The following is a 61,499-nucleotide window of genomic DNA, read 5'->3' as shown; positions in this document are numbered from 1 at the left end:
AGATGGGGTGAGTTGCACGCTGTTGACGGCGTGCGCAGGGCAGCTGGTTTTGTTGAGGAGGCCCAAGGGCCAGTTCCAGGTGTGAATCCGAGCCAGTCCCTGGCACGGCCATTTCTTTTTGCCAGGGATTGGTCCAAGGGTGTGCCTGTCACCTAGTTCTTTCTAGTCAATGAGTTGAAGAGGGGCCGTGTTTGGAAAGTTTCCCTCCATTGAGGATAGCTGAGAAGAAAGCTTTTTTGGTCCCCATTCTTCTTTCCTAAGGAGGCTGTGATGGTTGGAGCTGTGGCAGTCCTGAGCCAGAAAACCTATACTTAGACTATAGGTGTCCACAGAAAGATGTCAGGGAGTAGGACCACCCATGATGTGGTTGAGCTGCTGAAGGAATCCTGCAGCTGTTTCCCTACAGTTTCTTCCTTCCTTCCTTCCTTCCTTTCTTTTCTTTTTTCTCTTCCTTTCCCTTTCTTCCCTCCCTTCCCTTCTCTTCCCTTTCTCCCTTCCCTTCCCTCCCCTCCACTTCCCTTCCCCCCAACATGAGGCTCAAACTCAAAACCACAAGACCAAAAGAGTCAATTGCTCTTCTATTGACCCAGCTAGGCACCCCAACTTACAGGTTTCTTAAGACATGAGATAAGTCTTTATTGCTTCAGCTGCTCTTAAAGGTGGGTTTTTGTTACCTACAGTCAAAAGCATACCTAGTAGCTGGCACAGTGCCCAGTGAAGAGCCACAGACGCAGAATGTCCACAGTGTTCATTCAAAGACTCTTCTCAACAAGGTGGGAAAACATCTGGGCAGTTTGGGAATCTCTGTGATGTGCAACGCATAAGTAGTACATTCAAAATGTAAAAAAAAAAAAAAAAAAAAGCAATACGTTTTTTATAAACCAATAGTATTATTTTTTTTTAGAGCAATACTCCTCAAACTTGACTGTGCACACAAATCACTAGGAATCTTGTTAAAATGCAGCTTCTGATTGTGTGTTTGGGGGTGAGGTTTGTGCTGAGATTTCTAACATGTACTTAGGGAATGCACAGATCACACTTTGAGTAGCAAGCTTGTCAGTAACATTGTATACATTTTATGTTTATATTTCCAATTTATAGGTAAGAACCCCCCCCCAACCTCCTGCTATAGCATTTATAATACAAACTGCAGAAAGTAAAGGGGACAAATTGTTGACAGAGGAAGAAAGGTCATGGGCATCCAGAAGACGGAGAGTCAAATGCCTGGGGAGGGGGTCTGTGGTTGATGGGATGTGGGAGACACATTTGCTAATGGCATTTTGTGGCACATATATGGAATTATGTCCCTCTGGACTGTGTCTGAAGTGTAGCATTAAGATGTTTTATCTAACATTTGATGGAGTTGCTGAAGTCTACAGCCCAAAAGGGATGGGTGTGGGTAGGGTAGGGGGTCATGGTGCAACCCATTTATTCCTCTCTTGATGGACATCTGAATTGTTTCTATTGACTTTCTTCCTATACACTTTATTTTGTACTGTCTGAATTTTGTATCATCTGTTACTTTTGTGGTCAGGGAAAAATAAAGAACCAGAGGTCTGGGGCGGCAGGGTGGGTGGAACTAAAGGCTGAGTTTCCCTAAATTATCAAGAGCCCTTGCAACTCATGGTGAGAAAAAACATAAACACTCCAAAAGAAAGATGTTAATTGGGGTTCCTGGATGGCTCATTGGGTTAAGCCTCTGCCTTCGGCTCAGGTCATGGTCTCAGGGTCCTGGGATCAAGTCCCACATTGGGCTTTCTGCTTGGCAGGGAGCCTGCTTCCCCCTCTCTCTGTGCCTGCCTCTTTGCCTACTTTGTGATCTCTCTCTCTCTGTCAAATATATAAATAAATAAAATCTTTAAAAAAAGATGTTAATCATAGCAAACACATACTATGTTCCGGGAACATAGGGTTTTGCATATATTAATTAATTTAATCTTCATAACTATCCTATATATTCAGTACCATCATTACTCCTTCTTGTAGATGAGGAAACAGAGACACAGAGAGGTTTAGTAACTTGGCCAAAGTCACAATCTTGTAAGTGGCAGAGCTGGGGTTTGAACCCCAAGCTCTTAACCATTACTACCCTGCTTCCCAGGCAAAATAGGAAAAGGACATGTACAGAGTAAGGACATGAGATACTCGATCTCACTCAACCCATTGTATTTCAGTGATTCTAAGATGCACGTTTTTGCATTCAAACATCTCTGGAATCAGGATGCATCTTACAATCAATGATATCTTAGATTCAGTGAAATAGAGTAGGAGAAATGCAAATTAAAACCACCTATCAGATTGGCAAAGGACAAAACACTTGATAACACACTGTGCTGGCAGGGGTGTGGGGAACCTGGCACTCTCCAAAGTTGTGAGTTGGAAGGTAGTTTGGCCTATGAGCTATACAAAGGGAACACAGACATCCTGGGCCCAACAGTTTGGTTCCTAGGACCTGACCCCTCAGGTCTACTGGCCCTCGTGAGCAAAGACTTAGGTTCTCCTGTGCAGTTCTTATTATCCAAGATTGAAAACAACATCAGTGTCCAACAGAAGATGAGTTAAAACAGGAAAGTCCATTCTGAAGTTGGAATGCTACACAGCTGTCAAAAAGAGGAAGGAAGCAATCCATAGAACACTGTCTCCACAACACAGTAAAAAAAGGCAAGTGTGGAGCTGTATGTGTAATATTCTACCTATCATGTGAAAGCAGGGGCGGGCATGCCTCTGCCTGTCCGAGGGACTCCCAAGGGTCTTGTTGCAATAATGGCCTCTGGGGAGGGAAACTGAGGGCGTGGAGAACTCGAGTGGGAGCAATTTACTCTTCACTCTAGATGATGATGATGATGACGATGATGATGATGATGATTTGTAAAGGGCCAGATAGTATTTTAGGCTTTGACAGCCATTTGTCTCTCAACTTTGCCTCTGTATTAGATAATATGCAAATGAATGGGTGTAGCTATATTCCGGGAAAACTTGACCACACACTGAAATTTTTAAACTATGTGTTAGGGGATACTCTTTTTTTTTTTTTAAACCCCCCTTCCCCTCCAACCACTTAAAAAAAATGCTTATGGGGCCATAGAATGACAGGTGGAGCAGCTCTGGGTCCCTGGAGCTATCAGCCGACCACTGCTCTAGATCCTTCTGTACTGATTCTTACTCTTTACCTTATGCAGGCATTACCTATTAAAAAATATTTGGGGCGCCTGGGCGGCTCAGTCGGTTTAGCGTCCAACTCTTTTTTTTTTTTTGGCTCAGGTCATGATTTCAGAGTCATGAGATCGAGCCCCATTGTTGGGCTCCGCACTCAGTGCAGAATCTGCTTGAGATTCTCTCTCCCTCTGCCCCTCCACCTGCTCACCCTTTCTCTCAAATAAATAAAATCTTAAAAAAAAGTTTAGAGGGTAGAGATTTTTAGGTTTATCAAGGGGGTGGAGGTAAAGTTGGAGATAGGAGCCCTGCCCAGACCCCCTCTAGCAAGAAGCCCGCACAGAGGGGAGTTGCATGATGTTCCCAGCCCAGCTGGAAATACATGTTTGCCCTGCACTGTTTGCTACCTGCTCCACTCTACCACCAGATAGCAGCACAAATCCACCGAAAAGCGGGCCCTCCCCGCACTGGCTGGGAAGCTGAGGGCAGAAGTTGGCCCGTACACCTGTTTTATTTTGCCTACCATCTGTTTAAAAAATGGAACCAGCCTTTTAAAAAAAAATCTGGATTTCTGGTTCCTCTTTAATCAGCTGATGTGAGCAGCAGCTGCTCTCTGGGCTGCAGGTCCCCAGGGCACCCAGTCCTCAGTGTCAGCTGCTCTTTCCCGTCCCGCCCTGTAGCTGTTTTCTCGCTGGGTACACATTTCTCACTCGCCACCTGCCGCCTCACCTCCATCCCTCCGCTGGGGCTACAGGCCCGTGTTAAAGTAGAAGGGCTCCAGGGCAAATTAAGGCTCTGGTCCCAGCCCTGCCACCTATCAGCTGTGCGACCTTGGCCTGTTCCGTGACCCCAGTGTCTCAGTGTCCACCTGTGCAAATGGAGTTCACCTCTCAGGTTCAATGCATGGAGCTCTGTGGAGTCTGGCATGTGGTAAGCGTTCAGTGGATAATATTTTCCCCTGCCCAGCCCTCATGCGCATTTGTCTGCAGTGCCCACCCCATTCTCACAAATGACCCCCGGGTCTTGCCAAACCTTAAGACACAACCACCTCCTCTTAGCTTTTTAGTTATAGGAGTTAATCAAATTTCTTTAGCTATTTTTACTTATTTTCTGTTACTTATGATTGAACTCTGATTCCCCTTCCTTTTGTGATCCCCTCGGACAGTAGCAAATTAAGTCTAGCGGTGGACAAACTTTAAGGAAAATTAAGTTATGGGTCACATTTTTAAAAAAGCTTTATGATCACTCTAAAGAGTATTTTATCATCTCTGCCCCCCCCCCCACTTTTTTTGCTAGTATTGCAGAAACTAGCCCAGACTAGATACTGATTGTAATGTCTTTATGTTCACTACTGAATCTCAGTGCCTAGCACACGGGAGGTGGCTTATAACGTCTTTTCAGTGGATAAATGAACAAGATACTCATTTGTCTAAAATGTCTAGTGTCTCCCAACTTCCTCAGCCTTGAGGCTCCATGTAATAAATCCCTAATTTTCCAACCATATCTTCCACTTTCCCAGTATTCACTCCAGTCCGGCCCACTGTCTTTTAAAAACCTCAAACTTGTTCTTGCCTCAGGGCCTTTGCACTTGCCATCCAGTCTGCCAGCCTCTTCCCCCAGCTGGCTCCATCTTCTCCCACAGGTTTCAGGTTAAATGTCCCTCCTTGGAGAGACCCTCCTTGACCACCCTGCCAAAGCTACCCCACCCTGCTTTTCCAATATGATACATTATTTTTTATTTTCTTCACAAATCACCATCTGAATGTACATGTGCATTTATTTATGTTTATTGTCTCCTCGGGAGGTCAACTCCACCAGGGTTAAGTCCTTGTCTGTCTGTTGACTGCTGTGTGCCCCAGTGTCCAGGTCAGAGCCCGGCACATGCCAAGAACATCTGCTGAAGGAATTCACTAATAGGGATCTGCCTTCATCACTCTACCCTCATGATCTCCTGCAGGAAGAACATTCCTCATCCAGCCGTGGGTCCCCTCCAAAAGTGGAGCAGATGGCAACATTGATTCACTGTCTCAGGTGACGAAGCTCCCATTCTGAGCCCAAGATGGGAAGCGGGGAGCTAGGAATGGGATGGGGGTGGGGCCTTACCTTCTAGGATCCTTAACCACCCCCCTTCCCCACCAGCCAACCAGGAAACACGAGGCAGCCGAGGATAAGTAGACTCTTGCTGCTTTGTTATAAATATATTATGTACATCCAAAACATGACATTAAAATATTACTCCGTGTTACAGAAAAGATATTAAGGCTTTCTATTATTTACATTAAACAAGCAAGCACCTTTAAAAAAAAAAAAAAACCAACCAAAACAAAAAAGCCCCTTACTTCCTTCTCGGACATCCCCCTAGCCAAAGGGGACTCTGTAGTCCCTTCCCAAAGACCAGGACCCTTTGCAGGGGCTGCGCTCTGTGAACACATCCTTTGATTAGAAATATCAGCTCTGGCTGGAATCCCATGGGCAGCTGGGGAGGGGACAGGGGGAGGAGGTCCAGGCTTGGGCAGGGGATTCCTGCCTCTTCCGGCCGGCTGCCCTCAGGCGCTTGCTGCACTTGGGCCATCCTTGGGTGGACAGGCCAGGCCGAAGGTGGTGCCTGGGGCAGCTCCTAGACCGCTGGGGCAAACAAGACAGAGAAGACAGTTCCATGGCCCCAGTGCCAGCCACACTGAAGGGCCGCCCAGTGAGGCGGGGGGCCTGGAGGAGGGCAGGGAGTGGGTGAGCTTCCCCTCTACCCAAGGAATGGCTGGCAGGGTGGAGCTCCTTTTTCTGCAGAGTCAGGCTCGGAGACAGAGCAGCTCAGGTGGCTGGGGAGGGGCCCAGGAAAGAAAATGAAAAAAAAAAAAAAAAAAAAAAAAAAAAGGAAAAGAAAAATCAGTGGCTCAAGTATTCTGTGTCACAAGGGGTGGGCTGGGGGGTGCCCGGGCCCAGCCCAGGAGGCGTCCTCTCCATCTGGAGGGGTCAGCACGAGGAGGCTGGAATTTGGCAGATGGCTTCGGTTTGGGGGGCTGGGGAAGGTTGGCAGTTAAGGTGGCAGGCTCGGAGGAGCTATTTGATCTTCTGGGCCCATTTCATGTCGTCTGCCCGAGGCTTCTCGCCGGTCAGGCCCTGGATGAGGTCCTCCAGGCGTCGCCAGAAGCCCATCTTTTCCAGAGGGTAGTTGAGCCAACCTGCAGTGGAAAGAGGGCACCGGGGGGTTGAATGGGAGAGCAGCAGTCGAGGAGAGGGAAGGAAAGGGCTGGCTTTGCTTGGGGCAGGAACACTGAGGAGTAAGTCTGTATAGGGCAGGGGACAAGGGCTGACCAAGGAGTCTGGGGAAGGGGACCTCCCACTAATGGGCTTCGGGGCTGCTCAGACATGCCACTGTCCTCTCACTCATTCACTTTCTTACCCTGTGCTTAGTATGTGCCAGGCACAGTGGCAGCGTTTCTTATCACTGGGCTCACCTGCCACCTCTTCCAGGAAGCCTTCCTTGACACATCACCCTCTTTTGTTTTGTTATAGCTTTTATGATAACCTATAACCATTCTCCACCTTCTAATTCACCACCTTCCCGTGTTGTGTTGGTTTTTCTCTGCAACTCCCAACTAGAATGTCCTGCTCCACACGGCAGAACCCCCAGGTTTTCCCACTGGGGATCCCACTGGCGCAGAGTAGATGCTCCAGAAATACTGCTTACAATCCTACTTTCTATTACAGCACCCCCGCCGCCCCCAATCATGAGGTAGGTACTATTCATCCCATTTTCCAGATGTGAAGACTGGCTTGGAGTGGAGTCTCCTGAGTGGGTGGCCAAACCAGGAGGGATCCTAGGCCTGGCTGAGCAGTGACCTGATCTCCTCAACAGCCTAAATTCTAACCCCTCCCCCTGCCCTTAAAGAACATGACTTTCAGACATGCAAAAAAATATTTCTTGTGGTTCTCCGCTCTGCCTCCAGAAAGGCAACGCCCCCTGCTCCCTGTGCAAACCAGGAGTTGTGCCTGATCCGGGCCCTCTGACGGACCAAGCACCTGGCGCCTGCCACAGTGCCATTCACAGCCCAGCGGGGGAAGGTGGCACGTAAGGAGGGGGCTGTGGGCCCCATCCTGTGGGGGAGAAAAAGGACACCCAGTGAGGTCTGTGAGACTCGTAAGAGCCAATGCCGGCCTGACTTGCTGTCGGATGCTGAGAGCAGCTCTGCCACGCCTAAGTTGGATGCCAGCTGGCCCCGGCAAACCAGCTCCATTTACCTTTGGTACCAGTCCGTGAACAACCAATGGCATGTGGGTCTCCCGACTGTTCCTCAGCCACACCAGGCATGCTCCTGCCTCAGGGCCTTTGCACTTGCTATTCCCTTTGTCTGAACTGGTCTGTCCTGACTTGGCTGCCAGGTCCCTCTCACACTTGTTTTTGGATTCCTCACCTCCTTCTACGAACAGCTACTTCTGCTTCCTCACTCCATGACTCTCTGCCCTTCACATTGCTCTGCCCCCCATAGGGGGGGCATTTCTCTTATCTAGACTCAGTCATCTCCCCTCTCCTCTGCCCCCGATGCCCTTCGCTCCAGCCACACGAACCACCTTGCCGTTCCTCAAACCAACCAGGCATGTGCGTTCCTCCTTCAGGCACTTTGCACCTGCTGCTCCCTGTGGCTTTGGCGTGCTCTTCCTTCAGATCTGCACTGTTTTGTCCCCCAGCTCAAATGTCACCTTCTCAGGGAGGCCCTCACCGCCTTCTCTCAAGGGTGAAGGCCCCCATTTCCTTCTCCTACCCTTTGCTTTGTTCTGCTCCAGAGCAGTTGGCATGGTTAAATGTACTACTTACGTACGGTCTGGCATGTCCCCTACGAGAACGGGAACGCCACCAAGGCAGGGATTTGTGCCCGTGTCTGTTTAGTGCTGTGTTCTAAGCCCAGGACAGTGTGGGGCACACGGTGGGTGCTCAGCAAGTATTTGCTGGCTGGCTGGCTGGAATCCTAGCCCACGAGGTGGGAGGGGGGAGTGGGGAAGGTTGGCTCCCTTGCACTGCCGTGTCCTCTGCACCTGGACTGCTCGGCACATAGTAGGTCTGTGGTGTTGTAAGAGCAAGTTCCTGCTGGACAAGGATTCCAGCACCTCACCTCCTCCTGTGACCTCTGCCCTAGTGACCCCGAGGATGGAGCCACAGCGGGGGTGGGGTGGGGATGGCCTATTCCAGGTCACCCCGCAGCCGCACCTGTGGTGATGCAGAAGTAGGTCTCGTGGGGGGAGACGTGGTGGATGCGGTGGTGTTTGCGTGGCAGGATGATGTGCCAGTCCTGCAGGAGGGTGACCCAGCGTGGCAGCCCAAAGTACGTGTGGGACCACTTGTGGATCTGGTTGGTGAAGGTGCCGAAGATGATCAGGCAGAAGACGAAGCACTCCCAGGGGTACTGCGGCTCCAGGGCTTCTGCAGGTCGGGGAGAAGGGGGTGCACACAGGGCCACAGGGTGGTCACAGGGCGGGGCCACCACCAGCCTGGTCCTCACCGCTTGCGCTGGGACAGCTTCCCGGCCTCTCCCTGCCCCCCTGCCCCTGCCAATGGTCTCAGGCAAGTTCAGACTCCCCTCTGGGCCTCAGTCTTCTCTTCTGTTCAGTGGGCAGATAATGGAGTCAGTGGATGAAAAAATTACAGATGTGGGCTCTGGAGTCAGGCAGAGCCGGCTTCAGGTCCGTGCTCTGACATTTCTTGGCTATATGAGCTTGGGTCAGTGCCTCTGCCTCTTTGAGTCTCAACCTTGTCATCAGTAAAATGGGAGTAAGTCTTTGTCCAGGTTCCCTAGAAGCAGAGCCTGAGACAAGGGTTCACGTGCTCAGAATTTATATGAGGAGGAATGGGAGAGGCGTCCTCTGTTCAGAAAAACATCTGAGGGGGTAAGGGAAGCAGGGGGAGAGCTAAGCAGTGATGGGGTTAGGGGAGTCTTGTCTCCGCCTGATCCTGGGGGGCAGCTCTGGAGGGTTAATGGCTTCGTAGAGGTGGTCCCACCCGAGGTGAGAGGGCTGGTCTTCTGTAGGTTTTTCCTGTCACTTTAGGCTTAGGCTTTATTTAATTTTATTTTTTATTTTTATTTTTTAAAGATTTTTATTTTATTTGACAGAGGGAGAGATCACAAGTAGGCAGAGAGGCAGGCAGAGAGAGAGGAGGGGAAGCAGGCTCCCCACTGAGCAGAGAGCCTGATGCGGGGCTCAATTCCAGGACCCCGGGATCATGACCTGAGCCGAAGGCAGAGGCTTTAACCCACTGAGCCACCCAGGCACCCCATAGGCTTAGGCTTTAGACTTATCCCAAGGGGAGAGGTGGGACCTGCTCTGGCAGTTCTCAGAAGGGACAGCTGGGAGCAGCCACCACTCATGGCAACTGGGGGATGGGCGCCTGCCTGTGTAAGAGGATACAGGCGGGCACTGCAGCGGCCACTGTACCACAGAAACTCCTCACATCTACCCACAGAGGGAGGGGCTGCTCTAAGGATCCACAAGGGGTCAAGTTGTTAGAATAAGACCTGGCACAGGGAAAGTACTCACCAACCCCCCTCCTCCCCGGCCCACCTGACAGGTAACTGCCGCTCACTGAGGTGAAAATGACTTTCTTTCTTCCCCCAAACAGGCAGGGAGAGATCAGAACTCAGAACTTCCTGAGTTCACAGCCTGTATTCTCATGACTAAGCCAGGGCAGCCAAGCCAGCGGCCCTCAGGGCCTGGCAGGCCACACCCAGGAGCAAGGTGGGCCAGGGGTCGGGCAGCAGGGGTCATGGGGACCGTCTAAAGATGGCGGCCACGGCTCCTGCTCCATGAAGCCAAATGGGAACAAGGACCCAGGATGGCCAGAGCAGATTGTCCAAGAGAAGCTGGGAACACAGATTTTTATATACTGCAATTTTACAGGACGGTAACTAAAAGTGTTTTCTAAGGTTGCAAGGGGACTCTGGCCCCTCCGCTGGTTGGTGCACTCACCGGGGCTCTGGGTGCGGAACTTGTAGGCCATGTTCAGTAGGGGCAGCAGGGTCACCAGGCAGTTGTCGCCGTTTGTCTCGATGAAGTCGTGTCGGGTGATGGCTGTGGGGTCGATGTGATGCTCTCGGAAGGGTCGAATGAAAGCCTGGGATGAGGGTGGGGGCCAGAGACGGGACAGATGGGACCAGTTGGCCTGTGGCGGCCAGCCCCCTCTCTACCACCTCCTGTGCACACCAGACTCAGGCTCGCCTCCTGGCCTTTGGGATGCCGGAACATTCCACCATGCTGCCGACGCAGAGCCCACCCGGCCTTCAGGGTCCAGGCCTCAACAGCTTTGGCAGAAGACAGTCCTAATGACTTGGCCGGGACCTCAGGATGGTACTGCCCCCTGAGGGCCTCAGTCTCCCCCTCAGGGGTGGGAGGGGAGTCGCAGAGATCTCTACCCTTCTTCCCCACTCTGATACAGTTGAGGACGCCTCTCACAGTGGCAGGCAGGCCGCCCTCTTTTTCTCCCCCACGGCCACACCCCTCATGGTAACCGTCTCCCCATCTTCCTCTTGTATTGGTACATGCTGTTCCGATGGGGCTGACCAACCAACCAACCCCCTAGTTAAAAGTGAGCATGTGATCCTGGCCTGGCCAATCAGACCATTTCCCTGCCACAGTGCAGGACAGGGATGGGCATGTGACCTCCGCTGGGCCAGTGGGAGGGAGCCATGGGACTTTGGCTCTAACTGTGGGAAAGGAGAGTTCTCCTTCCACCGACAGGGCCAAGCTGGTAGGATGAAGGAAAAGCCTAGGTGACAATGAAGCCAACAGAGAGTAAAGCGGAGGGAGCCGTGGAGAGAGAAAGAATCATGAGAACATGGTATGACTGGACTTCTGGGTCTGTCCTACTGGACCCAGCAACGCTTTACGTTGGTTCCACTCTACTGTTCAGTTACATGAATCATGACCTTTGGTTAAGCCAGCTTGTACTGGACTTTGTCACAACCAAAGGAACCTGACAGAAGGTTAAGTTCAATTAAACGAACAGTTAGGGACACCAGGGCTGGCAAAAGAGAACAAGACGTGGCCCCCAAATTCAGGGGGTTCAAAGCTTTCTGACTATCCCAGGCTTCATGTTTTTGCTTCCAGAAAATCCCAGGGGGTTTTCTAGTCTGTTCTCGTCCCAGAGGAGGGGCCTGGGGTCAGACTGGAACAATGGTTTCTGTCTTTCAAACAGGGAAATGGGAGGCTCTGAGAGGGAGGGGCCTCACCCAAGGTCAGACAGCCCAACCCCCTGCTAGGTGGCAGGGCTGGGTCAACAGTACATACCTTCCCCACGATGGGCAGCTCCACAGAGCCCCAAGTGTCAGCTCCCCAGTGCACCAGGCCAGACAAGAAGTCAGCAATGAGAGCTCCTGCAACTGTGGACAAGAGGAAGGTGAGGTAGGGGTGGGGGACCCCAAGGGACAGTCCTGCCATCCACCCCACAGTAAGGAGCCCCTTGTTCACTCGCCTGCCTGCTCACTCACTCATTTGTAATGGGGGGTGATGTCCCTTCTCTACTTGGGTTGCTTTTTCCCTTCTGAATGGAGCCTTAGGTGTAACACTCTTGTCCCTTTACTTGCTCTGCCCAGGGTATATGTGGGGACTCAATCGCTCGGTGAGTCTGGAGGACATAAACTGGGCATGAGCAGATCAACTCAACTTTTGCCTGTTAGGAGCTGACTGCGCGCTTCTCTCTGGCCCCCAGGCACTAGAGGGAAGCCTGCTCTGTTCCAGTGCTGCCAGTGACTAGACGGAAGTATCCTTCTGGGGTCTGCTGTCGGCAAACACCTCACGAGTAGACGGGAGCCACGCCTTCCTCCCCAACCTGGCTTTTATCACAATAAATGTCACGATTTGGTCTCTGGCAGCCTTTTCCTTGACTTTGTTCTCAATGTGTTCGGAACTGGACTGGGGTTCCCTCAAAGACCCCAACACCGTTCACTCACTTGAGGGCTCAGTATAATACAGAGGTTAAGAGCTGTCAGATCTGGACTTAAATCCTAGCTGTCTCTCACTAGCTGTGTGACGTTGGGCATGATACTGAACCTCTCTGTGTCCTAGTTTCCTTTAGGTGGATGGGAATGGTCATCACACAAAAAAAGCAGCTGTCATTTATTGAGCACTTTTGGTACCAGACACAAGCTCTTTGCATGCTTGATCTCAGTGGGTCCCCACAGTCTGTTCCAAGTTGGTACCATCCTCACGCTCTCCTTACAGAGGTGGAAACAGGAGGCCTGGAGAACAGAAGGGACTAGGCAGAGGCCACAAAGATGGCAAGTGGCACAGCGGGGCTCTTAACCTGCCTTGAGGTCCAAATCTACTTCCCCTGCACACGGGGGGAAACTGAGGCAGGTTGGCCCACTGCCTGTACAAGGGAGCACCCCAGTGCCGTCCCCCATTACTCTCCCTGCTCACTGCCATCTCAGCCCTCCTGGCTTATTCCCTCTCCCCCTGCACACCCTCACATGCCTCTGCATCTCTCTCTCTCTTTGCATTTGCTGTTCCCTCTGCTGGGAATGTTCCTTCCCCAGGTGTGGCGTGGCACACTCCTTCACTTCCTCCAGGGCTTTGTCAAACATCTGCTGGAGACACCTGATCTAAAATTATCACCACCCCCAGCTTCCAGCATCTCCTGTCTCCTTTCTTTCTCTCCAAGCACCTATCCTCTATTTGCTCATGGTCTCCCTCGCTCAAGAATGTCAACTCCACAAAAATCTTTTGAGACACACCAGGAACCTTTTAGGGGTTCTCTGAGTTCTTCTGGGGTCCTTACCTCCTTGGTGACAGGGGACCAGGGCCTTGGGACACTGTGGAGGCTGCAGAAAAACCCCTAGGTGCCGTCTAGGCTGGGCAGTCCTGCTCCTCGGTGACACCTGGGCTAGGGGAGTGGGGAAGGCTGGGGACTAAAGCCAAGGGCTTTTTTTTTTTCCTTTAAAATTTTATTTAGGGCTAGGGGCGCCTGGGTGGCTCAATCGTTAAGTGTCTGCCTTTGGCTCAGGTCATGATCCCAGAATCCTGGGATCGAGCCCCGCATCGGGCTCCCTGCTCAGCAGGAAGCCTGTTTCTCCCTCTCCCTCTCCCACTCCCCGTGCTTGTGTTCCCTCTCTTGCTGTCTCTCTCTGTCAAATAAATAAATAAAATCTTAAAAAAAAAAAAAAAAGACTTTATTTAGGGCTGCCTGGGTAGCTCAGGCAGTGAAGTGACTGCCTTCAGCTCAGGTCATGATCCGAGGGTCTTGCTCCTTGCTCGGCGGGGAGTCTGCCTCCCCCTCTTCCTCTGTCTCTCCCACCCCCCCCCACTTGTGCTCTTTCTCTCTCTCAAATAAATAAAATCTTTATTTATTTTTTAATTTCATTCATTTATTTGAGAGTGAGCAGAGAGAGGACAAGTGGTGGCGGCGGGGGGGAGAGGAAGCAGGAGGAGAAGGAGAAGCAGACTCCCTGCTGAGCACAGAGCAGGACTCCTGGCTTGATTCTAAGACTCCGGGATCATGGTCTGAGCTAAAGGCAGTCGCTTCACCCACTGAGCCACCCAGGTGGCCCCAAGCAAAGGGCTTCTGCCTTTGCTGCTCCCCTATGTCATATTCCATCTCTCCCTGAAGATCCCCAGCAGGGGGAGGGGGGCTAATCCTCCTTGGCTCGGGGCAAACATCACCCCAGACCCCTGGCTAAAGCCACCCTCCCAGGCAGGTGCTAGGTCACATCGCCCTGCTTTATCTGTCACGGCACATCCTTTTTTCCTGCTGAGCCGTATTCCGTAGTCGGGATGCGCCATGGGGCATTTTTAGCTGCTGGACGTCTGGGTGGTTTCCAGGTGCAGCTGCTAGGAGTCGAGGCTGTGAACGTTCACACGCAAGCCTGTGGGCAGACACGTGCCTGCACTGCCTCGGGGGCCAAGATGCCAGCTACGTATTTGTTCTCACTCAACATTTATGGAGCACTTACAGGTGCCAGGCCCTGTGCCAGCACCTTAAATGCTTTATCTCTCTTAATCCCTAAACTGGACCAAGGCTAGTCGTAAACCGGTTACACATCTAATCTCCTTAATCGTCGTAAGCATTTAATCCTTACAGATGACAAGAATGATAATAATGAAAATAAGAGAAAAACAATATTTATGATAGTGGCTACCACTTACAGAGCTCTCCCTGTGTGCCAGGCCCTGCATCAAAGATGTTAAAAATGGGGGTGCCCGGGTGGTTCAGTGGGTCAATAAGCGTCTGCCTTCGGCTCAGGTCATGATCTCAGGGTCCTGGGATCGAGCCCCGCATCGGGCTCTCTGATTCTCCCTCTCCCTCTCCTCCTCCCCACTGCATATATGCGCACTCTCTCATTCCCATAGAGGGACATCCTATGAGATCAGGGCTCCTCAAAACTGTCAAGGTCACCAAAAACGAGGAAAGCCTGAGAAACTGTCACAACCAAGAGGAACCTAAAGGAACATGAGAAATAAATGTGAGTGGGATCCTAGATGGGATCCTGGAACAGAAAAAGGCCACACTGGGTCGAAACTAAGGAAATCGGAATAAACGATGGACTTTAATTCATAATAAATGTATCCGTATTGGTATCTTAACTGTAACAAATGTACAGACACTAATGTAAAATATAAGATGTTAACAGTAAGGGCAACTGGGGGCAGGGTCTGTGTGGGAACTCTACGTACTCCCTGCTGATTTTCTGTAAATCTAAAACTTTTAGTAAATAAACTCTGTTTTTGAAAAACTGCATCATCTTAGTTCACGTCCACAGCGATGGGGCCCAACCCATCCTGACTTTTCCAGACTTGGAGGGAAAGGGCGGTTGGGGCTGCAGGTGAGTAGCCAGGGACAATCGTGAGGGCAGTTCACAATGATGCTGAGCCTTCACATCCCGGTCTGAGAAATGGGGACGTTAATAGCACTTACTTTCCTTAAGCATGATCAGTTGATGAACTGGGCTGATGCTGGTAAAGTCAGTCGCTGGGATATGGTTAACGCTCCCAGGAGTGGCCCTAGTTAGTAGCTTAGGTGTTACCCCCCTCCCCAGGCCTCAGTCTTGTCATCTGTCAAATGACCGGCACCTGGCCTTTGCAGGCCCAAGCAGGGAGGGATGTGTGCTTTGGACAGATGTCAGGAATTATTTTATTTTTATTATTTTTTTAAAGATTATTTATTTATTTATTTGACAGATAGAGATCACAGGTAGGCAGCGAGGCAGGCAGAGAGAGAGGAGGAAGCGGGTTCCCCGCTGAGCAGAGAGCCCGATGTGGGGCTCGATCCCAGGACCCTGGGACCATGACCTGAGCCAACGGCAGAGGCTTTAACCCACTGAGCCACCCAGGCGCCCCAGGTGTCAGGAATTATTTTTGGAGAGAAGCACACCCCATCCTGAGGCTCTGTGAGCCCCGGGCCTGTGCAAGAGGCTGTTTCGAGAGCAGTGACTCCAGGACTCCTGGCCTGCTGCCTGAAGAGGCTGTGATGGGGGCAGGGGTGGCTGAGGCAAACACACAGGGCGTCTTTGTCCCAGTGTAGGAGGCAGTAGCTGGAGCTGGCTCATTCTGGGGGCAGCTTGGGGCTGGTCAGCACCCCATGTGCAGGACACTGAATAGGGTACAGGACTCATTCTAGGCTACCCTGACCCACCAGGTGGGGCCTTCATGTGGCCACAGGTCGGCCAGCTGTGCCTTGTTAGTCCCCTCCAATTTCAAGGCCTGGCATGGAGACAGGGAGAGCAGCTAAGACAGATGTGGTCACACCTAGGTGGCTCAATTGGTTAAGTGTCTGCCTTTGGCTCAGGTCATGATCCCTGCATCCAGGGATCCAGCCTGCATCAGCCTCCTTGCTCAGCAGGGAGCCTGCTTCTCCCTCTGCCTGCCCTCCCCTGCCCGCTCTCTCTCCTGCTGACAAATAAATAAAATCTTAAAAAAAAGAAAAAAGGGGTGCCTGGGTGGCTCAGTGGGTTGGGCCTCTGCCTTCGGCTTGGGTCATGATCTCGGGGTTCTGGCATTGAGCCCCGCGTCGGGCTCTCTGCTCAGTGGGGAGCCTGCTTCCCTTCCCCAATCTCTGTCTGCCTCTCTGCCTACTTGTGATCTCTGTCTGTCAAATAAATAAATAAAAATTAAAAAAAAAAAAAAAAAAAGAAAAGAAAAAAGGCATCAGCTGAAGCCAAGCTCCTCCACAGGGGCCTGGGCCAAATCCCGGCTTCACAAATCCCGGCTTCATCACCTTCATCACCTTTTCCCAGGTTTCAGCTTGACTCCTCACCTGACCTGAGGCCAGGTAACTTCAGACTTCAACACCAGTCTTTGCATTCACTGTGTTCCCTTGCCTAGAACGCCCTCCCCTCTACTAGTCCGCCAGAAACTCCTACTCAGTCCTCAAGGGCCAGCTCTCTAGCGCCCACGCTCAGCAAACAGCTCAAGGCTCCCAGGGATGTTCATTTGTTCACGCTTCTGCTGAGAACAATACTGTCCTTGTCAAGGTCACTGATGGCCTCCGTGTGGCCACATCCGGTGGTCCCCTCGCTGCCCGATCCTGCTGGTTTGCTCCGCGGCCGCTCCTAGTGGACCCCCAAGTCTTCTGGAGACACACTCTCCTCCTGCCTTCTGTAATCCCGCCCACCCCCTTGGCTGGCTCTTCTTCCTCCCCCGCCAGCCTGGAGCCACCAGGGCCTTGGGCCTCTTCTCGGCCTGTACCAGCCCCTTCGGGCACTCCGCCAGCATCTGAGCTTCAGACACCTCTTCTACTGCGAGGACCCCCCAGATTTCTATCCCTGGCCACCTTCCTGGACTCCAGACTCAGATTTCCAGCTTTGTGCTTGGCACCTTGCCCAGGCTCTCAGGCAGGCAGCTCAAGCATCCCCCACCCCCCAGCTGCCTCTTCCCACCTTTATTAATGGCCACCTCGTCCCTTCCATCCAAGCCTGAGAATTGCCATGGACAGGCCCTCCTCACCTCCACCACCGAGCTGACGGGGCACTCTGGCTGCTCGCCTCGCACAGCTTGCCGGAAATCTGATGGTTTTTCACCACCTCCACTGCCCTACCCAGTCTGGGCCACCATGCTCGCCTTTCTCCAGTCCTCCCGCCCCCATCCATCCTCCCTGCAGCTCATCAGTGGCCCCTCGTGGCCCACAGAACAAAACTCAGAGTCTAGACCACAGTCCTGCTGTCTACACCCCCCTCCTCCCACCTCTCTGAACGGCCACCTCTCGGATCAGCCTTCTTCAGCCACATTGGCTTCCTGTCGGTTCCCTGGACACACACCAGCCTCTGGGCCTTTGCACCTGCTGTTCCCTGCGACCCCTCCCCCAGATACCTGTCTAATCTCTTCCCTCACCTCCTTCAGGTGTCCTAGCAAATGCCACTTTTCCAGAAAGGCCTTCCCTGCCTGTTCTCTTATCTTCGTTTTGCTTCCCAGCATTGCATCATCAGTCTGTGTTTATTAACTGGGCACCTTTCCATGCTTCCGCCTCTCCTGGTTTCCAGGGCCTGCCAGGGGCACTGGAGCCTCTGGGGAGATAGTGCTGGGCCAGAGGTAGGCTCTGCAGACTGGCATGGTGCCTGGCCTCCTGCGTGTTAACACACAAATCAGGGTGGCTACTTAAATCGATTAGGGACTGTGCAAACATCACTATCAGGAGATTGTCTGCTCTTATCACCCAGAGGCAAAGGTGTGGGATGGGGGAACTGGTGTCACCTGTGGTGACTGGACAGCCAGAGAGCTCCTGAGCCAGGGACTGGAAGCTCTGATCCCAACCAGGGAAAGGAGGTGGTGACCTGCCTGGGACACACACCAGGGCTCTGACATGTTCTCCTCCAGGTGCTAACCGCAGGCTGGACGGCCCTGCTGGGAGAGGCTGTGGCTTGAGAGCCAGGCATGTCTGGGCAAATGACCCCAGACTCCGCAGCTGCTCTGGGGAGGGCCAACTGGCAAGTCACCCAGCCTCTCAGAGAATTGAGTTGAAAGCGCCCAGTGTGCGGCTCGGTGCACAGTAGGCCCTTGGGAAATATCCACTGCCCAGCACAGTGGTGCGTCGGGGCTGCCTCCCCACCTCTGCTTTGTCACCGGTCCCTGGGCAGCTACACGCAGCTGCACTTCGGCCTCGGGACGGCCCGAGGAGGCAGGTACCCCGAGCAGCCCCAGTATAGAAATGTTGAAAACAAGGCCCAGAGATGCAAGCACACCCGCCCAAAGCCCCACAGCCACGGGGCAGGAGAGCTGGGGCTGGAACCCAGGGCCTGCTCGTAACCACCCCCAGTTGGGGCAACAGGGCTCACACCAGCCACATTCCTGTCCCTGAATGCAGTGCTTGGAGGCAGACAGGCTGCAGGGGAGGTCCCTCTCACCCCAGGGCAAAGGGGACACGTGTAGCTCCCGAGAGGGGCCCAGGCTCCCCGGCACCAGATGGGTTAACTCCCTCTCCCCCAGCTGGCCCAGCCCCCAGCACAGGCCCACCCTACCGCACACCCAGATGGCTCTGTTAGCCAGCCTGAGCACTATTGGCTTAGGCGGCCAGAGTGTTTTTAATGAGATTGCAGGAGCTGAACACTTGGGGTGGGCCAGGAGGACGGACCAAGGGCACAGCTGCCCCCTCTGCCTGGGTGCCTGGGGCAGGGGAGGGGAGGAGAGCCTGAGTTTGAGGGCAGAGGGGAGGCCAGTGCACAGACAGGAAGGAAAGGAGTCCCCCCAGGACCTGGGAGTGGAGACAGTGAGTGAAGAACGAGGTTGTGCTTCTGGCTTGGGGTGTGACGCTGGCTGGGCCTTCTCTGGGCCTCAGTTTGCTCGTCTGGAAAATGACAAGTGTGGCATCTGACTCCCCAGCTGTGGACAGGGGAGGCCTGACCAGTGGGAAACACGGGCAGGTTCTGTAAGTTGCGGCTTGCTCATTCCTTTGTTCCCTGATTCAGTAAGTATTTATCGAGTACCTACTGTGTGCCGGGCCTCCTGCTTGGGGCTGAGCCTGCAGCAGGGAACACACAAGAACGTCCGCTCTCAGGGATCTGAGATTTGAGTGGAGGGAGACAGGTACTGAGCAAATAAATACACATATAATGGAGTATGTCGAGGGGATGGTGTATGGTAGGGCTTCTATTTTTGAAGGGTAATCAGGGAGAGCTTCCCTGAGGAGGTGACCTCTGAGTAGAGATCCGGATGAGGAAGTGAACCAGGTAGGTGTCTGTGGGAAAAGAGTTCCACGCATAGGAACAGCATGTGCAAAGGCCCTGAGATATGAGTATGTCCAAAAGTGCATGGTGGAGACACAATGAGGCGGCCTGTGTGGAGGGAGCAGGATGCCCCAGAGAAGAGCGGAGGGAGATGGTGTCTGAGGAGGAACTGGGGCCAGGCGGTACTGAGGAGTCAGTGTTTTATTCTATGTATACAGAGAACGGGGGGTGTAGCGTGACTTTACCGACGATCTAATGGGATCCTTCTGGCTACCAGTGAGTATGAACAGTGGGGGCAAAGGGGAAGGCTGGGGACCAGGGAAGAGGCTCCCACAAAAGTCTGGGCAGGAGAGGCCAGTGGCTGGACCAGAGTGAGGAGAGTGGAGGTGGAAGGTAATGTTTGGATTCTGGGTACATTTTGAAAATAGAGCCAAGGGGCGCCTGGGTGGCTCAGTCAGTGAAGCGTCTTCCTTCAGCTTAGGTTGTGATCTTGGGGTCCTGGAATCAAGACCTGTATTGGGCTCCCTGCTCAATGGGGAGCCTGCTTCCCCCCTCCTGCTTCCCACTCGTGCTCTCTTTCACTCTCTCGCTCTCAAATAAATAAAATCATTAAAAGAAAGGAAGGAAGGAAGGAAGGAAGGAAGGAAGGAGAGCCAAGGGCATTTGCTGAGGGTCTCAATGTGGAACGGAAGACAAAGAGAGGAACTGAGGCCGATGCCAAGGGTTTTGGCCCAAGTCAGAGGAGGAATGGAGGTGTCACCGAGACAGAGGTGGGGTTCCCATGGCATGTCCTTGGTTCACATGTGCACATGGGCATGCGCACAGCAGGTGGGTCCCTGACCCCTGGGGAACCCGAGGCGGGCAGAGAGAGGGACCCCGGGCACTCACCAACACCCAGCATGACGAGAGGCGTGTGCTCCCAGCGGGCCAGCAGCAGCAGGTGGACCAAGTTGTGGGTGATGAGGCTGAAGCACAGGACCACGCAGCACCACTCCTGGAAGCGCTTGCCTGTGGGGACAGGAGGCCGGGGGTGAGTGCAGGCTGGGCGGCAAAGGCCATGGGGCTGTGGACCGAAGCCAGGCAGAGCCGGACCTGTATGAGCTCTCCTGCCACGGTCACAGAGCCTGACGCGCCAAGCACAGGCTGAATGTAGGCGCTGCTGTGAAGAAAAGATCTCACAGACGAAGTCACAGAGGCCCAGAGAAGGGGAAAAGTCTGCCCAAGGCACCGGCCCACGAAGCTGGCCTTACACAGGCCAATTCTTTGGCGGATGGGACCAGAACTTGTCTCCTGGGCCCTTGTGGGCTTTCCGTGGACACACTCCAGGGAACTTTAATGAGCTTCTTCTGACATCGTGGCATCACTTGTCCCCTTTTGTACATAATTACTTGGAGGTGGAGGCCACGAACACCTTTTAACCTCAGAGGATCAGATCCTGCCCAACGTCCACCAAGCAGGGGTCTAACATGTCACGGGTTTAGGAGAAATGGGCCTGGTCATCACTTCTACGGCTCCTGCTGGGAGCAGGGGGGTCTGGGAGCATGACACAAGAGAGGAGGGGCCAGGCACGGGACATGGAGTAAGGTGGGCTGTGAGGGGGTCGTGGAGTGCGGCCCCTATGCCCTTTGTGAAGGAGGTCACTAATGGGCAGCCTCCTGCCAGGTGGGAGTATGGGCCCAGAGTGCCTGAGCTCCTAATTCCCAAGAGAAGCCAGAAATGAGGACACGGGTATGAAATCTTTTTAAATTTCCTGCCACATATATTTTTTTTAAAAGATTTTATTTATTTGACAGACAGAGATCACAAGTAGGCAGAGAGGCAAGCAGAGAGAGAGAGAGAGAGAGAGAGGAGGAGGCAGGCTCCCTGCCTAGCAGAGAGCCTGATGCAGGACTCGATCCCAGGACCCCGAGATCATGACCTGAGCTGAAGGCAGAGGCTTAACCCACTGAGCCACCCAGGCAGCCCTCTGCCACATATTTTTAAAAGGCATGTGAGCTCAGACAAGTGATTCACTCACTGCAGCCCCATCTGTGGTGTCTTTTGGGGGGTCCCAACACTGCAAGTGGCCAAAGCCCGGGGGATCAGCCAAATTAATTTGGTCCGCGGCATCCTTGCAGCCAGCAAAAATGCCTGGGTGGCTGTCTATATGTGGACACAGAGGATGTCCGGACATACTGTTGAATGCAAGAAAGCCAAGGGCTAACCAGCAGCCATTTATGCAAGAAAAGAAAAAGCTACCTCATCAAGACTGGCTTTCACTTACTCCCCTTGGGATTTTGTGTTTGTGAATGCACTCCCCTATCAAAAATCTTTCGTAATTGCAAATTAAAATTAAAAAAAAGGGGGGGGGAGGAAAACATTGTGTGGGCGGTGCAGACTGTGCTCTAGGACCCCTGGGGATATTGTTTTCCCAGGCAGCTGGTCCCAAGGGCATGGAAGACCCTTAATGATAATAATTTTCCTATCATCAGTGTTTAACATCTACTAAGCAGTTGCTCTGTGTCAGGTACCTGCTGAGGTGATGCCATTTTGCAGGTGAGAGATCAGAGGGTCAGAGTGGTCCCAAGGAAGGAATGTAAGGCTGTCCAGCTAGTCAGCTATCGACTAGGACCCTACGGCCGGGCAGGTCCTTGTGAGTGATTAACAACTGAAGGGGACACGGCAGAGAGAGAGGGTTCCTCCTGTGTCTGTCCTCTCTTAATGCTTGCTATTCCCTTCACTCCCTTCTGACCCGGAGAGACTCTGGCAATGCCCTTGCAGACCTCGGCCTGGAGCCTCCACCTCCAGGAGGCTATCCATGACTCTTGGACTCTCCCGGCATAGGGCTGCCCCTATGACATCCACCCTCCCCGACCCGAATGTGAACTCAGGAGGTCCAGGACCATGTCTGGCTTGCTCACCAGGGCCCTGGCACAGAGCTGATACTAACTAAATGCCCGTGGAATGAACAAGTATCTAACAGAATCTTAGAGGACAACTGCCAGGCTTTGTCTCTGGGTACCCCTCACCGAAGCACCTTAGAAGAGAATATCAGGCATTCCACTGATCCTGAGAGGGAAAAAGGCTCAGAGAGAGAGAAGGGCCTTGGCCAGGCCATACAAAAGCAGGCTGAGCCCTGGGCCAGAATCAGAACAGCAGCCCTCCCCTCACCCTGTGAAAAGACCGAGGGTCAGAGAGGAGAAGGAACATGCCCAGGGTGGCATCCCCTTGGCCCCCCTCATACAGATGAGGACACCAAGGCCCAGCGAGGGCGAGGACCCGACAGCAGTCCCACAGCAGCAGAAGTAGCCTGGAACCTCTCGAGTCCCACTTCTTAGTGGCCATTTCCCTTGGGCCACGTGACCCTGTTGCTCCAGTGGCCCCTACCTGGGGTCACTGTAATCTGGCCCAGCACGGCCTTCCCCTTTCTGGTTCCTGTTTGTGGCCCAGGCCCGGGACTCGGAAGCAGAAGCCCGCAGGGGGCAGGTGGAAGGGGTAAGGAAAAGGGGATTGTCCACGCCAGCCTGCCTGCCCGCCCCCCGGACTGCAGGGACAGCAACACAATGGAGTAGCCAGTAACAATGGCCGACACACGCCGAGGCCTAGCATAGCCGGGGTGCCGGGGCAGCCCACGTTAGAGATGCCACAGACCAGTGCCCTCCAGGATATTCTGCTCTCGGCTTAAAAGAAAGAAAAAAAAAAGCTACATTAAGAAAAAAAAAAATCAGCTACAATTTCTGATTTCCTGCTTCCCTTGAGAACACAAGGCTCTGGGCACCCCAGGCCTGAGCAGCAGGGGCTGGCCACCCCCATCGGATGGGGGCAAGAGCTCCTGGTTCGGCCCAGTCTCTTTCCTGTGGCCTCCTACTGGGTGGCTTCCTTTGGGGGCCTTTTTGACCCGGAGACCAGGTCACTCCCTCAAGTCTCAGTGCTTCCAGGGATGAGCTATGTAATCTCACTTCCCAGGTGAGGAAACTGAGGGTAAAAATTTTCAGCGGGTAAAAATTTTTGGAGGGTAAAAAATCTTCATTTTCAGCGGGTGAAAATGAAGAGCTGGGTTTGGATCCTGGGCTTGTCAATGGGACACACATTAGCCTGGATGTTCAGAGTTCTCCTAGTTCTAAAGAGTGCTCAGCTCTCTCCCTGTGTCTTGGAGAATGTCCCTGAAATCTGATTAGTCCCCAGCTAAATGGCATCCATCTCTGGCCTCTAGAATCCGGAGCCTCCCCAGCCTAAGGGCTTCCACTTTGATCCATACAGAATACATCTGTGGGGGAGCCTGGGTGGCTCAGTGGGTTAAAGCCTCTGCCTTCAGCTCAGGTCATGATGCCAGGGTCTTGGGATCGAGCCCCGCTTCGGGCTCTCTGCTCAGTGGGGAGCCTGCTTCTCTCTCTCTCTGCCTGCCTCTCTGCCTGCTTGTGTTCTCTGCAAATAAATACATTAAAATATATATATATATCTATAACACTAAGTGGCCTTCACTGAGCACCATGACTGTGACAGTGGCTCGGACGAGCTCGGCCAGCCCTCACCATACCCTTTGGGCTGGGGACCATCTGCCCTGTCTTACAGAGGGAGAAATGAGGCCTGAGAGGTGAAAGGACTGGTCCAAAGTCACAGCACAGACAGCTAGCCTGGCAGGGCCTGTGAGGCGAGGGGTGTAAGCAGCGTCACTATATAGATGGGCAGACTGAGGTCCAGGGGGAGAGAAGGGCTTTGGTTAGGACACAAGTGCTCGGGCCACCTCTGGCAGAGTGCTGGACCCTGTTTTCCTGAGCCAGCCCCTGGCCTGGCCAGGGTCCATGATCTGGGCTCCGAGTTATGGCAGTGAATGCCTGTTGGCCTGTTGCGTGTGGTGGCTGTGGACGGCTGGGAGGAGCAGGGAGGCCAGGCGCCAGGCCTTGGCCATCTTTGCTTTCCTGGGGGCAGGCCTCAGCGGCCAAGGGCTTGGCATCAGGCCCGACTCTCCTCATTTCAGTCAGACAAGCCCTGAATAACCTGCGCTTCTGATGGCCCTTGGCGTCGGGGAGGTGCGGGGACAGAAGGTAGAGAAAAGGCAGGAACCGGAGAGAGACAGAGGAAGAGACAGAGGCCAACAAATGCGAGAGAACAGGAATCAGAGACACAGAGAAATAAGAAACGGGGAGACAGGAAGAGAGGAAAAACAGAGACATGGAGAGATTATAGGGAGACAAGAAGTTTTAAAAAAGAGTGTAGCCAGAGAGGAGAGACAAAGAAATGGAAAAAGAATGAGACTGAGGGAGAGAGAGAGAAAACTCAGCCCAGAGTGGCAGGGACCAGGCCTAGCTTGGGAAGGGGCCCCGGGTCTCTGGCTTCAGTCAGGCCCATTTGGGGGGACTGAATCTCTGCCCTGACCCCAAGCTAAGAGATCCTGTACCCCCCAGGGCCAGAGGTATGTGTAGTTAGCCAGGGTGGTGTGACCCCTGAGGGCCCACCCCCGGAGCCTGGAGCCCCTGAGATGTGGCACACACATAACCAGGTTTCAGTGGGTACCTGCTGGGAAGCTGTGCGAAGCCTTACCCCCAGGCTTGCCCACGAGGCCTGCCAAGCCTGCTAGGGCCTTCAAAAATCCTGGCACAGGGCAGGCTGCTGCGTGAACCCCGAGCCTGGAGTGCAGTGGGCTAGGGGACCCTCCATGACTCCCAGGACTCGCGGGACCAGGCCCCCACTTCTTGGCCAGACACTCGGGGCCCACAGGATAGGGCCGTCCCGCCACCCTGTGCCGCCCCAATCAGACTACTCACAGTTCCTCGCAGACACCAGGCCCACTCGTTCTCCCGCCGGCCCTGCACACATGCTGCTCCACTGACCTGGAACACTGGGCCTCTCCTGCACACCCACCCTGGGCTGGCTCCCTTCCACAGTGACGATTAAGAACACGGAACCTAGAACATCCCCCCTCCTTCCATCAGTGTTCTGGTTCTAGCCCCGCCGCTGACTGGCTGTGTGACTGTGGGCAAGGCTCTCCTCTTTGCTAAGCCTCAGGAAACATCTTCAGGATGGACAGGGGGCCCATGAAGTGCCAGGCAAATCAAACACAAGCAGTCCTGGCCTTGCTGACCCTGCCCTTTGGGAGGGGCAGAGGCAGGCTTGATCCCACACGGGACAAGCATTAGGAAGAACACATGTAGGGGCTGGGCCATGAGGAGGCTACAGGAGGTGGTGGTGGTGGGGGGAAGCCTCGATTTCCTCCCCTAAAAAATGCAGTTAGCACTGAGGGCACACCTGAGACAGTTGGAGTGAGGATGAAACGAGATCACATGAAGGAAACGTCCCGCACAAAGAGTGCTAAAGAAATCTCCGTTATGTTAACTGCCTTATTATTGCTGCCAACTGTCACATTGCCAGTCCATCTCTGGCCCCAAGAATATCAAGAATTCAGTCCTGGAACCCAGACGCTTCTCCTACTCTCTCCTTGCTCATTTTCCCCCAGCCTATGGGACTCCTTGGCATTCTACAAACACTCTGGGCATGCTCCCACCTCAGGGCCTTTGCACTTGCTGGGTCCTTGGTCTGGACCAATCCCTCCTCAAATATCTTCAGGCCTCCCTTCCTTCACGTCTGTGTTCAAATATGACTCATTCAGTGAAGCCTTAACTGGCCCCTCTCTAAAATGTTACTGCCCCCAACAACATTTCACTTCCCCCTTTCCTGCTATATAATTGCTCCATAATGCTTGCCACCACTGGGCAAGGGATTTCTTCTCCTTATTTACTGGGCTTAGTAAAATGCCAGTTCTATTTTTCCTATCTTATTCACTGCTTTGCCCTCGGGGCCTAGAATGGAGACCAGGACAAAGATGCTCCAGACGTATTGAGCCTGGTCCCTCTTTTTTTTTTTTTTTTTAAGATTTTATTTATTCGGGGCGCCTGAGTGGCTCAGTGGGTTAAGCTGCTGCCTTCGGCTCAGGTCATGATCTCGGGGTCCTGGGATCGAGCCCCGCATCGGGCCCTCTGCTCGGCAGGGAGCCTGCTTCCTCCTCTCTCTCTACCTGCCTCTCTGCCTGCTTGTGATCTCTCTCTGTCAAATAAATAAATAAAAATCTTAAAAAAAAAAAAAAAAAAAGATTTTATTTATTCATTTGACACAGAGAGAGAGATAACAAGTGGGCAGAGAGGCAGGCAGAGAGAGAGGGGGAAGCAGGCTCCTGGCTGAGCAGAGAGTCCGATGCGGGGCTCGATTTCAGGACCCTGAGATCATGACCTGAGCTGAAGGCAGAGGCTTAACCCACTGAGCCACCCAGGTGCCCCAAGCCTGGTTCCTCATTTTGTAAGTCAGGTCCAGAGAAGGTCAAGGTACTTCTGCAAGGCCACATAGGAAAGGAACAGAGACAGAGGGAGGGAGATCTATGAAATTTGGAGAAACCAGTCTGACCAGTCTCCTGCTTCTCCACTCCTCACTCTTCACCACCTGGCCTCCTTCCAGCTCTGAGTCAAGAGGAGAAAAGGCCTTTACTGAAGATTTGGGGGCATCTGGAGGCTTGTCTGTACTCTCAGAGCCCTGCATGGCTGTTCTTCAGAGGGTGAAGGGCACTTGGGGGAAATCAGAACCAGACAAAGATGCAATCATCAGGGGAATGGAGAAAGGATCAGTCTCTTGGGGGAGCTCAGAATCCCTGAGTATTATCTGGCTGAAAGTGGGTAGGGTTTACTCAGGTGGGCAGAGCTGGACACCAAAGGAAGAGGCCTTTGAATCCTTACCCTGAGTCTCAGATGGTGAGTCTGAGGACGAGAGAGGTGCAACCCCTTACTTGAAGACTCACAGGAAACACCAGCCTATTGGGGGAGCAATAGGGAGCACCTACTGCATGCCAGGCACTGCATCAAAGTGGACGATCTCATTTCCTCTTCCCCCAAACACTACCTGAGGAACAGGTAAACTTTACTTTATGTCCATTTTGGAGATGAGAAAACTGAGGCTCAGAGGGGGAAAGTGGCTTGGCCTGGGTCACACAATAAGAAGCAGTCAGGATGCCAAGCCCAGACTGTCCCAGGGAGTGCAGGAGGTTTTAGGTCCATAGGCTAGGTGCTTTGGGAACAAGCTAAAGAAACTACAGTATCATGTGCCAGGTACCCAAGTCACTAAAACAAACAAACAAAAACACAACCACATCCAGAGCATGGAATTTCAAGTCCATAAAGGGCCTCTGGTGACCTAGGACTCAACAAGAAAGCAAATGCCCCAAGGTCACAAAGCCAGCAATGGCAGAGATGGTATGCAAACCCCAGCCAGTCATGGTAGAAAGCCAACGGTGGTAGTGGAACCATGCCCACCCCAGACAAGGGCTGTGCATGGTGGCTGTCCCCTGGCAAAAGATGTCAGAATGTTTGACAAACAAAGCTTGGTGTGATGGCGACATCGGGGTGGAGGGGCCTCCTGCGGCTCCAGTCACCTGACTCTGGAGTTCTCCATGGCACTTCCTTAACCCCTAGGGGCAGGCCACCGCCCCCCCCCCCCCCCCCCCCCCCCGGGGTTCCCCCCGGCCCTCCCCTTCCCCCCCGGGGGGGGGGCCCCCCCCCCCCCCCCCCCCCCCACGCAGTGAGATTCCCTGGGCTCTCTTGGAAGTCAGAGAAGGGTGGTGGAGCCGGTGCTTGCTGGAGCATAAATGGTAGGCACAGCGGGAAGGAGCCGGGGCAGAACAGGCGGCAAAGGTCTCTAAACTGTTGTGGGGTTTGGAGAATGGAGGGGGCTGATACCTGCAATGGGAAAGGGGCAAGGGCTGGACTTGCGGCTTGCAGATGGGAGGAGCCTAAGCTAGAAGATTTACAGTGCCCTCACCACTCGGGATACCGGGATACCGGAATAGAGTGAGAGCGGAGGCTCCTCTCTGCTGGGGGAGGGGGTGGTCTGTGGCCACTGAAGCTCTAATCAGAATAGGGCTTGGGGGAAGGGCGGCGTCTGGGGCGCTAGGTAGCCGGGAGTCCCTAAGTTGCGGTTCCTAGAGCAGAGAGGCTGACGTGCCCAGATTTGGTGGGTGAGGTCACTGTTTGCTGCCCAGGCCCTGGCTGGGGCACAGATGGGGCCCTAGGCTGTGAATTCCGGATCTGAGGAACCTGGGATGGGATGTGACTTATAAGAGGCCGGGGGGGAGGGCGGGTAGAGGGAGTGGCAGTGCAGGCAGCAGACGGGCTGCCTAGGATGGGGGTCCCCAAGTCTAGGGGCGCTCTTTGCAGCCGCGGATGCTTTGAGGCTAGGATCCGGATCTGGGGGTCCGATGGGAGCTCTGTATGTGGCCCGGGGAGCTGATATGGCAGTTCCTTGATACAGGGATTGTCTGTGCATCTAGAAAGCCCCGTGCCTGGAGCTCTGCCTGGAGCTTGGGAGGGGCCCTGGGGTGGGGTCCCGGACTTGGGGACACTATGTGCAAGTTTAGCAGCCAAGGCTGGAGTTCTACATCAGGGCCCGAGGCTGGGGTTCCGATCTGGGGAGCCCGGGGTCGCTGTCAGCAGCCCGGGCTGGTGACTGCAGGCCCAGAGCCGGGGCCCGGAGGTCTTACCTGGAGAATAGAGCGCGGCCAGTTCGCGGGCCCCGGCGTGCTGCGCGCCCCAGCGCCGGCAATACGCCGCCTCATCCTCGTCGAGCTCCGGCTGCTGACCCGGCCCGTCCTCGGCGCCCGCCATGGCCACTCGCCCGGCCCGCCCGGTGCGCTCTGCTAGCAGCAGCGGCGGCGGCGGCGGCGGCGGCGGCGGCAGGGCCGCGGAACCGCGGCGAGATCACGCCGCCCAATGACCGCTCAGCACCAGGCGCGGCGGAGGCGCCGGCGGGGGCCTCGCCCGGCCGCGCGTCACAGCCAATTGGGGACCGCGCCGGGGCCGCGGTGGCCAATCAGCGGCCTCCGAGCCGCAGCCAACCGCGGCTCTCGGGAGGCAGGAGCGCAGCTGGGCGCAGCTGGGCACGGAAGCGTGGGGCGGCGGCGCGTCCCTTCCCGCAGCGATCCGCCCCCGGCCGGGGCCCCTTGCCTGTCCAGCGGAAACCGCGGGCGCGGCAGCACCCCCCGTCGCGCTCGGTTTACCGGCCTGTGTAATGGGCCGAGGTCGTGCGCCGCCGGACCCAGAAACTGGCGTTTCTTCAGCACTGTCAAGCGGCTCCTGTGTGCAAGGAGCGCGAGTGGGGGGCGCTGGGCCGGGGTCAGGGAGCCCGCGCTTGGTGGACACTTCGAGCAGAGCTCCCTAGCTGGGGCCCTCTCCGCCTGGGCTAGCTTCTAGAGCCCTACCGCGTGCAGAGGTGACGAGGACTGTGCGTACACGTACTGTCTGCCAGCAGGTGTTGAGCATCTGGGGAGAGCCGTCGTCGAGCCTGACCCCCAGGACCTGCTGTTCTCCCGAAGGAGAGCACAGTAAACGGATGAGAATGACCTTAAGCGTCCCTATAAGATTTGGTGAGCGCTTAGTATCTGTTAGACGCTGGGCCAAGAGCTCGTCAACAGCCTTTCATTGACTCCTAATAACCAGTGATGTTGCCTCCTCAGAGTCCCCTCCTGACTTCCCAGCTCAAAGTTGCTCCCTCCTCCAGTCACTGTGACATCATCAAGTTTTGTCTTCACAGCGCTTGTCATGGGTAATGAACTTGCAGTTCATGTGCCACCCACCAGAAAACCAGTTCCTCAGGGCCAGGGTTTGCTTTGTTCACAGCCGAATCCCCATGTCTGGATCGGCATAGGGCACGTGGTGGAAGCTCAGTAAATGCTTGCTGAGTGAATTAAGGCTCAGCCCAATGCTTTCATTCAAATCCTTTGCCCATTGAAGAATTGGATTATTTGCCTTTTTATTGTTGAATTGTAAGAGTTCTTTATGTGTTCTGGACACTGGACTCTTATCAGATACACGATTTGCAAGTATTGTTTCTCATTTTGTTTGTTTTCACTGCTTGCATAATGTCTTTTGATGCACAAAAATGTTTTTACTTTTAAAAAGATGTTTTTACTTTCCATAAAGTCCAGTTTCTGTGTTTTTTCTTTCTGTGTGCCCTAGGTGTTATAGTTCCATATTCTTTTTTTTTTTTTTTTTTACAACATCATCGTATTCCATTGTGTGGCTGGACATAATTCATTTAAATAGTTGCCTATTGAATGGACAATGGAATGGAATGCCTATTGTTTCTGTCTTTAGATGTTGTCAACTATGCAACGTCACTGTTGCATGTGAAGGTAGATCAAGATGACACACTCTTGAACTGGGATCACTGTGATAAAGTTAAATGTCTTTGTCATTTTAGCAGATATAGAACAACCATCATTAGGTAGGTGGATACTGTGATTAGAATCACATGCTAGGGCACCTGGGTGGCTCAGTGGGTTAAGCCTCTGCCTTCAGCTCAGGTCATGATCTCAGGGTCCTGGGATCGAGCCCTGTGTCGGGCTCCCTGCCCAGCGGGGAGTCTGCTTCCCGCCTCTCTGCCTACTTGTGATCCCTCTCTCTGTCAAATAAATAAATATATTTAAAAGAAAAAAGAATCACATGCTAATTTACACTCCCACAGCTGTGTTCAAGAGAACTTGTTTCCACAGCCTTGCCAACAGAGTGGGGCTTTTTACGTCAGGTTAAAGATTCAGCCCTTCAATTACACTAAGCACATTTCAATAGTCACCTGTGGCAGGTGACAAGCGAATTGTACAGTACAGATGTAGAACGTGTCCATCATCACAGAAAGTTCTGTTGGGCACTTCTAGTAAAGAGTTGTGAGTTACCCTGACTGTGCATTTTAATAGGGTCTCTCTGGCTGCCTGCAAGGAATGGACTCCGGGACGGTGCAGAGGCAGGACACCAGGAAGAGGTGACCACGACAGCTCAGGTAGGAGTGGATGGAGGGTCAGACCAGCGTGATTGTGGACGTGGGGGAAGTGGTTGATTCTGGATGTGTTTTTGAAGGTGGAGTGGCCAGCATTTGCTGGTCAATGAGATGGAGTGGGGTGAGGGAAATAGAAGTTTCAGGTTCTTGGTGCCTGAACCACTGGGAGGATGGAGGTGCTGTTGACTGAGCTGGGCGAGAACACGGTGGGAGCACGTTGGGGGAGCAGGAGAGAACAGCAGTTCTATTTTGGGCATATTGTGTGTGAGGTGCATGCTGGATGTTCTGAGCAGAGATATCAAGTGGGCATCAAGTTGTTTTTCTGGCCTTGAGAATGACATGCGCTTTTGATCACCAAGTTAGAGCAAAGTCAGTAAGGAGGAAAGAGGCAGAATCACGTGCCTAAGGTGGGACTGGGAGGACAGTGCAAAGGTCAAAGGCAGTGCTGGGCAATGGAAGGAGCTCAGCCTTTGAAACTTGGAGTCTCACAGCTCTGTTTCTGAGCCTATGTAGGTCCGTTTTCCTTTGTTAAAAGGAAAGAGAGTGTGTCATAGGCTTTCATAAGGTTCACAATGAACACAATGAGAGGTAGGGAGGAGACATTGCAGAAAAATGTTCATCACCTCCCTTGTGTGTTATACTTGACTATGGAGGTGTTGGAACGAGATCCACACCCTCACCTAACATTCAAGGCCCTGTTGGTCTGGGCCCTGCTGACTCTCCAGCCATGTCTCTTCACATCTCTCAGTGTCATCCTGCCGCTGGGCCTTAGCACTTGCTGTACCTGCTTCCTGGTGAACTGTCTCCCTGGAGAGGTATGTGGCTGGCTCCTTCTCCCCCTTGCAGTCTCTCTTCTCTAGTTCCTCCTAGCTCTGAGACTCAAGCTGCAAAGCTGTCTGAGATGGACACCCCCACAAGGTGTCACAGTGTTGGGGGATGGAGCCCCTGCTGGCTTGCCTCAAGTCACGTTGATCTGGATGGCTCCATTCACTTATTCATCAGATCTTTACCGAGAATTGCTGTGGGCCAGGTACTATGCAAAATGCTGATGGTGAGCAGCAAACAAGACATGTGGGGGCCCTGTTCTTAGATTTGCAAGCGGGACAGACAAGAAACAGGTAAAAAGATAATCTAATTTCAGGTAGGGACCAATGATGTGGAAAAGTGAAGCAGGCTGTGGAGATGGGTGGAGAATGACAGGGAGGGCTTCATCAGATGGGGAGCAGAAGGTGTCAGGAAGGCCTCTCGGAGGAGGTGGCAGTTGAGCAGAGACCTTGAGGAAGGGAAGGAGCTGCCAAGAAGATACCCAGAGAGGAAGTGCAGAGGCCCTGAGGCAGGAGCTTGCTTGGTGTGCTCAAGGAACAGCAAGGAGGCTTATGAGGCTGGAGCAGAGGGTGAGTGGAGAAAAAGGGGGAAGGTGGGATCAGACGGGTACAAAGGAGCCAGATCGTTAGGCACCATTTAGGCCAAATAAGTGTTGAATTAATGCATGAGTGAAAGAGGCAGACAGAGAGCTGTGGGAATGCATATGTAATGGCTACCAAGCTCAGGATGAGAAATCAGAGATGGCTTCCTGGAGGAGGGGATGCCTGAGCTGACATCTGATGTTAAGTAAGAACTGGCTGGGGGAAAGGGAGTCAGGTGAGGTATGAGGGTCTTCCAGACACAGGGACTAGCCTGTGCACAGACCCAGGGGTGAGAGATTGTTTTACTCACTGAATGGAAGAAAAGACAGTAAGCCAGGCTGGGGTATAGCATGAGAGGAGAGTTGCAGAGAAATGGAAGATCCATGGGGGCCTGGGCCTGCTTGGTGCCCTATAGAGAACTCTTGACCTTTCCAAGGGCAGCACCAGGGTGCCCCACAGAGCAGAAGATCCAATTGTGCTTTGAGAAGCTCCCTCTAGCTGCCCAGAGGAGGTGGATTAGATGAGGGGAGGGAGATGAATAAGAAGGGTCCACAGGGATGATGGCTGACGGGGCTGGAGGTCAGGGGTGATGGGTGAGGAGGTTGTGATGGAGGCTTGTGCCAGCAGACTTCCTTCTTCCCCCTCTTTATGCCTCCTCTTCAACCTTCTAGGAGTGCTTGTGCTGGGTGAATGTTTTCAGCATCTGCCCCAAGCCAGCCCCATGCTGCGGGCTGAGGGACCTGGGGGAATGGAGTCTCATTCCTGAGAGACGTTTCTAGTGACACACAGCACCCTATGTTAAGGGGAAATGTTTAAGCTCCTGCCTCATGTGTATTTATGTAGGCTCCACACCACACAAACTGACTGCAAAAATGAGCTTCACTCAAATTTTCATTTTTACCTTCATTTATTCACCCAGCAAATATTTATTGAGCAGGTATTACAAGGCGGGGCCTGCTCTAGGTGACAGGAAAGAAAGAAGACAAAAATCTCTGCCTCCTGGAGTTGACAGCCGGGGGTGGGGGATAGAAGGGGGAGATGGACAATAATCACTCATACTAAACTATGCTGACATGACTGCTTTGGGGGAGAAAAACACAACAAAGCAGGGTAAGGAGGATTGGAAGGTGGGAGGATGGAGGGCAGGTTGACTAGCTAACTCCGGAAGCCAAGGAATGCCTCACGGAGAAGGTGATAGACTAAAGATAGAAGGTGAGCAGATTAAAGGAGGGGATGGAGGGAGCCATGTGGGACTGTAGGGGAATAATGTTCCTGACAGAGCAAAAAGCCAGTGCAAGAGCCCTGAGGTGAGAAGGAGGCTTACTAGCTTTTGTGATTGACTGAATGTGTGGGCTGTTAAGAAAAAGTGGGATTAGGATCCATAGGGATCTAGGAAGGTCCAGGTCTTAGCCTGGTGGAGGGACCAAGGGCATCAGAGTTTCCTGGCTGTGAGAAGAGTCTCAGAGATGGGGGGCTGCTGTGAAGTCAGCATGCCAGCTATCCTGCTACCCCTAGATGCCCTGTGTGCCCAGCTGGGCTGCTTGCTCCCTCTGTCAGTCTACGGGAACATCTCCTTTCCATCTCGCCTGTTCCTAGCAGGGCCTCCTACCCAGAAGGAAGTGTCCCATGCTGTGCTCTGGCCTGCTGCAGGCTGTTTGCCAACACCCTGAGGGGGCCTGCCTCCTGGCCCTGCTAGCACCACAGGGAGTGGCTATAGACAGGAAGGCCTCCTTCCCTGGAGGTCATGGCCAGACTATACCGACCAGACCCAGACAGTGCGTGCCTGGGCTATGGCACAGCCATCCTCAAATTAAGCCCCCCCCCCCCCCCCGCCCGCCACATTTTAAAGTGTTTTATTGTATGTATGAGTCATGGGGATGGAGACATCTGCTTCTGGGTGCCCACGCCCATTCCCCTTCCTTCATGGAAACAATACTCTGAATTTTTGGAGGACTCTCTCTTGCCTGCTTTCTCAGCCTGTGGTTTGTATGGGATGGACTCCACATCTCCACATCTTTAATATAAGCCAAGAGATGTCCAGCCACCTGAAACGTGGTGATTGGTTCAGAGATGGGTGTGTGACTTCAGGTGGCCCAGTCAGAGTGAATTTCAGGATCCTGCCATGGAATTTCATGGATCCAGGAATCTGAAAATTTTGGGAAATAGATGCTTTTACCCCATTGGATGTGAACGAGAAAGAAAGTCTCTTCAGAATCTGCTGGCAGCCATGAGGGGGTAATCTTTAAGGTGAGTTCCCTGGAGAAGGGAAAGAGGAAAGACCAAGAGAAACCAGGTCCTTGGTGAGATCTTTGAGTGGCTGGATCAAACCTTACCTGAAAGCGGTATCCCCTTTCCAGTCAGCCAGACTTTGTTTTAAGTCTCAGCCCCACCACTTGTATGCTGTGTGACCATGGGCAAATTATTTATTCTCTTAGGATGTCAGTTTCCTAATATGGAAAATGGGGATAACAAGAGTATGCCTAGCTTGTGGGGTTGTTGTGAAGATAAGCTAATAAAAACATTGTGGTTAAAAGAGTGCCTGGCAATAAATTATAGCTATTATTGTTACCATTAAATAAATACCCAGAGCAAACCTTACCTGAACTGTGTGTGATCTTCTTCTGGACTTCACAGTTATAGGAAACCAATACATCTGTTTTTGTTTTACATCTTCTTTCTTACTGGCAGAGCATAAGGCTCAAGATCAGTGTGGGATTGGGGAGAAAGGTCTGGGAGACTGGTGTTTGAAGGTGGCTGTTTCTGTGTGCTGGATATTTTATGTACACTTGCTCTTTGGCCTCATTTTATAGGAAAAAAGATTGAGGCTCAGAAAAGTTAACTTGCCCAAAGATGAGTAAGATTTCGTCAGGGAGAAAAGGGAGGGAGGGTATGTTCGGCAGTAGGTGTGGCGAGATCAAGGATGATGAAGTATGAATGTACTCTGTGTACTATTCAGGGAACAGGAGTAATTTGGAGTCCGGGAATAACAGATTAAAACCACGTTTTAAAAACTAGAATAAAACATAGGTGAGTATGACAAGATCCTTTTAAAATCATAATTTCTAAGATAATTTTATTTTAACAGAGAAGTTGCAAAAATAGTGCAGTAAGCTTCCATATCTCCTTCACTCGGATTCCCCAATCATCAACACTTTGCTACACTTGATTTGTCATTTTCTCTGTGTGTTTATAATTTTTCTGAACCATTTGAGAGTCAGTTACAGGTGCAACGTTCTTTTACTCCTAAATACTTCAGTGTGCATTTCCTAAGAACAAGGACATTCTCATACATGGCCACGGGTTTGAAACAGGTTTCAAAATCAGGAAATTTAAGATTCACAGAAGATTCTAATATAATTTCTATTATCCATATTCAAATACCACTAATTGTAGCCATAATGACTTGAAATCTTTAGTGACTACCAAGGTCATTGTACCCCTTCCATGGAGAAAAAAATCGCACCTGCCCAAAGAGAAGAAAATCCTTCACATCCATAAATCTGCTTAAAGATTCTATGCTTAGAATTCCTACTTGCAGGCTCTGTAGATCTCAAGCAGTAGTTTCCATCCTGGGGCCGCGTTTGACCCCTTTTTGACAATGTCTTGAGACACTTGTGGTTGTCACAGTGGGGGGTGGTGATATGCTATGTCGTCTCATGGGTAGAGAAACCAGGGGTGCTGCTATATGTCCTACCATGCACAGGATAGAGAATTCTCTGGCCCAAAATGTCACCAGGGCTGAGGCTGAGAAGCTGATCTGCAAGCAAGCTGGGGAGAGACACCTCCCTTTGCTGCAACCAGAACACACTCTGGGCTTCTAGTTCACCCCAGCAATTCTGTTTCTCCCCAGCGACCCCAGAAAACCCCCACTCCTATAGGCGCGGGGAGGCCCAGCAAGGCTGTTGATGATCGCTCCAAACTGGAACTAACCCACGTGTCCTATTAGGACAAGACTGATAAAATAAAACCGTGGAGTCACGCTGTGGTCACGGCTCATCCCTCCGCTCTGTTTGCTCTTCTTTAAGACAGGGCTGGGGCGGGGGGTGGCGTTGGAAGGATGCCAGTTATCTTGGGTCCAGCTGCTACTTTATGACTTGTGGGCATAACTGCTTCTGACTCACGCACAGTTGACGCATTGGGATTATACACTGACTGGTCTCTTGGCTTTTTTTTTTTTTAATTTTATTTTTTATAAACATATAATATATTTTTATCCCCAGGGGTACAGGTCTGTGAATCACCAGGTTTACACACTTCACAGCACTCACCATAGCACATACCCTCCCCAATGTCCATAATCCCACCCCCCCCAACCCCCCTCCCCCCATCAACCCTCAGTTTGTTTTGTGAGATTAAGAGTCACTTATGGTTTGTCTCCCTCCCAATCCCATCTTGTTTCATTTACTCTTCGGCTTTTTTTTTTAACCGGAGGCTGCCCGGGAATGTCTCCCCATTGGAATCGAGGGCAGGGCCTCTGCTGAGTCACCTCTGGCCCCCGGGAGCCCAGCTCAGGGTCTAGCTCATTGGAAAGCAGGTGTCGTTCCTTTGGTGCCAGCTGTATGCCAGGCTCAATGCTCAGCCGTATGCTCTCACATGGCATGAGCACACTTACCCTCTTATCTCTGGGTTATAAATGAGGACAATAAGGCCCAGAGCCCCACAGTGGGGAAAGGCAGAATTGCGACTGAACACAAGATGGATCACATTCCAAAGTATGGGCTATTTCTAGTCTGCTGCAACTTCTCTCACAGGTGGTTGGTGCTCAGAAAAAGTGTGGGTGGCAGGGGGTGGACGACATATTCATTGGTTATAAACCTCGAGTTTTAGCAGCGTGGCAAACTGCCCAGCTATGTTAGCATGCTGTTCGAGCCTCCCTTGCAGCAGTATAGGACATGTGACTAATTCTGGTGGAATTAGAATGACAGCAGAAGTGGCACAAAGTGTTCTGGGTTGTGCCCTTAAAGAGGCTGACTCCTGCTTCCTTTTCTCCACTTCGCACTGGCAGGAATGTAGATGTAATAGCAGTGTTAGGGCAGCCACGTTGGGCCATGAGATGGAAGATGCCAGTTGAAGATGGGTGAGCTATAAGATAGAAAGAGTCTGGATCCCGGGGTGCCTGTGGGGGGCTCAGTCACTTGAGCATCTGACTCCTGATTTTGGCTCAAGTTGTGATCTCTGGGTCATGAAATGGAGCCCATGTTGGGCTCTGTGCTCAGTGTGGAGTCTGCTTGAGATCCTCCCTCTTCCTCTGCCTCTCCCCCGACTTGTGCTCTCTAAAGAAACAAATAAGTAGGGCGCCTGGGTGGCTCAGTGGGTTAAGCCGCTGCCTTCGGCTCAGGTCATGATCTCAGGGTCCTGGGATCGAGTCCCACATCGGGCTCTCTGCTCAGCAGGGAGCCTGCTTCCCTCTCTCTCTCTGTCTACTTGTGATCTCTGTCTGTCAAATAAATAAATAAAATCTTAAAAAAAAAAAAAGAAACAAATAAGTAAAATCTTAAAAAAAAAAAAAAAGGAAGAGTCTGGGTCCCTGATACCATTAATCCTTCAGATTAATGTAAGAAAGGAAGATGAATTATTTTCTTATCTAGGAAACACTTGTTATTGGAGCCATTCTCGAACAGCATGGATCTGGTATCTCACCAGTGTAGTTGTTAGGTGAGTGGACAGATGATTGAATGACAGAAGGAACGGTCAGACACAGGTCCGTACACACATAAAAGTGCACAGACCGCCCTTGTGCCGAGGTGGGAGCCTCCGACAGAGTACGGTGGGAAAATTCTGTGGCCAGAGGAGCCGGTTTCAGAACTGGCCTTGTACTTGCACACAATCCTGGGTGACCCACGTCTATGGCTCCCATCCTCTGTGGGCCCCATCCTCCTCAGCTGTAAATCAGGCTTAGCAAGCTCCTGGGATTTGAGCAATTCAAAGATGTTCACTCCTCTTCCAACACCATTTCTAAGAATCCATTCCCAGAGAGATTCTCACCTTGGAGCTGGTGAGCACAGGTTCTAGGATAGAGCTGCACCTTGGTTTGTGGAGGACAGACTTGGAAATATCCTTAAAGGTCATGAGATAAATGATGGCACCTTTATGCTCTGGGGTGCTGACCCTGGGCTGTGGCCACTAGGAACTCTCTGGCGACACCTCCTGGCATAAAGTGAAACTGTAGCCCAGCTTGGCAAGGCACTGGAAATTTCCAGGAGCGGTACAGGAGGGCTGCGAGGGCAGTGTGGGAAGCCGCGGAGCAAGGAGATTTGGAAGGAAGGTACCAAGGTGAGGAGGTGGCCTGGGTTTGAATTCCAGCTTCCCTACTTACTAGCTAGGTAAGGGAGGGCACATTGGGACTTTCTCTGAGCCTCCGTTTCTTCTTCTATAACATATGGACCCATGTGCCCATATGGATGTCTAGTGAGGATGTGATGAGAGAATTCATTCATTAGATTAGTTTTTTTTAGAGATTTATTTATTTGAGACAGAGAGCACACGTGAGCGTGTTGGGGGAGGAGCAGAGGGAGAGAATTTCAAGCAGACACCCCACAGTGTGTAGGGCTCAAATGACTGAGCCACTCAGGCACCCCCAAATCTCACTCCTTTTTATGGCTGAGCGATATTCCGCCACATGTCTGTAACTTCACTAATTTTATGGTGTTCCCCCTCTGTGTTGAGACATTAATCCATGTGAAGAGTCTGCCTTTGTTCACAGTTTTTTGGGGGGCCAGTTTCCCAACACCCTCTCCTGAAGCATCTTTTCTTTCCCAGGCAGGCTGTGGTCGGCTCCCACCTCACTGCGTTCCCTCGTTGGCCCGTGTCTCTGGGCACCAGGACCCCATTGTTTTATACTGGCATGTGCCTTTTTTAGGTGATAGGGGAAGTCTCCTCTTTACTATTTTTCTTACGGTTGTGGCTGTCCATGCCACACCCCATCAAATCCTCAGAACACCCTGTACCAATGAGCACAGTCCTTTTCCCCACAGGACAGGTGAGAAAGCAGGCTTCAGGGAGGGAACCTGGCTTGACGAAGTTTGCAGAGCTGACACCTGGCAGAGATAGGACTAAACCAGGCCTGGCCCCAGCCCCCAGCCCCCAGCTGCCTCTCCTGCCTATAGGCCACCAGGGAAGAAGGGGGATGGGGCTGTGAAAGTCTGCTATGCTGTTCAACTGCCAGTTTGCTCTCAGATCCCTTCCTTGCCGCAGGACAGGAAACCACTGTGCATTTAAGCAGAGAGATTTTCCCATAAGGAATTGGTGACGGGGGTGGTGGAGGAGCCCAAAAGTCAAAAAAGAGGGTGTGAAAAAGCTCGGAGTTTCTCAGCAGAAGTCACTGCTGCCTCTAAGCTGGAGGGAGCAAGGGAGGAGGAAATGTGACGGTAGCCCAGGGCCTGTGCCGCTCAGCAAACCCGGAAACACATCGGTAGGATAGAACTGTGAGCTACTGTTAGTTGAGCATTTACTATGTGTCAGGATCTTCCGCTGGGATTTTACATGCAGTCTGTATACACCAGATGCGGCTCCTTCTGGCCTCTGCTCGGACCTCCTCAGACATACCCTCTAAGAATGCTGCCACCGACACAGATTGAGCTCCCGCTTTATTTTCCTTTATCGTATTATCAGTACCTGAAATGATCCCATACGTGTGTTTGTTGTCTCCCCTGACCTGCCCTGACACTAGACTGTAAGCCCCATGAGGGCAGGACTCAGGGCTTGGTGTATCTCAGAGCCTGGATGAGATTCTCCATCTCCCACATCATAGCTACTTGATGTTTCTCCAGTAATTAATCTAGGGGAGTCTGAGTGACTCAGTTGGTTAGGCATCTGACTCATGGTTTTGGCTCAGGTCGTGATCTCATGGGTCGTGTCAGGCTCTGTGCTTAGCGTGGAGTTGGGTTGAAATTTTCTCTCTCCCTCTCCCCCTGCATGCATGTACACACACACACACACACACACACTCTCTCTCTCTCTCTCTCTCTCTCTAAATAAAATCTTTAAAAAAAGGAAAGAGATTTTGACACATGCTACGACATGGAGAGATCCTGCAAGTGTTATGCTAAGGGAAATGAGCCAGACACGGAAGAACAATAACAGGCAGATTCATAGAGACAGAAAGTAGAACAGTGACTGCTAGAAGGGAGTATGGGGAGGTATTGTTTAGTAGGGACAGAGTGTGCGTTGGGGATGATGGAAAGGTTTTGGGTATTGATAGTGGTGATTACGTACAAAATACTGTGAATGTAATTAACGCCACATCGTACTCTTACAAATTGTTAAAATGATAAATATTATATATACTTTACTCCAAAAAAGCACTCTCGCATTAGTAGAGTAGAATAGAAAGTGACTTAATGCCAGAGGTGAGAAGGGACTTTTTTTTTTTTTTAAAGATTTTATTTATCTATTCGACAGACAGAGATCACAAGTAGGCAGAGCAGCAGGCAGAGAGGGAGAGAGGAGGAAGCAGGATCCCTGTGGAGCAGAGAGCCCGATGTGGGGCTCGATCCCAGGACCCTGGGACCATGACCTGAGCCGAAGGCAGAGACTTTAAACCACTGAGCCACCCAGGCGCCCTGAGAAAGGACTTTTTAAATTAAGTGAAGTTCAAAAGCACAAGCATAAAGAACCTGATTCAGAAATGGCCAAGGAACTTGAATAGATCTCTCTCCCCTGGAAAAAATATTTTCATACAAAAGGAAGCTAGCGGGGTGCATTCTTTGTGTCTGGTATCTTTCTCTTGGTGCAAGATTTTGTAGGTGGGTCCCCCTTGTTTGCTGGTACGTCTTAAAGCCCGCTTGCTTGAGGGGGAGGCAAGTTTTGAAGTTGAGCAGGGGCATGGACAATTGGGATGGGTAATTTAACCTCAAAGCTGGGTTTGGGACTCCCTACCCTGGCCTTCGGTGACCTCTCAGCTTTCTTTTCTTCTTCTTCTTTTTTTATTTGTTTGACAGAGAGAGAGAGAGAGATCACAAGTAGGCAGAGAGGCAGGCAGAGAGAGAGGGGGGGAAGCAGGCTCCCTGCTGAGCATAGAGTCCAATGCGGGGCTCGATTCCAAGACCCTGAGACCGAAAGGCAGAGGTTTAACCCACAGAGCCACACCCTCTCAGCTTTCCAACCTGCGGGGGCTTTCTCGGTTCAGAAAGGCGCTGGGGAGGTTGGAGGCTGGGCTCGACTGCCACCTGGTGGTGATTCTAGACAGTGCACTCACAGATGCAGGCAAAGGCACAGTGGGGTGGGGAGATGGTGGGTCAGGCAGTGTTTGGGCCCGGAATTCACCGAGCACCTACTCAGTGTGTGTGTATGTGTGTACAGACATGACCTAGATTGGGTTGACCTGAAGGGGCTGCCGGGAGAGGCAGATTACCCAAAACTAACTCCAGGAGGGGCAGAATGAGATCCTAGAGGCATAAAGGTGGGGAGTGCCGAGCCAACAGGGAGTCATTTGACTTGGGCATTCGGGGAATGTTTCTCCAGGCATCGTCTCAGCTGCAGGTGGAAAGGAAGGGTGTTGAGGCAGAGGGAACAGCACAGGCCAAGTTGTGGAGGCAGGACCATGCAACGTATGGCTTTCTAAACTCAAAACAAATAATACGGTAACATATATCCGTTGTGAACATTTTAAAGTTAGAAAGAAAAGGGGCGCCTGGGTGGCTCAGTGGGTTAAAGTTAGAAAGAAAAAAATGTAGGGCTTCCTCCCACCTCCCATATCAGCCCCCAGCCCTCTTCCTGCAGAAGACTGACTTTAGTGGCTCCCACCAATAGGATGAATGGTGAGGCCGGTTTGGGACTTAAGCCTAAAGAAGGCCTGGCATCTTTCATTTTTGCTCTGGGGGAAGCCAGCTACTGTATAAGATGTGTGGCTACTGTGCCAGGAGGACTACGGTGGGAGGGAGAGACTACATGATGCAGAACAGAGGGACTGAGGACTAAGCTGGCAGATATATGCCCCAGCTGGCCATCAGCCACCGGGGCCATCCTAGCCAAGGTGTCACACACAGGGGTCAGGGAGTCACCTTGAACATTCCAGCCAGCAGCCGGCCCTGGATCAGAGAGAAGTTGCCCAGATTTCTGACCCACAGGATGGGGAGCAAACCAAATGACGATTGTGTTAAGCCACTAAGTTCCGGGGTGTATTATCACACAAGAGTATTCAGAGCACCCCGTGCCCTAGGCTGCCCCTGGTTGCCAGTTCCTGGTGGCCCTTCCATTGGGAGAAGCCTCCTCAAACACACACAGGAGTGAATTCCTGCATCTCCTCTTAATTCTGTGGGGTTTGCACACCACACCTCCTGGCCCACCCTTGGCCTTCTCCTCTTAATGATCTCCTCCTAGATCTTGGTTCTAGATGTGTGTTGTTGAGTGCAGTACCCACTAAACACAGAGGCTATTTAAATGTAATTAAAATGGGATAAAATAAAAAATTCATTTCCTGCATCACATACTAGCCTCAAGGGCTCACTGGCCACAGGTGGCTTGTAGCTCCCATATGACACAGCACAGATGTAGGACATTGCCATCGTCCCAGAAAGTTCTATGGGACATTGTGGGTCCAGATCTTCTCCCTAGGTCCTCTCCCTCATCACTCAGCCCCAGCAGCAGCATAGTGTTCCCCAGTGATGGGCGCCCCCGATGCTGTCCACAAGCTCCTGCTATGACCATGTCCATTTTTCTCGGTGCAGCTGTGAGTATCTCTGTAGTATAAATGCCCAGCCTTTCTGGGCTCAGTGACATTTCTGGGCCAAATTACAACTAGAGGTTCGACCATTTAACATGGCCACTAGACGTTTGTAAGAGTGTTTGTTTTCCCACACCATCAACACTATGTATAATGAAAAACATTTTTTCTTTAACTAATGGCCAATATTTTCAAGACAAACATAACTCGACCAGGATTCTGCTTCGCCATATCCTTCTTTTACTTCATTGGGCCCTTGGGTACGTTCCCATATTGACATCTGAAGATCTGCCCTGTCCTTTTTATTAATTTATTTTTTAAATTGTGGTAAAATTCAGGTAACATGAAATTGACCATTTTAATTATTTTTAAATGCACAGTTCAGTGCCATTAAGTACATTCTCACCGTAGTGCAGCCTTCACCAACATCCGTCTCCAGAAACTTCTCATCATCCCAAATGGAAACTCTTTCCCCGTTAAACAACCCCCCACCCCTCTGGCCCGTGGCCCCTGGCATCCACCATGCTACTTTCCGTCTTTATGAGTGTGACTGCTCTCAAGAACTCATCTAAGTGGACTCATACGGTATTTGTCCTTTTGTGCCTGGTATATTTCACTTAGCGTCGCGTCCTCAAGGCTCATCCATGTTGTAGTATCTCTGAATTTCCCTTTAAAGGCTGAATAATTGTCGTATGTAGAGGCCATATTTTGCTTATCCATTTATATATTGATGGACGCTTGGGTTGCTTCGACCTTTTTGGCTGTTGTGAATAACGCTGTCATGAGCATGGGTGTGCGTGCGTGTCCTCAAAACCCTGCTTCCAGTTCTTTTGGGACCTACAGCTAGAAGTGGAATTACCGGATCCTATGGTAGTTTTATTTTTAATTTTTTTGAGGAACCGCCATACTGTTTCCAACAGTGGCTACACCAGTTTGCATTCACACCGACATTTTCTCCGTATCTTCACCAACACTTGTTATTTCCTGTTTTTCTGGAGAGTAGCCATCCCAGTGGGTGTGGGGTGGTCTTTCGTGGTGGCTCGGATTTGTGTCTCCCTAATGATCCGTGACGTTGAGCATCTTTTCCTGTGCTTATTAGCCATTCACATATCTTCTTTGGAGAAGTGGAAATGTCGATTTCAAGTCCTCCCCCCATTTTTTTTTTTTAAGATTTTATTTACTTATCAGAGAGAGAGAGAGGGCGAGAGAGCGAGCACAGGCAGACAGAATGGCAGGCAGAGGCAGAGGGAGAAGCAGGCTCCCCGCCGAGCAAGGAGCCCGATGCGGGACTCGATCCCAGGACGCTGGGATCATGACCCGAGCCGAAGGCAGCTGCTTAACCAACTGAGCCACCCAGGCGTCCCCCTCCCCCCATTTCTAATTGGGTCGTTCCTCTATTGTTGAGTTGTAGGAAGTTTCTTACATATTCTGGATATTAACCTATCAGATACATGATTTGCAAGTATTTTCTCCCATTCCTCAGGGCTGACTTACGACTCTGTCGATTTTTCCCTCTGCTGCGCAGAAGTTTTTAATGTTGACATCGTCTGATTTATCTACTTCTTTCTTGTGGGGGTCTGTGCTTCGGGTAGTCAAATACTGTATCCTTTTAAATGGCCATGGAGCGGTGCATGTGGAGTGTGCCTGTCTCATAATTGGATCTATCAGCAAATCCTGAAGGTTCTACTTTCAAAAAAAGATTCGGAACCTGACCCCTTCCCTCACCACCTCCACGGCCACCCTGCTGGGGGAGCGTCCCATCAGCTGCTTGCATGGACTGTGGTTACTTCCTCCTTGGGCTCCCCGCTTCGGCCTTGACTGCTAGTAGCGTCCACCCCCCTAGCCCCCACTTGCAGCCAGAGGGATTCCGTTAGAACCCAAGTCAGATCCTGTTCCTCTTCTGTTCAGAACTCTCCATGGCTCCCAGCTAACCTGGAGTAAAAGCCGAAGTCTGTTTAGTGCCCCACAAAACCCTGCATGATATGGCCCCCACTATTTCTTTCTTCCTTTAAAAAAAATTATTTATTTATTTGAGAGAGAGAGAGAGATTATAAGTGGGGGAGGCGCAGAGAGAGAGGGACAAGCAGACTCTCTGCTGAGTGGGGAACCCGATGCTGGACTTCACCCCAGGATCCAAGATGATCTGAGCTGAAGTCAGACGCTTAATGGACTGAACCACCCAGGCACCCCTGGCCCCCACTATTTCTGAAATAATTTCTTCCTACTGTTCATCTACTTCACCTAGAGCAACTGCATGGGCCAGGCATGCTCCTACATTAGGGCCTTTGCACGTGCTGTTCCCCCTGCGAGGCCCACCCTCCCCACAGCTATCTGTGTTCATGTTTTTGCTCCAATGTCACCTCAGGGAGGCCTCCCCCAACTTCCCTAATGTAAAATTAAAATCCACCCCCCCATTCCCTTCCTTTGCTGTATTTTTGTCCAGGGTGTTTACCATGATCTAACACAATGTATATGTTACTCATTGACCTTGTTTCTTGTTTGTCTTCTCCAAGGGGAATGTCAACACCATGAAAATAGGAATCGCTCTGTCATGTTCTAGGGCACAAGCCACTGTAGGTGCCAAAAAATATCTGATGAATGACTAAGTGAAAATGAGCACTTTTTGTCTGTAGACATTGGTCCGTTGGACATTTTAATTTCTTTCAGTAGCCTGCTTCTGTCCTGTGGATATCTGTCCTAGCCAAAACGCCGACTTTGGTATCCCAAAGCAACAAGATTTACTTAAATCACTCCTGCATTCCCAGAGCCCGCCACATGGTGGCAGCATATGCACAGACATGTTTCACCAGCTGGCCCTGACGGTCTCCCAGGACTCCAAAACTCTGGGTCCCAGGATATTTGGTTTGACAGCCCTCAGGGATCTAATTTCAGCCCCAATTGGTAAATGGGGAAAGTGAACTTTAAAGAGGAGGTGTTGTGGGGAAAGTCTGGGAATCAGGGGTCTGGCTTTTCAGTCTGGCTCTTTTACTGGTTCCCTGTGATCTCGGGGAAGGTCTGAACCCTTTCTGGACCTGTTTCCCATCAGCCTACTTTGTGAGGCTTCCATGACCGACCAGGGTCAGGCCCTCTGGGGGCTGAGGAGATGCACTCCCATGTGTCATGGTGGGCCAGTGGGAGGGGCAACTGCTGGCTCAGAAGGCCCAAGACAGAGGGATATTATCACCCCACTCTACAGACCGGGGACTGAGGTCGAGAGGACACACTGGAGTGTCCCCAGCCAGGAGGGTGCAGAACAGGAACCAAGCCCCCCATTCCAGATCCACTAGAGACCATCTCTGATGGTTCCTTTTTCAGACTTACGTTTCTACCCGCGGGCTGATTTCTACCCCCTGCGAACACCTTTAACCGTTCTCCATCAAGGGAGCAACACTGGGACTCCCTTTGGGCAAGTTGCCTTGGTTTTCTCCTCCTGAAAATGGGGCCGAGGAGAAGCTGCAGAGGCTGGGAGAAGGGATTTTGAAAGCAGTTTGGGGGCAGAGGAGGGTGTATCCGGGTAGGAAAGATCCTGTTCCTCCACAGCCCCCGCCTGGTTCCTGCCCACACTTGCAGCCGCATAGGCCCAGCCCACGGGTTCTGGTTTTAAAAGAGAAGCTGAAAATTGGAATTTTGATGTGAAGTCTCCTGATTTTTAAATGTTAGCAAAAAATTCAATAGGAAAAAAAAAAAAAAACCACACAATAAAGCAAAACACCAGAGAGTCACGCTGAACATATTTCTAGGTTGGATTTGACTCCTGGCTCCCCATTTGAGACCTTCTCCCACCCCAGGCTCCTACAGACACTTAGGTGGGATGGTAGCTGGGAGAGGGCATTGCGGGTGGTGTCAGGTGGAACCTGGCTTCTGGCCTGTCCCTGGCACAGGGCCACAGGGCGTGCTGGTGGCCCCTGGGCCCTAGTGGTTCCGTGCCCATCAGACCCTCCTTGGAGGGGAGGCTGAGTGTTCACGGTGCAGCAGCGGGCAGGGCCTGTTGAGCAACGAGGCTTGTAAACACAGGCCTTACATCACCTGAGCACACAGCTTCTGTACCCGCACCGGGGGTGGCACTGCGGTGGCCGTGGACTTCTCCGTCATGCCAGAATGGGGAATCTGGAGCAGGGAAGGGCGGGCAGCAAAAGGCTCAGTGTCTGGTGGGTGAAGTCCATCCTGGATGCCAGCCAAACAAGACCCTGGTGGGGAGAGTCTGGTTCTTGGGGGCCGGTCACCAGGATTGCGTTGCCCCTCCACTCACTGTGTGACCCTGGGGAAGCCTCCTCTGGGTCTCAGTTCTTCCACTCAGAAAATGGGGTTCACATCCCCAGACCCATTATGATTTATTATAAATCCAAAGGGGGAAGGTGAGCCTGGAAAGTGACGTTGGCCTCAGTTTCCTCATTTGTAAAGTGGAGGTAACAGGATCTGCTTCCTGTAAGTTATCAAGAGGGTTAAATGAGTTAATACAAGCAGAGAGCTTAAAATGTGGATCAGAGAGGGTGAAAGACGCTTGAGGACACACAGCAAATCCTCTAATGAGCTTCAGAACCCCCGATCTCACTGCAGTCTCCCCAGAACCCTGATAGGTGTGTGTGTGTTGGCGGTGGGGGGGGGGGGCTGCTGACAGAGAGGGAAACCATCTTGCCCAAGGTTACACAGCCCAGCACATGGACTTTCTCCGCTTCCTCATACATTGAGTATTTTTCCTGTGTCAGGCACTGTTCTAGGCATGGGGCACAGCAATGAACTAAACAAAAATCCCTAATGGGGATGGCATGGGGAGGGGACAGTGGGGACAGAAAGCCACATGCATAAGGGAGACAATTTTGATTGTAAAGAGAATACAGGAACGTGAAAGAAGCCACTGAGGGTCTGTGACTTTCGGTGGGAAAGGCTTCTTGGAGGTAACCTTTGGGCTGAACCCTGAGGAGTTGTCTTGGGCAGAGCTAGGGGAACAGAGTTCTTGGTCCAGAGGGAACAGCAGATGCATTCACCACTGGTAAATTTTGGTCATGCCCAGGCAAGGAGGTCCAGTATTCACAGGCTAGCCCTCATGGAATGGGCAGGCTTTTGCGGGGGTGGAGACTGAGGTAGACTGGACAAGTAGGATAATGGTAGCTGGTGACAGGTTGGGAAGGAAATTCACTTGCAGGTGGGGCCAGGAGGGCCTCTTGGAGGTGGTGTGAGTGTCCCACTTTGCTGAGCTCTGAGCGTCCCATTTTGCCGCTTGGAAGGCCTGGCTGAGTAGCCCAGGGGCCTCAGATCCCTCCCTGCCCCAGAGGCTGCTGGGAAGGCCCCGAAAGCCAGTGGGCACGGTCAGTGTTTCATCCTGTTCTTCCCTGCTCCCGCCACCCCCCAAGGGCGCTTGGAGATGTCATTTCTCCAGCTCTCTGGGGCGGAGGTCACCCCAGCTCAGCAGATAACACTGAAGGTTGAGCAATGCCTGCCTGCCCGCCAGGGCCAGGGCTGGGGTCAGTGGGCCGGGGGTTATCCCCAGGCAGGCTGGGAGCTCCTGCCTGGGCGGCCTGGGCTGGGAGTGGCAGAAGGGTGGGCCTAGGGAGCTGCCCAAATGGCCTAGGAATGGGGTTGGAGAGGGCAAGGGGCCCCCTGAGCCCACGCAGTCCACTGTTCCAATCCAGGATGGGCCACCGCCTGTCTTCCCATCTGTGTACCAGGAGTAGCAGAAGCATCCTCCCGCCAGGGTGGAAAAGTGAACCCTGGGGCCAGGCCCACCCTCAGTACAAAGTGGGGACTTGGTAACAATGGGGGAAATCCCTTCTCTCTCCTGCATGGCTCTCGGTGGGGTCTGGCTTGACACCCCCACCCCAGCCTCAGAAATAGGTTTTTTGGTCTCAGGTTGGCAAATAGGTCCTTAGGGTGCCCTGACAAGAGCTCTGGAGACTGGAGGGTGGGGGGCAACGAGGCCCTGTGACCCTGAGTGTCTTAGTAGCCCCCCACCCGGGCTGCTTCTTACCCTGTGTGGGGGGGGGGGCCGGTGGCTTCTTTCTGATGTGCCTCCCAGTGTGGACTTAAAAATGAAGCCTTATGTTTGGGAATCTGTGGCGTAGACAGTAACACAGTTAATAACCGTAACGGCACCTTCGTGGACGGAGCTTGGAGAAGCGAAGTGACTCGCCCAAGGTCACATCGTGTGGCAGATTCTAGCACGCCGCCCCCTTCCACCTCCTGGGCCGGGGTCCGGGTCGGGTGGGGCCAGAGAAGACCCAGGTGTAGTCTAACGGAGAGGGCGGGTCCGATGGGCGGGGCTAGGGGAGGGGCGTAGTCGCGGCCGCAGAGACCCGGGTGGAGTGCTCCCTTGAACAGCCCGTCATGCCCCCGACCAGGGTCCCTGTATTGGACGTGGCTTTAGGAGGGGAGTCTCCATCGACGTGGAATCCCCTCCTTCCGAGAGCTGGGGATGGGGGCAAGTTTGGGGGCGGGGCCGCGCCCGGGGTCACCTCTCCAGGAGCCAGAGCGGGGCGGGGGGGGGTCTGGGGTCTCCGCGATCCGGCATGCGAGCGTCTTCTCCGTGGGGCGTCCGGACTGGGCGCCGCGGATCCTGAAGCCACGGCCTCCTCCAGCAGGGGGCGGGCGGCGGCCGTGTTTTGGGTGGGGGAAGGCGATCGCGTTGCCCCCTCCCCGGATTCCCCCCCGCCTTCCAGTACAGCCTCCAGCCCAGAGGGGGCGGTCCGGGGGCGGGGTCGCACCTCCCCCTTTCGCTCCCAATCCCGCGGCGGCCGGGTGGGGGTGGGCAGGGGGCGTAAGGCCGCCCCCTGGGGCCCACCGACCCCCGAAGGCGTACTCCTGCTCTCGAGTCTGGCCGCGGTGCCCAGCCGACGCCCTCCCGGGGGTCTCGGGCTGCCACACCGCGTCCCGGCGGCGGCGGGAGGGGCCGGGGAGGCTGCCAGCGTGACGCAGCCGTTGCCATGGGCCGCCTTTATAAATAACCGGGCTCAGGAGAAACTTTAGCGAGTCAGAGCCGCGCACGGGACCGGGAAGAGGACCCACGCGAGGGTCCAGCCGTCAGCCCCCGCACTAGTAGCGGCCACCCCGGCGGCAGCAGCAGCAAGCAGCGACACAGCGGCAACAGTTCGGAGCCAGGAGGCCGCGCCACCTGCGGGCCGGCCGGAGCGGGCAGCCCCAGGCCCCCTCCCCGGGCACCCGCGTTCATGCAACGCCTGGTGGCCTGGGACCCAGCATGTCTGCCCCTGCCGCCGCCGCCTGCCTTTAAATCCATGGAAGTGGCCAACTTCTACTACGAGGCGGACTGCTTGGCTGCTGCGTACGCCGGCAAGGCGGCCCCCGCGGCGCCCCCCGCGGCCAGACCCGGGCCGCGCCCCCCCGCCGGCGAGCTGGGTAGCATCGGCGACCACGAGCGCGCCATCGACTTCAGCCCGTACCTGGAGCCGTTGGGCGCGCCGCAGGCCCCGGCGCCGGCCACAGCCACGGACACCTTCGAGGCGGCTCCGCCCGCGCCCGCCCCCGCGCCCGCCTCCTCCGGGCAGCACCACGACTTCCTCTCCGACCTCTTCTCCGACGACTACGGGGGCAAGAACTGCAAGAAGGCATCCGAGTACGGCTACGTGAGCCTGGGGCGCCTGGGGGCCGCCAAGGGCGCACTGCATCCCGGCTGCTTCGCGCCCCTGCACCCGCCGCCCCCGCCGCCGCCGCCGCAGCCCGCCGAGCTCAAGGCGGAGCCGGGCTTCGAGCCCGCGGACTGCAAGCGGAAGGAGGAGGCCGGAGCGCCGGGCGGCGGTGCCGCAGGCATGGCGGCTGGCTTCCCGTACGCGCTGCGCGCCTACCTCGGCTACCAGGCGGTGCCGAGCGGCAGCAGCGGGAGCCTGTCCACGTCCTCGTCGTCCAGCCCGCCCGGCACGCCGAGTCCCGCCGACGCCAAGGCGCCCCCCGCCGCCTGCTATGCGGGGGCGGCGCCGGCGCCCTCGCAGGTCAAGAGCAAGGCCAAGAAGACAGTGGACAAGCACAGCGACGAGTACAAGATCCGGCGCGAGCGCAACAACATCGCGGTGCGCAAGAGCCGTGACAAGGCCAAGATGCGCAACCTGGAGACGCAGCACAAGGTCCTGGAGCTCACGGCCGAGAACGAGCGGCTTCAGAAGAAGGTGGAGCAGCTGTCGCGCGAGCTCAGCACCCTGCGGAACTTGTTCAAGCAGCTGCCCGAGCCCCTGCTCGCCTCCTCCGGCCACTGCTAGCGCGGCCCCCGCGCGCGTCCCCCTGCCGGCCGGCCTCCGCGCTGCCGGGCGCGCCGCGGCCGCGGAGACTCCGGGAAGCGCCTGCGCTCCCGCCCCCGCCCCTGGTGGCGCCGGCAAAACTTTGGCACTGGGGCACTTGGCAGCGCGGGGAGCTCGTCGGTAATTTTAATATTTTATTATATATATATCTATATTTTTGTCCAAACCAACCGCACATGCAGATGGGGCGCCCGCCCGTGGTGTTATTTAAAGAAGAAATGTCTATGTGTACAGATGAATGATAAACTCTGCCTCTCCCCCTGCCTCCTCTCCAGGCGCCGGCGGGCGGGCCGGTTTCGAAGTTGATGCAATCGGTTTAAACATGGCTGAACGCGTGTGTACACGGGACTGACGCAACCCACGTGTAACTGTCAGCCGGGCCCTGAGTAATCGCTCAAAGATGTTCCTACGGGGTTGTTGATGTTGTGTTGTTGTTGTTGTTGTTGTTGTTTTTTGGTCTTTTTTTTTTTTTGTATTATAAAAAATAATCTATTTCTATGAGAAAAGAGGCGTCTGTATATTTGGGAAGCTTTTCCGTTTCAAGCATTAAGAACACTTTAATAAACTTTTTTTTTTTTTTATAGAATGGTTAAAGGCCTTTTGGGGGCAGTAGTTGGCTTTTGATTTTTTTTTTCTTTATTTTTGGTTTCTATGATTTTATATTTGCTTTCCTGGAGTGGGGGGGGTTCTTGTGTGTTGGGGGGGTCCTGTTAATTTTGGCATTTTTGGTGGTTGGGTGGGGGTGTTACAGCTGTTTCTTTTTCCTCCCCTCCTCTGCTACTCCCTCCACGGTCTGTGCTTGGAGATGGGGGTGCTAGGCTTGTGGGGGGGAGGCAGAGGAGTGCTGGGTCAGCCTCTCAGAGTGACTCAGCGCCCTTGGGTGCTGAGGAGGAGTGACTGGGAACCCTGCTTGGGGAGAGGTCTAGGGCAGCCGGCTGGTCCCGAGTGCCAGGCTTGGGTTCAGGGGGGGTCTCTGTGACCTCTGTACAGTGTTTGGGGATCGGGCCAGTAGGCCACATTATGTAGGAGAAGAGGGTACAGGTCTTGGTCCCGTTGAGCCCAAGTTGGGGCAGATTCTTTTTGGTGAGTGTAGTTGGGCGGGCTGTTTAGAAAATACTTTGTGTGTATATATTTATTTTAAGAGGAGCCTGGGTGTGTGGGCGAGCTTGTGTTTGTGTGTCCCTGGCCTGCCGGAGGGGAGAAGCTGGGCCAGGTGGAGGGAGGTGGGGGAAGGGTTCCTACATTTCCTTTCCCCTTCCTTGGGGCGGGAGGTTTACCAGCTTGCCTTCTTTGCCCAGGTGTGGACACCAAGTTCCAGCCTTATGTGCTTGCTTATGGTGGCTGAGCCCGGTTTGAACCTGGGACCACTGTCTCTGATTCCCTGGGACAGAAGGGACCTCTGGCGAGTCTTCTGCTTCTCTGCCCCCTGGTACCCTCCTACCCCTCTGCACTGCACCCCCATGGCCCTTCCAGCCCTGGACAGCACTCCTGAGAGCTGAGGATGGACACGGAGGGCTTAGTGTGGGTACACGTTCGGCATCCCGCCGGGCCTGGCACACAGGAGGTATTATATAAGCGTTTGCTCTTGTTATTATTTTTTGCTGGGAGGTTCCTGGCATTGGGCAACCAGTCTTCAGTGCAGCGAGAGTGTGGCGAGTGCCTACCAGGGGTCGGGTGTCCAGTAAGTCCTGGACCTAATGCATTGCATGTAAGCCTCCCAACAACCTTGGCACAGGTGGGTATGATAGGCCAGTTTTTAGAGCCATGGAACAGACTTTTGTTACATCCCTAAGGGTACGAAGATGGTTTGGGGTTCCCCTGTCCTAGGAATTCAGGGGTTGGGTCAGATGGGCGCTTCAGAGAGTGGTTTGCCAAGGGCCTGGGACAGCCTGGGGTCAGGAGACAGCTGCTGGTATGGTGGTTTTAGAAGAGGACATGCTTTTCCCCTCCTTTTCCCTCTGGGGGCCTGGATGTGCTTTTGCTGTGGGAGCCTCGGATAAGGGGGGCAGAGATAACAGCTCCTACAGTCAAGGAGCTGAGGGGCCAGGCAAACTCCACCCCTCTAACCCCAACCTTTTGTTTGTGGCACGGGGGCTGGATGGGCACTGAGCACAGAAAATCCCACTTCGGTCCTGGGCCTCCATTGTCCCTCCCACTCCCCAGCAGGTCTCCTCTCTATCCTGGCTGGGTGGGTGACTGGTTGGATCCCTGGGCCCGCCAAGTCAGTCAAGTACCAGCAGCAGCACCTGGGCTCAAGGGCAAAGGCTGGGAGCCCGATGCCAGGGAAGGGGGGGCTCAGTCCTGCAGGGGGTGGGGAGGTCATGATTCAGAAATGCATCTTCCCCATCCCACTCTCCTCTTTATCACTGAAAGTTGGCTGGTGGCTGCTGCTCCAAGGTGAGAGGGGAGCCGCCCAGCCACATGGTGACCCCAGGCATCCTTTTCCTGAGCACTGTCTTGGAGCCCTTTCCACGCTCACATCTGGATATAATCTCCGGAAACACTCCAGGGAAGGTGTAATACCCATTTTATAAAAGTAAGCTTCGGCCCACAAGAAGTGGGGTTAGCGCTCAAGGAATGGGGTGAAGCCAGTTTCAGAGTTGGGTCTGACCCCTAGGTCTCTGGGGAAAGCTTGGCGTCGAGAGCCTCTTGTGATCCTAGCCTCTTTCCCCAGTCCTGGGCCCTGCCTGATGACTCCTTGCCTGGCCCCAAGTTCAGGTACCCCCAATGCCAGAGTTAAGTGACTTGCACACAGTTTCACAATTTGGAAGCAAAAGAAAGGGGACTTGACCCTGAGCCCATCTGAAGAAGGTTGGGAAAAAGTTAGCAGGTTGAGGGCTCTGCTGGTGGTCTGGGTGGCCTGGTGCAGGAGTGCTGTGGACAGAGCTGTGCCCAAAGGACTCTGGGAGATGTCATAGGTGAGGAACAGCCACCTCATGGATCACAAGGCTAGGAGGACTAAAGGCTTGCAGGGAGGAGGGAGGAAGCCATTCACAAGTCAGAAAACAAGGGAGTAGGCTGGGGGAAGTGGGGGCAGGAGGCCAGAGACGAGCCTCGAGGAATAATAACAACAGCGTGTGTGAGTTTGGTGCTTATGATGGGGAAAGTGCCACTCCAAGGCCTTGGCTCAGATGGACTTGCTGGATCCTTCTGTCTGCCCAAGAAGGCTGATCATGTTAACCACAGACCCATTTAGTGGGGTTGACCACTGAGGCTAGCTGGGAGCCCCAACCAGTGTTTGCTTAGGACAGGAGAGTTGACGAAACACATTCATACCTCCCAATCTTAGGCAGTTGTCCCACAGCCTGGTGATTTCACCAGGGAGAAAAGAGGGTATCCAGAGTGAAAGCTGGAGACACTGGGGGCTGCTTGCCAGTTCAATTACCCCGGCTGCCTCTTGGAGGCTGTGGCTTTGGTGATGGGCATTTTCCTGCCAAGCAGACAAGCTCAGAGAGGGGAAGGGACCTGTCCAAGGTGGCACAACTGAGAATGTGTGAGTTGGGGTAGGAAAGAGAAGGGAGTCTCCCCCGTGGAAACACTTAAAGGTGTCCTCCTCCCCCAGAGTCCCTGGGACCATTTTGTCTTTGTTTCTGAGATAATTATCTGTCCAGTTACTTTTTCCATTTATTTGGCAAGCATTTGCTCAGCACCTTTTGGGTGCCAGGCCCAATGCTTGGGGCTGGGGACATGGTGACCAAGACAGAGGTGATGGTTTATGGGGAGAGGCAGACACTAAGTGTCCACTAACTAGAACAAAGTAATGACAGGTGGGGACAAGGGCTCTGAAGGAAGGAAAGTGGGGCAGGGAGTGGCAGGGAGGTCCAGGAAGGCCTCATAGGAGGCGGCATTCAGGCAGACATCTGAGCCAGGTGAGGTGTGAGGGGGACGGGCCTTGGTTTATTGGGCATGCGCATGCTGTGCTGGGTGTTATGGTGTTTTATATGGCTTTTAGTCCTACAGTAACCCAATGACTTAAGAGCTGTTTACCATTCCTCTTCCTCAGTTGGGGAAACCAAGGCACAGAGTGACGAAGTCACTGTCCCAACAGCTGATGAGTGACTTGTGTGACAATTGAATTCATGTCTTACCTTTGAACCTGAGAATCTTTCTCTTCCTGTCTCTGCCTATGGCCCCAGATTTGTCATTTGCTCTGTTTTCCTGTCCTGTCCTGTTTCCCAATCCCCATCCTTTCCTGGCCTTCTAGGTGACCCCTGAGGGAGTCCCAGCAGTTCTAGCTGTCCATTTGGCTGTCCCTCCTTGAGGGTGTCCAACCTTGTGTTGGCTGTGGCCATGTGCACGGGAGTGATGGAGGCTGGGGGTGCTGGGGAGACTGGAGCTTCTGGGTTCCCCACCTGTCAGGGTTCGAGCCCCTCCTGGGTATCCTCGAGGCCAAGGCGGGCGGGGGGGGGACCTGAGGCCCTGAGAGGGGACATTACCTGCCCAGAAAACAGAATGGATATTAGAATCTGTACCTGTGTGAGCCCCAAGCTTAGCCATCACTGCACTCTGGGGGGACAGATGGACAAACCTCGATTTTACAGCCTTCGAGGGTTAAGATGCTCGGGCAAAAAAAAAAAAAAGTTCTGAGCTTTGTCTCTTACTTGCTGGATGACTCTGGGCAAGATGCTTGACCTCCTTGGGCCTGGGTATATAGTCACATACTTAATCAGTCAAACAAGCACCTACTGTGGGCTGGGACAATCTCTGGGCTTCCAGAGTTGACACTCTGGTGTGGGAGAAGGAAGAAAATGAAGGCGCAGGGGAGTGGTAGATGGGGACAAGGGGTGGGTGTTTAGAGAGCATTCCAGGCAGAAGGAGGAGCAAATGCAAAGGCCCTGAGATAGGACTGAGCTCAGTGTGCTGGGAAAGAGCGAGGAGCTGGCCTAGGGTTTGAGGGAGCCAGGGGCGACATGGAGAGAGGAGAACCGAGGGGTGGTGGGGTCCCTCACACAGAGCCGTGGAAGCCAGCATGAGGCTGACGGAGGTTGTTTGGAGGAGGAATGAGTGGGTGTCCCTGGCAGGGGCTGGCACCTGGAAAGCCCTTGACAACTTTGTCAATGGGACGGAACAGGCCCGTCAGCCTCAGAAGGAGGCAAAGTGCAGTGGGTGAAGGGCGTAGGAGGCCTCCTGCCCGGGGCCCAGGAGATCTCATGGGTGAGCAGCCTCTGACCCAGGGCCTGGAGCCACAGTGAGCTGTTCACCAGGCAGGAATGAGGGGAAGGGCATGCCAGGAAGGGGTACCGGAGGAGCAAAGGCGGGGAGCCAAGAGGGGGAGAGTTCCTTGGATAGCTCTGACTGCAGAGGAGAGAGCACGGGGAGGGGGGCGTGGGCCAGAGGGGAAGAAGGCCAGGCGGGAGAGGGAAGTGGGGCCTGGTCTCCCTGAGGCCTCTGGGATGGGAGTCTTGGGGGGGTATGCAGGAGGCTGGACCCCAGGAGAGGTATTTTCCTTTTTCTCTGATTTCCCAAGCAATGCACGATCCTGGTGGGAGGGTTGGAGAAGGCAGGGCATCAATAAAAGAAGGAGATGGAAAACGCCCATCATTCCGCTACCGGGAAATAAACCCCATTAACACTCGCTATGTGGCCTTGGACAAGTCACTTTATCTCTCTGGCCTCGGTTTCCAGTTCGTAAAATGGAACGGTAGCACCTGTCTCATAAGGTCATTGTGAGGAATTCACACGTGAATCCATCAACGTGTTCAGAGCAGTGTGAGCGCGCAGTGAGCGTCAGCCGTTTTCGTCATTATTAACAATCTCATGACCGTTTTGGTGGGTTAAGAGCTCTGGCACTGGAATTGGGCTCCCTGTATTCTAGTTCTGAAACCCCCACTTCCTGGCTGTGTGATTCGGGGCAAGTGACGGCATCTTGGTGTCCCTCCGTTCTCCCTCTCTGTGCTAAGAAGATAATGAAGTTCCTCATGGTGTTCTGGAAAGATCTGACAGGTAAATCCATGCAGGGCAATGGTAGCGTGAGTTCTGTTTGCAGTTCTTTCTTCCAAGAATTTTCACTTCATGTGTATTTTTTTCTTCATCGTCGCTAACATTGCCTATTTGATAGTCGCTCCCTCCTTCTTCCTTAGCAGTGGGACCATTTAGTGTTGGGGGCAGGTAAGAGACTACATTTCCCAGATTGTCTTGCAGCAAGGGATGACTAATGAGTATAAACAGAAGTTGTAGGTGAGGTTTCCAGGAAAGCTCTGGGGGTGGGGGGGTTGCTGATTCAGCTAGGAGGTACAGTTCCTTTTGCCTCCTTCCTCTGCACCCTTTCCACGCCCCCACCCCCAACTTCTTCCTACTTTCTGCCTGGAGCTCAGATACCATGGCTGGAGCTTCCTTGAACCATGTGGCAAACCTGGAAGCATGGAAGCCACCTACTGGGGGTGATGAATCTAGAAGATAAACGTCACTTGGGTTCCTGATGGTAGTGCAGCAGCCACACCAGTCTTTGCCTGCCTTGCTCTGGACTTACTTATATGATATAAAAAATAAAAATAAAAACAATCTTACAGAGGTCTCTGTCATTTTGGCTTCATGTCACTGGCAGCTGAAGCTATTTCTGACACATTTGCCCGAGTGGAATCAACCTGTGTGGAACGGACAGACTCTCTTTTGCTAAGCCCAGCAAGGTTGAATCCTGGCCCCGTACCCTCTACATGCAAACCACCAAGGAGGTCCTCAGTTTGGCAGCAGAGAGGGTCAGTCCCTGCCGCACAGCTCACAGAGCACGGGGAGGCGGCGCCAGGATGCGACACCCCACACCACCCTGAATAACCCCTCCGCCTCGTCCTGCCGCTGCCACCACCTGCTCCAGTGAGCCCGTAGCCTGCCAGGCTTAGGAGGCACCTTTGCTAGCCTGTCTGGGGCCAGTGCAGCTGGGATCTCTATGGGGTGAGTCTGGAGGCTAGGGAGCCAGGCTGGGGGAGCTTTTATTTTTATAGCTGTCACCAGATCCCTGCCTCACAGGCCCTAGCCCTGGAGCCCTGGCGAGGACGGAGGAGGTCAGGGAGGAGGAAGGCTCCTCAGGGAAACTGGTGGGTGTGGATCAGTAGGCCCTGGAAGAGAGAACACTGGGGCAGGAGTCGGGACTGCCCAGACTGCCCGACTCAAGCCAGATCTCAGTCCTCATGCTGAAACAGGGCTGGTCATCGAGCGCACCTTGCTCGTGCTCCTGGGGGCTGGTGAGGGACATACAGATAATGGGGACCCTTTCCTTTCTTTAGTCTTGAAAGTCAAGTGCAGAGCATTAGCTAACCCCTCCTTTTGGTTCTGAAGATGCTACCAGTCCTTGCAAAGCCCACATTGTACTTTTGTTTTATCTCCCCACTTCATTTCAGCTCCCCACATCCACCCCCCCACTTCTCACGGCCCCCACCCCACTGGGGTTGATATCTGTCCTTATATATGTGCGTCTTACTGTTTCACGTCTCTTTGCTGAAATACGCACACACAGGAAAGAGCACACGACATAGGCAGATGGCTCAGTGGTTTTTCCCTGCGTAGACCCTCCGGTGGAACCAGCATGCAGATCAAGAGACAGGCCATTCCAACAGCACAAAAACCCCTTCTAGTACCTGTACCCCTTCTAGTTACAGCCACTCCCATCACCACCTAAGTGGAGAAAGGAGAAATCGTTATCCTGATTTCTAACAGCAAACATTAGTCTTGCCTGTTTGTGTTTTAGAGAGGAAGAGAGAGAGGGGTAGAGGGAGGGGCAGAGAGAGAATCTTAAGCAGGCTCCACACCCAGCACAGAGCCAGACACGAGGCTCCATCCCACAACCCTGAGATCATGACCTGAGCCAAAATCAAGTCAGACACTTAACTGACTAAGGCACCCAGGCATCCCCAGTTTGCCTGTTTCTACACTTTATATAGTTGGATACACAGGGTATGCATTCATTTGTGTCTGATTTTTTAAAAAGATTTTATTTATTTATTTGACAGATAGAGATCACAAGTAGGCAGAGAGGCAGGCAGAGAGAGAGAGAGAGAGAGAGAGAGAGGAGGAAGCAGGCTCCCTGCTGAGCAGAGAGCCCGATGTAGGGCTTGATCCCAGGACCCTGGGATCATGACCTGAGCCGAAGGCCAAGACTTTAACCCCCTTAGCCACCCAGGCGCCCTGTGTCTGATTTTTTTTTTTTTTAAATATTTTATTTATTTGACAGACCGAGATCACAGGTAGGCAGAGAGAGAGGAAGGGAAACAGGCTCCCTGCTGAGCAGAGAGCCCGATGCGGGGCTCGATCCCAGGACCCTGGGATCACGACCTGAGCCGAAGGCAGAGGCTTTAACCCACTGAGCCACCCAGGTGCCCCCTGTGTCTGATTTTTTTAAAAAGATTTTATTTATTTATTTGACAGAGATCACAAGTAGGCAGAGAGGCAGGCAGAGAGGGAAAGAGGGGGAAGCAGGCTCCCCACTGAGCAGAGAGCCCAATGTGGGCCTCAATCCCAGGACCCTGAGATCATGACCTGAGCCGAAGGCAGAGGCTTTAACCCACTGAGCCACTCAGGCACCCTGTATCTGATTTCTTTTACTCAGTATTGTAACTGTAACATTAATCCAAATTGCATGTATCAAGGTTTGTTCCTTTTCGTTACTGCCTAGAATCCTACTGCATGATGTACCACAACTTGTTTACCCATTTTATTACTGAGAGACACTTAGGTTGTTTCTAGCTTTTGACTCTTTGGAATTGGGCTGTGATGAACATTATAGAATACATGTCCTTTGGTGAACGTAGGTACACATAGTACACATAGGAAATGCTGTGAGGATGTGAATTCCTATTAATGGTATTTAACCCTAGATCTTTTTTTAAAATTAATTAAAATTTTTTTTTGTTAACATATAATGTATTATTAGCCCCAGGGGTGCAGGTCTGTGAATCGCCAGGTTTACACACTTCACAGCACTCACCATAGCACATACCCTCCCCAATGTCCATAATCCCACCACCCTCTCCCTACCCTCCTCTCCCTGGGAACCCTCAGTTTGTTTTGTGAGATTAAGAGTCTCTTATGGTTTGTCTCCCTCCCGATCCCTTCTTGTTTCATTTATTTCTTACCTACCTTGCCTCTCGACTTCCTCATATCAGGGAGATCATATGATAATTGTCTTTCTCTGATTGACTTATTTTGCTCAGCCCAATACCCTCTACTTCCATCCATGTCGTTACAAATGGCAAGATTTCATTTCTTTTGATGGCTGCGTAGTATTCCATTGTATATGTGTGTGTGTGTGTGTGTGTGTGTGTGTGTGTGTATGTGTGTGTATCACATCTTCTTTATCCATTCATCTGTTGATGGACATCTAGGTTCTTTCCATGGTTTGGCTATTGTGGACATAGCTGCTATAAACATTCGTAACCCTAGATCTTATTCTTACTTTTTTTCAATTTAAACTTTTTTTCTTAGTCTGTTTGGGTGCTATAAGTTTTGAGTGCTGTAAGCTGAGTGGCTTGGAAACAACAGAATTTTATCTCTCACACTCTGAATGCTGAGAAGTCCAGGATCAGTTGGTGGCAGATACGGTGTCTGGTGAGGACCTGCTTTCTGATTCTTAGATGGTGGGTCCTCACACGGTGGAAGGGGTGAGAGAGGTCTCTGGGGTCCCTTTTATCAGGGCACTAAACCCACTCATGAAATAACCCTCACATTGGGTTATTTCAACGTATGAATTTGGAGGACATGAACATTCAGTCTCTAGCCCTTTTCGTTTTGAAAAAGATGTCACATATATAGAAATGTTATAAAAACAGTATAAGGAACACCTTTTCCCCTGAATTATTTAAGAAAGAATAGGAGCACCTGGGTGGCTCAGTCAGTTAAGCATCAGACTCTTGATTTTGCCTCAGGTTGTGATCTCAAGGGTGGTGAGATCGAGCCCTGCTCCGGGCTCCGTGCTCAGTGGGGAGTCTGCTTGGGATTCTTGATCTCTCCCTCTCCCTCTGCCCCTCCTCCTACCTCTCCCTCTCCTAAATAAATAAATAAATAAATAGTTAACCTGTTGCCTTATCACCCCCTAATACTTTGAGATATATATATATATATATATGTATATATATATATATATATCTCCTACAAACAGGGCCAATTTCTGTATAACCACAGTATA

General features: G+C 52.7%; 2 protein-coding genes across 3 annotated transcripts; one reads left to right on the top strand and one right to left on the bottom strand.

Moving 5' to 3' along the window:
- Positions 1-6,030: 6,030 nt before the first annotated feature.
- LOC111141411 (transmembrane protein 189) lies at positions 6,031-28,950 on the bottom strand. 2 transcript variants are annotated; one of them, XM_022493936.1, is made up of 6 exons: positions 28,786-28,950; positions 20,178-20,297; positions 11,428-11,519; positions 10,111-10,255; positions 8,357-8,569; positions 6,031-6,332 (listed from the first exon to the last, which is right to left on the bottom strand). In XM_022493936.1, exons 1-6 carry the CDS (start codon positions 28,907-28,909, stop codon positions 6,211-6,213), a joined length of 816 nt encoding a protein of 271 aa, XP_022349644.1. In that variant the 5' UTR covers positions 28,910-28,950; the 3' UTR covers positions 6,031-6,210. The 2 variants fall into 2 exon arrangements, with proteins under 2 accessions (XP_022349644.1, XP_022349645.1); XM_022493937.1 differs by having other exon boundaries at positions 11,437-11,519.
- Positions 28,951-49,948: 20,998 nt separating this feature from the next.
- On the top strand, positions 49,949-51,933 carry LOC111141657 (CCAAT/enhancer binding protein beta). The gene has a single exon (XM_022494384.1). The coding sequence runs from the start codon at positions 50,306-50,308 to the stop codon at positions 51,344-51,346; it is 1,041 nt and encodes a 346-aa protein (XP_022350092.1). The 5' UTR covers positions 49,949-50,305; the 3' UTR covers positions 51,347-51,933.
- Positions 51,934-61,499: the final 9,566 nt, after the last annotated feature.

This window comes from Enhydra lutris, unplaced genomic scaffold, assembly GCF_002288905.1.
Source record: "Enhydra lutris kenyoni isolate GAN:26980312 unplaced genomic scaffold, ASM228890v2 scaffoldscaffold6, whole genome shotgun sequence".
In the NCBI taxonomy this organism is placed as follows: domain Eukaryota; kingdom Metazoa; phylum Chordata; class Mammalia; order Carnivora; family Mustelidae; genus Enhydra; species Enhydra lutris.
The sequence above is the reverse complement of the archived record's forward strand: the minus strand, read 5'-3'. Positions and strand labels throughout refer to the sequence as shown.

Excerpts from the sequence above, each read along its gene's own strand:
- LOC111141411 (XM_022493936.1), bottom strand. The coding sequence starts at position 28,909 with ATGGCGGGCGCCGAGGACGGGCCGGGTCAGCAGCCGGAGCTCGACGAG. Across the intron at positions 20,298-28,785 it reads GGCCGCGCTCTATTCTCCAG|GCAAGCGCTTCCAGGAGTGG; the intron begins GTAAGACCTCCG and ends CTGTCCCCACAG. Across the intron at positions 8,570-10,110 it reads GTTCCGCACCCAGAGCCCCG|AAGCCCTGGAGCCGCAGTAC; the intron begins GTGAGTGCACCA and ends CCCGACCTGCAG.
- LOC111141657 (XM_022494384.1), top strand. The coding sequence starts at position 50,306 with ATGCAACGCCTGGTGGCCTGGGACCCAGCATGTCTGCCCCTGCCGCCG.